Source organism: Moschus berezovskii, chromosome 19 (genome assembly GCF_049115385.1).
Source record: "Moschus berezovskii isolate FMDL1 chromosome 19, NW_MosBer_1.0, whole genome shotgun sequence".
Lineage (NCBI taxonomy): Eukaryota > Metazoa > Chordata > Mammalia > Artiodactyla > Moschidae > Moschus > Moschus berezovskii.
Window position 1 is genome coordinate 23,461,169 of NC_142478.1, and position 72,089 is coordinate 23,533,257.

A 72,089-nucleotide genomic window follows, 5' to 3' on the forward strand; every position below is an offset into this window, starting at 1 on the left:
AGAGTTTTACTTTTATCTACATACAAACTTCTTTAATGGAAATTGCCCATATGCCATACAATTCATGGTTGACTTATTTTACATTTGCTTAACAGCCTTATTCCATGATTTAAGGGGACATTTGTAAGGGCAAAACAGTCAAAAATATCTTAATAACACGATGGTTTTCAAAGGGCACTCAAAGGCAAAATGTGAATATGACATTTCAACATTGATTAGTAACATGAGTATAATGCAGATACTACATCTAAGACTAAATTCAGCACATCAATTTTGTTCATGACATACACAGATTATTTCTAAGTGAATGGTTAGATTTTATTTTTTATAAGGAAAGTGGTTTTTTTGGACATATGAAGAATAAGGTAACATTTGTTTACATTTGTATGTATGAGTTTGAAAATTCAGGTTGCTTTCAATTCCCATCATGAAAATATTAAAATTAGTGTATTTTTAATTTGTAAGAGGTAATACCAGCTGCTTCATTATGCAGCATTGTATTTGCTTGAGGATTTAACTCATATGCCTGGGAGCATATGCTTTTTAGAAAATATTTTTAGTAAACATTTGGATGTTGTCAGACATAAAACTGGAGAGAATGTGCACTCTATTATTTTAATTTTATTTTAGCATGTGGCTGTATGTCATTATATTTCCTTTAAGAGTTATATTGATATATACTATATTACTTATATTACTATATATAAGTAAATAATGAAAGTATATATGTATATACATATACATATACCTACACCCATATATATCATATATACATATATACATATACATATCAGAATCCCTAGAGAAAATATGGCAAATCACTAATGCAATTCACAAAGATAAGACATCATTTGTTACTTATGAAGATCTAATTGTGTTAATAACATATATGCTGGTGTTCTGTTATTTTTAGCAATATTCCAAACTATAGACTTGGACAATACTTGAAACAGAATTTAAGTACTAGTTGGCGTGTGTTCAGTTTCTATGAAGTTCACATTTTCTGCAATACATTAACAAGCAGAAATATTGCTAAAATTTCTTTTATCAGGGACATAGGCAAGCGTGACAAGTGAGGCTGAGTTAAACATATGACAGCACGAGGTTGTGAGAGGAGAGAATCTGTAAACAAAACCTCTTACTGGAGCTGAACAAATGCTGGGAGTCTCATCCAGAGCATTGAATGAAGATTCAGTGTAGTGGGCAGAACATCAGAGTGTCTGGCAGCAAACTACAAACTGTCACTCCCTGAGCACTTGGCAGCACAGCATGAGATCACTGGTACTCTCACAGGTAGGTGTTGCAAACAATGAGGATTCCAGGTGAGATTCCCAAAGGAATGTGAGCATCACAAAATTTCACCAGCTGATAAAAGGCAACAGCCAAAAATGTTTGGAGCAGGATTGAGTAATGTGGATTTGGAATGGCAGGAGAATAAAACTAACAAAACAGAAAAATTTTCTGAATGTTAACTACTATAATTGGAACAGTAGGTGAGAATGACACATCAGGTATAAGGAAGAAGTTTAATTAGAGCCAGGGACCAGGCTTGGGGTCAGACTCAATGAAGCATCAATTACTGGTTAGCACCAATGTTCATACATCCTTCCTGACTCAAGACAAGATTGGTTCCTGATACTCTGGGACAGAACTCTACAGGGTACAAAGGGTGGGATTCAAGTGGTCTGGGATGAAAAAGACTAGTGATACAAAAGTTGTGAACCAGACAGCATTTCATATGGGTACCAGAATTCAGGACACAAATGTCATTCCCATGGACGCAACTTTTAAAACAAGCATGCTTCTGTGAAATAAACAGCAGTCAGGATTTGGGTCTATAGCCTTTCTGAGAGAGCCTACTGTATGATCCAGAGATGTTTTTATCAGACCCCTGCCTACAGAAATAACTTCAACTGTTTTATTCTAAACTGTCAAGAAATTCTAGGTGCATCAAGTTTGTTAATGGTGTGTTATCACTTACATCTAGAAAAGATACAAGGAACTCAAATACTTTCATTTTGTGTAAACAGTCTGGGGACGATGCATTTTCTGCAACTCTACTACACGTTACCTATTTTCCAAACATGAATTATCACAAACAAGAATCATTAGAATACACAAAGTTTTTTCCCTCCATTCACATGTTGGTGACTTTGAGTTATATCACATCCCAAAAATTTATTTTATTTTCTCCTGTTTTTTACTTCTGAAAATGTGCATTTTGAAGGGCAGTATAGAATGGCATAAACAACTAGGTAACATATTTATAACAATAAATTTATACTTTTAAAAAGGATCTTTATTGTTAATACCAAATTTTAAATATATATGTTAATGAAGTTGTATGTCTTAACTTCTAGAATTCAAAGAAAAAGTAGTATAATAATGATCAATAAGATTGTTTCCCACATCTAAAAAAATATAAAGCTCAATCGTCACATAATTTTTCAATAGTGATATCACAAATATTATTTTTTTCCTCAACTGTAGTTATTGGAGTAAAGTTTTATTTATTGCAGAAAAATAGTTTTGCAAACTTTCTCTTTCATAATGTAATTTTTACATAAAATTACAAAAAAGACTTCATAGCTTTCACCACATAACACAGTTTTCCCAGATTTTAACAGCCTAATCATTTCTTTGTTGTTGTTTCACACAAAGAAGCTTTATTCCATTTGAACCAGAATGTTTTAAATGCTTGTTTTTCAAAATTAAGTTTTATCTTTAAGAAAAGGTGTGTAGTTTTTATATCACTTAATAACAAGAAAGGAGGTTTTTTTTAAACCTCTTTGTAGTCTACATGTCAATAAATGACAGACTCCTGCTATTTAATCCAGAAAAAAAGCCATACATTATCACCTCAATCTGGCCCAAGATAAACTTGTTAATAACTGGGGTTTATGAATATTTATCATGCGACAAGTGGTCACAAGTGGTTAAAGAGACAGTACAGCTTTAATTTTCAGGTAGCATTACTGACAGCCATGTAACTTAACACTGATTAATCACACTGACAGGCTTTTGAAACACAGGCTTGTCTGAATTTGTCATATATCTTCCATGAATCTTTTCTTCCCAGCATTTCAAAATTCTCTGATCACTGAAAATTACTCAAAACCCTTTTTGGAGACAGAGATTCAGTCTTGACCAAAGCTTCTGCAGGATGCAAAACTGGAGCTGGAATCAATGAGAACATTGAAATAACAACTAATTCATCATAGTTCCTTAACGGAAAATACTAGGAGACCCGGAACAGGGACCTTTGCAATATGATACTGTCTTGAAAGATGTGGCATGCTATTATAAAGCAAAATAAAATTCCACATTCCAGAACCTCAAGTTCCTTCCAGGTTTTGATTTGAGTTAGTCATTTTTCTACTCCTTCTTTCTCATTCCTAGTGCTTTCCAGTGTGTGATCTATTGATATATTCCTGAGAAAACTTTCCACTGAGTTGAAAGGCTGAGAACTTTAGTTTGGATGAATGATAATGAGCACTGTCAAAGAGGCAGTAAAATTGAGTCCTTGGTCCTGGCTGCTGAGCTGAGAGCTGCAGGAGTTAATTGTGTGAATGGTAATGAGACCAGGGAGGCAGCAGATGCTCGCGTGCCTTTACAATCCAAATCCCACCAACAAATTCCTCCCACAGAAACTTTGAGGGACATCTTGGCACCCTGGAGATGGAGCTAGACCCAGCCACAACCACATGCCACCTGCTAAACCTATTGTTTAAAAAAAATAAAAAAAGGGACCCATTACAATAACAAAGTTGTTTGCCTTCTTTTGCAATGACTTTATGACATCAGTTTTACCATAGTAGAGGAATGGAAGGGAAAGGAACATCTGATTCTTTAGAGAGAAACATTTGCACCCCAAACAGTTGACTTACATGGAAAGACTGATGTTTTGTGTATGATGCATACTCCTCTGATAAACCATGCCTGCCTTCTCATCTTGTAACTCCCCACAGGCTGTTTACAGAAGATTTACAAGGCCATGTGGTTTTTAATGACGTGAAGAGAAAGGGCCATGTCTGTATCTACAGAAAAATCAAAAGAGAAAAAGGCTAGGATGTAGACTTCTTACCAAAAATATTCATTTCTGAATTAAAAAAAATAAAACTCTAAATGAAAATAAAAATTCTTGACCCTTTAAATCATCTTAGCCAAAATGTTCTGTGAATGATCTATCTTTAACAAATTAGAATTTTACTGAGGATTCAGTAATTGTATCTTTTTTTAAAATATCTGAGATTGGGAAGTCCAGAATGCCCTGTCTTAGAAAAATGAATGGTCAGAGTGGAATCAAGCAAAATTAGAAGAAACCCTCAGATATTGGGTGTTTAGGCTTGTGGGACAATGTTTTCCATATGGCAGTTTAGGGCTCTCCATGAAGACAGTAATATGGTATGACGCTGTGGGAAATTCTCTTATATATTACTTTTACTTTTGAGGATGTATACACCTGCTTTTCAGAAATGTTGGTGTTATATTCCTTGTGGGGAAAAAAGTGGCCTAGTTCTAGTATTGGAGAAATAGGGTTGGTTTCAATGGCGACTGCAAACATGGTAGATTAGTCATGTTAATCCTGCCCTAGAAGAGAGGCTCAGTGTCTCTGTCCAGGTTAAATAAAAGCTGCCTCACATCTCACTTTTTGTTCAGCTGGTTGACCCTCATTATTATCAAAGCAATTAGTGAGGCTGAAATTTCTGAATTCATCGGACAAACCTTTAATGATACTGCATTAGCAATACAGGTTTGAATTAGAAATATTTGCATGCTTTCTAAATTGCTATCACTATCGTCACTGCAGGTTTGGGACTGTATAAACTCTGTGGTGCTAGATTATTCTGTCTGTAAAGACTCAAGGTTCTATAGTAAATAAAGAAAAACTGTGTTCTTTTCATAATAATAAAATATGTGCTTCTGACTTACTGAGAAGTCAGATATGGAAGCATGTGGGAGCAATATGTAAATGCCAAGCAAGCTGTTTATACTGGGATCTGCTCCTGCATAATAATCATAATCCAATGCCAGCAAAAACCTTTTGAATTTAAAACACTAGAGTTCCAGCAAAATAGAAAGAACCACAGCAAATGTTGTAGTTGCTGATTATTTCTGAAAAATCTCAAATGTTTACTTTTTTCCTTTTTTGCATGTCAGGGATTTCTATAACCTTAATACTATTCAGTAAAATCATTTTAAAACAGCTTGATCCCACTTTGGTGAACTGCTCTGCATAAAAATGGGGTGAGGGTGCTGAGATTTGCTTTGCTTTTCTGTATTTCTAGTACTAGAATAACACATTAAAACAGAGATGCGTAGCCATTTTGTTTAAGGAAAGTTGTATTGGCAACTGTGGAGACAGAGAATTTTATTTCATTATTTCATTAAATTAATGTTAGAAATTCAGACCTCTGTGCAGACTTAATGTGCAGGCTATATATGCTTCTTAAAATTTAAAGAAAGAGTTTTATTGTTTTTATTTACTTAGATGGTTAAATTCTGTATTTTTGGCTGAGAAAGATTAAGCACATTTACTTGCCTTAAATGATGTTACTTTCTTTGTCAGGAATGTTAGTGTCTTTCATCTAGCCTCACAACAGAAGGCAGAGCTTCTAGAAAAGTTTGTCAAAATAAATAATGTACTCTTGAGTACTCAACGTAAGCAGGATATCCAGGTGCACTTTTATGTCTTCCTTCTGAATTTAGGATTCTATCCTTTGCACAAGAAAATATTTGTGGAGAGTGACTTATCATACTGGTGATGGTATGAACAATGATGCAACATCAAAGAGTCCTTGAGTGGGAAGTAGGTTCCTTTGATCTCAGGTCAGTTTCTCTTGTACCACATTATGCTACTCCCTTGTGTCAGTCCCCTGGTTGGCTTTTGCTCAAACACTGGAATGTTTCTGATTATAACATAAATAGAAATATGAATGGCTACTCTCCTTTTCTCAGTTTCCCAGACTTTCTAGCTGCATCTTTTAAGCCACAAATGATTGATTTGTGTTTTCTTCTAGATGAACCTGGTCTCAGAGAAACCAGGATACCTGGGAGACTGGGAGATTTAAAGTCAGAAGAATATTCCCTCTGTCTTTCTTTACCTCTTCTATTTTTCCCAGCTCTGCCTAAGAATCACTTCAATTACTCTTGTAGCATTTATAATTTTTAAGAATACCATCCAAAGGACGAAACAGTGATAATTTTTTGTTGTTACAAGGACCATAATATTTTTCCACGAGATAATGCACTTCAGTGGTTATTGATATCTTTCCCTAAAGCTTCATTGTTTTGAAAAAAAAAGGAAGAATTCAAAACTGGGACAGCCTTTTTCATTTAATAACTAAGAAACAAGTAAATATTACTTCATCAGAAGTAGTTTTGGATGCGAATACAGATATACAAATCCAATATCAACTATATATTAGCTGTGTAAAAAAATTACTTAAACTTTGTGAATCTTAGTTTCTTTGTAATAAAATGGTTCTAGGATTAATGTGGCAGACAATAGTTGCTCTCCATTCAACAATCATTTTCCTCTACTCTGTTAACTGAATTCCAATATTTTAGCATTTTATATGAACCGAAAGAGCTCTTCCTGGACCCCAGGGCTAAAACGTATTCATTTAGGCCAATTATGACAATTCCTTTCTTCTTGCAAGATGTTGAAGGATCATCACAAGACATAAATCTGAAAAGAGGTTTCGGAGGATATCGGTGGAAGGCTCCTAGAAGGAAAAAACCCTAAGGGAAATACTTTTTTGAACTCTATATTCAGCTGAGTGAGAAGACATTTTCCAGAACTGTAATAGCCATCTTGGGAAAGAGAAAGAACCCATGTTAAGAAGGATACAGCAGCACATTCAAGATGAATGAATAGAAGGGTGGGAGAAACGTGGTTCATGATGGCATTACTAAGCCGCTCAATTACTGAATGTTAGACGCGTCCCCTCTCTGTATAGCTTGTGTTTTGACATAATAAACTCCTTTTTGTTGACACTTTGGCTGGGTTTTGTACTTTTATCCCACATATTTCTAGCAATTATGAACATCCCATTATTAAGATTACAGTAATAATTAAATGGGGAAATATATATAAAGGCCACCTGGTACATAACAGTGATTAATAAATATTACTTTTATTTTCATTGTGTTTTAAAGCTTGACATTTAACTGCTATGTGAAGTATGACTATTTTAGAATAGTACTTTCTGTGAGTAACTCATTCTAAATGTAAATTCTTAAATTTGCCCTCTTAATTATTAATACATTTTGGAGTAGATATTTTCCAAAATGGTTTACTGCTTTTCGGCAGATTTTTTTTTTAATGCTTTACTAGTTAAATGAGCATCTTCTTTGGAAATTAAATTCCTGAAGATAAAGAATATTAAGTATAATTGGCTAATTTATTATAATTAACCTATCCAAATTCAAAATAAATACTAATGATAATAAAAAGGCACCATGTTGCCTGCTATGTGCCTTACAGGAAACAGGCATTATTTTCAATGAAGGCCTATCAAATTTCCTGTTTTGTTCCAACAGAAACATTTTCTGTATAACTAACATACATTCATACTTAAGTAAAAAGTATGTACAAATTGTTCATTTCTTTTATAGGCTGAAAAAGAAATAGAACTTACACTTCCAGAGAGCAGCTATATAGCCAAGTATCTGCTGCATGTTCTAAATTTATTAATCATTGATTTCCTTTATTATATGAAATTTTAATTATTCTTGACAAAGTTGCTATTTGACAATAACTTGAACTTTTTCTTTTCCTTATGAAATTCAACATTCCTTAATCTGATAAAAAGATCTTACTGCACTACAAATCCTACATTGCTCCTCTTAAACATGGTTCAACTGGTGGATGGTAACTGTGAAGTAAATAATTTCCCACAAATTCTAAGTTAATAAGCAATTGGATACTGAAGTTGCAACTAAGTTAGCCATATTTACTAATAGTGGGTTTTCTGTATAACTTTGATGGTAATAGACATTATTTAACTCTTGAGAGTCCTTTGGACTGCAAGGAGATTCAACCAGTCCATTCTAAAGGAGATCAGTCCTGGGTGTTCGTTGGAAGGACTGATGCTGAAGCTGAAACTCCAATACCTTGGCCACTCACGCGACGAGTTGACTCACTGGAAAACACTCTGATGCTGGGAGGGATTGGGGGCAGGAGGAGAAGGGGACTACAGAGAATGAGATGGCTGGATGGCATCACCGACTCGATGGACGTGAGTTTGAGTGAACTCCGGGAGTTGGTGATGGACAGGGAGGCCTGGCGTGCTGTGATTCATGGGGTCGCGGAGTCGGACACGACTGAGCAACTGAACTGAACTGAACTGAAGCTTAACATACTATATTAAAAAATGGGCTTCTCTGATAGCGCAGTGGTAAAAAATCCACCTGCCAGTGCAGCAGGCACAGGTTTGATCCCTGGGTTGGGAAGATCCCCTGGAGAAGGATGCAACCCACTCTAGTGTTCTTGTCTGGGAAATCCCTTGGACAGAGGAGCCTAGAGGGCTACAGTCCATGAGGTCACAAAGAGTCGGACACGACTTAACAACTAAACGACAACAACAGTATATTACAGTCTTTCCAAAAGCTTTAATCCAATCTAATATATCCTAAAATAGCACTGATTCGATTTTTACTGTTTAAGTGGATGCCAGTACTTATAACTGATACTAGTTTTCCTTTATACTTTTAGAAATGTTTTCTTAAGAGTAGACACTAATCTATGTATGGTAGGATGCTCTTAGTTGGAAAAAAAGTGGTTAGATGAATTAGATATTTATTGGGAACACTCAGAGGTACTACATGTGAAAAGGATTTTAGAATGAGCACAAAAGATTTTAGCACTGGTAATAAATTTTTGTCACACTTCAATTTCTATTTCTTTTTAATCTTGAGCTAGAAATAGTTAAGGTTAAATAGTGTACTCAGGATCTGCTTTCCCACACCATTGAGTAATGAAGGACTATTTGCATGAAGAAAACAGAATGCAAATGTGTCATTTATATATACTTGACAGATACAAAACACTCAGTCAGCAATTCCTAAGCATACACATATGTACAAATAAACACATATGTAATGACATTGGAAACATTTTTGTATTCAGAAATAGCTCCTCAAAAAGAATTAGATTTCTTTTATTGAAAAGTATTCCCCTCCCAAATGAAAAGTGCACTTTCTAAATAGATGAGGACAGGGAGCAAACTGGTATAAAACACTGAATCCAGAGGGAAGCTCAAATCCCTTTTCTTTCTATGAATTTAACTAAATAGAGAAGTTTTTTTATATCACTTCTACTTACATTCGGGAATTTATGGCATCTAAGCCTCAGCCCTTCTGTGGTAATCTTCACCATATGCCAATTGTCCCAATTGTCTAAACTCCCTGGAGGAGCAAAATCTCACAGCACATAGGATGTGAGTACCATTATGTTAGGGTTTCAACCACTCCAAACAATAGATTACTCTTTGTAGCATTGTGTCTCAATCTTTAATGTGCATAGGAATCAGCCTAGGATCTTATTAAAATTCAGAATCTGTTTGAGTAGGTCTGGGGTACTGTCTGAAATTCTGCATTTCTAACAAGCTTCAGGATAATGCCCAAGCTGCTGCTCTCTGGACCGTATACTGTGTAGCGATGCTGTAAACTGAGAACTCAGACTCAACTCACTGAAGTACTTGAGGTCCCCCAGAATTCCTTGAATCTTCTCAGCAGTAATTTATGGAACGCAGTGTGTAGGCTTAGTTTCTGCCTCAGGATATTGTCCTGATGAGAAAGAAATTTAAGAGCCTCTATGATGGTCCCGATGATTAATCCTAAAACCAACTCTGCTGCCATACAGTTTAAGTTTGTGATCTTTTTCAAATCTTGACTAGGCTCCTGATAAATGACCACTTCCAGAATACTGGATCTTAGGTCCCCATACCCGTCTTGTTCTCTCAATGTTAATAACTAATTTCATAACCTGTCTGCTTAGAAGGCCTGAAGTCCTAAAATGAAAAGCTTACCTGTGTGTCTGGTATTCTGGACTCAGTTGATTGCCTGCTGCCAGCCCTTAAGTCATCTCCTGGAACTTGGCACTCTACCATTGGCAGGACATCCCAAATACTGATTGCCCACTCAGATAAAACTGGCCTAGCACCTGTCACTGCATTTCATGGACTCAATTTCTTCCAGGCCTTCCAATGATGCTGCCTCCTGGCACCTGCACAGCTCTGCCTGCAGGTGTGTGGTCCTCGTACGGGCATTTATCCCATTGTTTTGATCAGAATTCTCATAAAATTTATTTCTATTCTACAAATCTCAGGATAATTTAGGATCCATTCCCATGTCGCAGTCCTAGATCTTATGTTGATAATTATGTTCCAATAAAGAGTTCATACTGTTTAGTGATTTTATATTGTATATTCTTGAATAGGTTAGAAAATGGAAAACAGGGAGAACAACATGAACTTCTTTTACCTGTATTGCAGTATTAAATACATACATTTCTATGTTTTATGGTCTAGGTATACTTAAATATGTTTATGGAACTTAAGGAATTTTCTTCAGTGAACCACCAAGTTTTCAAGATCTTCATGGATCACTACTGTTAGTTATGTCAACTATGGCTCACAAGTGACCTTCATAAATCAAAAATGGGGAGAGATTCATCTTTCCAGCATAAAATTATATAAGTATCTAAACCAAAAGCTTGAAAAGCAAGAAGGACTGTGGTTATAATTCACAGTCCTTCCTCCACCCCTCTGACGGATATTAGGAAGAAAACAGACACACAGAGGCTAAGAAAAGGAAACTAAACTTTGTTTGGGCTTTCCTGGTGGCTCAGAGGTTAAAGCGTCTGCCCCCAATGCGGGAGACCCGGGTTCGATCCCTGGGTCGGGAAGATCCCCTGGAGAAGGAAACGGTAACCCACTTCAGTATTCTTGCCTGGAGAATCCCATGGACAGAGAAGCCTGGTAGGCTACAGTCCACGGGGTCGCATAGAGTCGGACACGACTGAGTGACTGAACGGAACGAACAGAACGGAAACTTTGTTTAGTGTTTCCTCTCTCTGCTGTATGTTTCTTCTATATAATTTTTAAAATTCTTATGAGAATTCTTTATAGCAAACAATGATTAGTCCCACAGAATTAGCCAGATTGGGAGAAGATAAATAAACTGTTCAAGATTATACAACTACCACCTGGTGGTACCTGCATTGGTACATGAGTTGGGCTCATATAAAAAGTCAAGTTTTTACTTGAAATAGTTCCAGAGTATTGAGATTTCTTAACTTTAACAACTTCTGGCTGGTAAAGCTTTTGCTCTTTTTTTTTCATTTCATTTCATTTTTTTCATTTCCCAAGATATATAGTAGAGTAACTATTAGGTTTGTTACAAGCAAGAATATAAGTTCCTCATACAAGGCATTTCACAACAAATGGTATGAGAAAGGTTATCATGGTATACCAATTTGCAAAAAGATTGTGAGATCCCATAGTAATACAAATTAATAACTAAAAAATTTAAACAGAATTGACATCTGTTTGTAAGATATAATTTTAGTGACTATAATTTTGTATTCCAGCACTAAGAAAGTCACTATGGTTGATGTAATGGAGAAGTATATGAGCTTTACAATTGAGTCTTACCTTTCCTCTCTTCTTCAGTAGGAAAAAAGAAAAGTGAAAGTGTTAGTCACTCAGTCGTGTCTGACTCTTTGTGACCCCATGGACTGTAGCCCACAAGACTCCTCTGTCCATGGAATTCTCCAGGCAAGAATACTAGAGTGTTTTGCCATTTCCTTCTCTCGGGATCTTCCCAAGCCAGGGGTCGAACACAGCTTTCCTGCACTGCAGGCAGACTCTTTACCCACTGAGCCACCAGGGAAGCACCTTCAGTAGGAAAGAAACCATTAAAGATTTAGAATTATAAAGCTTTGTTTTCGCTGGGCTTCCCTGGTGGCTCAGACAGTAAAGAATCTTCCTGCACTGAAGGAGACCCTGGTTTAATTCCTGGGTCAGGAAGATCTAGAGGAGGAAATGACTACCCACTCCAGTATTCTTGCCTGGAGAATCCCATGGACAGAACAGCCAAAAGTTATCACAAGAAATGACATGGTAGAAGTGGCTGGATATATACCCTATGCCAGCTGGTATCTTTTCTCTAGGTTTAGCAATTTTCAGCCAACTTAGGCTAATGAAGTAAAAGGAGATTTGTGAATAAAATATGCACAACAGGATAGAAGTAGCTGAGATTCTCCTCCAGGAGCTGCAGCGGCTATCATCACTTAGAATGCCACAGTCCTCAAGAGAAGAAACCCTCTTCTTTCTTGTCAACAAAGGTCTCCATGTCAAACAAGTTTGGACACTAAGGAGCATTCTATCACTACTTCATCACTAGGATATCTAAGAAGTTGTTTCAGGGTCTATCACTTTTTCATGACTTTGTAAAATTCAAGAAGAAAGTTAAATCCAATCAGCTCAGAGGTTAAAGCGTCTGCCTCCAATGTGGGAGATCCGGGTATGATCCCTGGGTCGGGAAGATCCCCTGGAGAAGGAAATGGTAGCCCACTCCAGTATTCTTGCCTGGAGAATCCCATGGACGGAGAAGCCTGGTAGGCTACAGTCCACAGGGTTGCAAAGAGCCGGACACGACTGAACGGAACAGAAGTTTATCAGTTTTCCTCCCCTGACACAAACCCTTTCTCAAACAGCAAGGAATCTAAGGGACAGATTTTTTTTTTTAGGATTTTCTATTCAGGGCTACCAAATAAGGACATTTTGAATTGCTGGAACTAATCGAAAGTTCGAAGGAAAGGTTTAGTTTCTATTTTGTACTTTTTGAAAACAAGTTTGAAAAAACAGAGTAATATACACTAAGGAGAAATCAAAAGCGAAATACTATCATGTAGGTATATATAATTCCTCAGGGAGAGAATGACCAGCTGAAAATGAAGCAGTATTTGGTAAGGATGATACAACAAGAGGAAAAAACCCTCCTGCATGAAAGGAGTCAATGTTCTATAATGATTTACTCATGGAAACACCTTTCTTATGAGTTTCTATTAATTTCTAATCGATTTCAAATATTTCAGTGAGGTACTTCTGAAGCTCTTTTCTGTTCAAGCTCACTATCAGAAATAAGTGAAAGATCTTAAAGATATTTTTACTTTTTAAGCATTGGGAAAATGTCTTTTACATTAAGATTATCAAAACCATTGCTCTTGGGGTATTGGGAGGTAGACTTACCAAATCCAACAAGAAAACTCTCCTAGAACTAACAGAATTAGATTACCTTTGAATTTTCACCCCAACTTTGAATAGTCACTAATTCCTTTCTTTGCTCTTTTGGTGTCTGCAAAGGGGTTCACTAAAGCCTGAATTGATATAATTATTGGCTCAGATTGTTAGAGATCTAGGACAGATGGCTATGGGTTTCTAAAGTCCCAGTTGCTTGTGGTAGTTTTCCTAGTTTTGCTTTGGGTTTGGGGATCAGCAATTTGAAAGGGCTACAAACTTGTAAAACAGTATTATTCATGGGGGCAGAATGTTCATCAGCGTGACCCAGTACTAAATACATTCATTATAGGCATTTCTATTCTGCACAATTTGCCACACAGCACTGGTTTCTGGAGAGGGGAGAAAAAGACAATGGCTTATAAAATGCTTTTGAATGCCTAAAAAGAAGGAGAATTCATGCTGAGACTCCTCTGCTTTCTTTTTTGGAAAGAATCTTCTTAGTTACTTTAGCTGAGCTCTGCTGAGAGTAAGCAAAGTAGAAAAATCAGAAAATTACTTTTTTTTTTTTTTTATGTTTCTGGGGGGCAAAATAGAGTGGGAGAAAATAAATGGGAAAAAGTGACAGTGAGATTATGTGAAACAGCAAATATGCAAGTGGATGAAGACAGCTGAGGAATAATGCAAGAGGTATGAAAAAAAGCATTAAGAATAGAGCCATGATGATAAACTTAAAAGGAATTGCAGAGCAGAAAGAACATCATAAATAATCATATTTTCAAATAAGAATACCATATCAGTTTCTGTGACCTGGATAGAGCACAAACCTCCCATGATATTTCCTTAGCATTTTGATGCACACAAAATGCAATTTTCAGCTCAGGCATTTTATTTTTCAATGTAAACAAGCTTTGGGTTTTTAAAATACAAATCCTAAAAGTGTTTTCATAAATAATACATATATTATAAAAATTTGACTTGTAAATTTCTGAGTCCATGTCCCCCCAGTATTCATTGTGAAGATTCAACATGTATAGATAGTCTAGCACTTTTTCCGTAGAAATTGACATGCTAAACCATGAAATGCCTTTTACCAAAGGTAAATAGGATTTTTTGAAGTACAGGGCAAAGAGATATCATAGCCAATTTTGGCCAAACTCCAGGCAAGAAAGGTAGAACTACATTGTTAATTAGTTTCAAATCTTAAGGTGTTCCTTCAAATCTTGCTAATTAAGAGAAATCAAGAGTGGAAAATAGCCTTTTTCTTATCTTCAAAGAATAAAGATGAAAGAAAAACAGAAAATGAAACCTCTTTACTAGTTCTGTTCTTTAAAACAGAGCACAAGAAAATCTGCTAGTGCTCACAAAAGGAGAAAGACCCAAGTATTTACAGAGGGGGAGGGGAAGGAGGCGGGCCAACAAGCATAATTAGAAGCAAGTTTTCAAATTTTATTAAATTCCTCCACCAACAAAATGCACTTAGAGGCATTTTAAGTTAAACCAGTACTTAAGGACTATGAAAAGCAAGATGATTACATGTTTGCGGAAGAAGAAAGGGCAATTAAGAAAACCAGGCCAATTTAAAATACCAGATAAATAAAGGCGACCAGAAGTTGATTTAAAGTTTTTCTTCTGTAATTTGTCTCTCCTTTGTCGTGGCACGCTCAGAGAAAGTGAATGCAGTAGATGCAGAGAAGGAAGGGAGAGGGGCGGAGGAGGCAGGAGCGGCCACGGAGCCTCGCGCATCCTGCTCCCCCAGCCCCCACCGGCCCTGCCCTCCCAGGCTCGCTGGCTCCCGCGCCCCCGGCCCCCGGCCCCCGCCCCCCAGCCCTCCCCGTCTCTCTCCTTCTCCCACCCTCCTCTCCAGTCTGCCCAGCCCTCGCTTTGGGGACTCCATCAGCTTTTGATTTGGAAGGGCGCTGATTGGCTGGAAGCGATTCAACACACGCCGGGCAGGAGAGCTTTGTCTGAGTTGAAGTGAAGTTGTACAGATTTTAGACTGGAGTCAGCAATCACGGGCGTTTAGTCTGCAGCCGAGCAGAGAAAGGGAGAGAGAATCGCTCGGGAAAGATCCATTGCGGACTCCGCCGGCACCCTGCAATAGATGGATTCCGACTACACAAGGGGGAAAACGCGGAGGTGACACTCTCTTTGCCTGCCAAGAGGACGAACGGCCAAACAAATGCGAGGACTGGACTCCATGCCGGTAATATCTGGAAGGCGTGACACGGTGTGTATAAACCAAAAGTTTGCGAGCTGTTAATTGCTGTGCTGGGTTATTAAGAGACGCTTTCAAGTTTCCGGTACCAAATGTAGCTTAGCTTTAAGTTGCCAAAGGAAGTTGAGGGGATCGGTTTGCTGTTTTAACTTGCTCTGTGAGCGGAATCTCATAAACTGACCGATGTACCAAATGAATGCTAAAATGCACTTTACGTTTGTTTTTGCACTCCTGGTGGTGTCTTTCAACTTGGATGTGCTGGGCAAGAATTTGAAATACAGGATTTATGAGGAGCAGAGGGTTGGATCGGTAATTGCAAGACTATCAGAGGATGTGGCTGATGTGTTAGTTAAGCTACCTAATCCTTCTACTGTTCGCTTCCGAGCCATGCAACGGGGAAATTCTCCTCTACTCGTGGTCAACGAGGATAACGGGGAAATCAGCATAGGAGCAAAAATTGATCGCGAACAACTATGCCAGAAAAACTTGAACTGTTCCATAGAGTTTGATGTGATCACTCTGCCCACTGAGCATCTGCAGCTTTTCCATATTGAAGTTGAAGTGCTGGATATTAATGACAATTCACCCCAGTTTTCAAGATCTCTCATACCTATTGAGATTTCAGAAAGCGCGGCAGTGGGGACCCGTATCCCTCTGGACAGTGCATTTGATCCAGATGTTGGGGAAAATTCCCTCCACACGTACTCTCTCTCTGCTAATGATTTTTTTAATATCGAGGTTCGAACCAGGACTGATGGAGCGAAGTATGCAGAACTCATAGTGGTCAGAGAGCTGGATCGGGAGCTGAAGTCAAGCTATGAGCTTCAGCTCACCGCCTCGGACATGGGGGTGCCTCAGAGGTCTGGCTCATCCATACTAAAAATCAGCATTTCAGACTCTAATGACAACAGCCCTGCTTTTGAGCAGCAGTCTTATATAATACAACTCTTAGAAAACTCCCCCGTTGGCACTTTGCTCCTTGATCTGAATGCCACTGATCCAGATGAGGGCGCTAATGGGAAAATTGTCTATTCCTTCAGCAGTCATGTGTCTCCCAAAATTATAGAGACTTTTAAGATTGATTCAGAAAGAGGACATTTGACTCTTTTCAAGCAGGTGGATTATGAAATCACCAAATCCTATGAGATTGATGTTCAGGCTCAAGATTTGGGTCCAAATTCAATCCCAGCTCATTGCAAAATTATAATTAAGGTTGTGGATGTTAATGACAATAAACCTGAAATTAGCATAAACCTCATGTCCCCTGGAAAAGAAGAAATTTCTTATATTTTTGAAGGGGATCCTATTGACACATTTGTTGCCTTGGTCAGGGTTCAGGACAAAGATTCTGGGATGAATGGAGAAATAGTTTGTAAGCTTCATGGACATGGTCACTTTAAACTTCAGAAGACTTATGAAAACAATTATTTAATCTTGACGAATGCCACGCTGGATAGAGAAAAGAGATCTGAATACAGTTTGACTGTAATCGCTGAGGACAAGGGGACACCCAGTCTCTCCACAGTAAAACATTTTACTGTTCAAATCAATGATATAAATGACAATCCACCCCACTTCCAGAGAAGTCGATATGAATTTGCAATCTCAGAGAATAACTCACCCGGGGCATATATCACCACTGTTACAGCCACAGATCCTGATCTTGGAGAAAATGGGCAAGTGACATATACCATTTTGGAGAGTTTTATCCTGGGAAGTTCCATAACTACATATGTAACCATTGACCCATCTAATGGAGCCATCTATGCCCTCAGAATCTTTGACCATGAGGAGGTGAGTCAGATCACCTTTGTGGTCGAAGCAAGAGATGGTGGAAGTCCAAAGCAACTTGTAAGCAATACCACAGTTGTGCTCACCATCATTGATGAAAATGACAATGTCCCTGTGGTTATAGGGCCTGCACTGCGCAATAACACTGCAGAAATCTCCATCCCCAAAGGGGCTGAAAGCGGCTTTCATGTCACAAGAATTAGGGCAATTGACAGAGACTCTGGTGTGAATGCAGAACTCAGCTGTTCCATAGTAGCAGGTAATGAGGAGAATATCTTTGTAATTGATCCACGATCATGTGACATCCATACCAACGTAAGCATGGAATCTGTTCCCTATACAGAATGGGAGCTCTCAGTTGTCATCCAGGACAAAGGCAATCCTCAGCTGCATACCAAAGTCCTTCTGAAGTGTGTGATCTTTGAATATGCAGAGTCGGTGACAAGTACAGCAATGACCTCAGTAAGCCAGGCACCCTTGGATGTCTCTATGATTATAATCATTTCCTTAGGAGCAATTTGTGCAGTGTTGTTGGTTATTATGGTGCTGTTTGCAACTAGGTGTAACCGAGAAAAAAAAGACACTAGATCCTACAACTGCAGGGTAGCAGAATCGACGTACCAGCATCACCCCAAAAGACCCTCCAGGCAGATCCACAAAGGGGACATCACATTGGTACCTACCGTTAATGGCACCCTGCCCATCAGATCTCATCACAGGTCATCTCCGTCTTCATCTCCTACCTTAGAAAGAGGGCAAATGGGCAGCCGGCAGAGTCACAACAGTCACCAGTCCCTCAACAGTTTGGTGACCATCTCATCAAACCACGTGCCAGAGAATTTCTCATTAGAACTCACCCATGCCACCCCTGCTGTTGAGGTAAGATCACACCCTGGACCTGTTCACTGACACACTCAGTTGTTAGTGGTCAGAAGTTGTCTATGCCTTAGTTCTTAAATGTAATGTTTCCATTACTAAGTAACAGCACTAACAAAATGGAAATTAAATAGGATGCACATTACATTATGTAGATAAAGCAAGTACACACACCTCAGCATGCTTGCATGTACTATGTGTAATGTTGAAAAGTAAATGTGAAGCTACCAAGAGACTATCTAATTAGAGTCCTCTTATCCTCAGACTATGATACTTCAAGCCAGAAACAAAGGGGCTTGCTCTAATTCTCATAGTTATGGTCTCTAAGAAAAATTTTAAAATGGAGGCTTACGGAATCCCATCCCAGTGCATGTGTGTTTGTTCAACTTTTGAAATCTTTCTGACATTATTTTGACTACATGTGTTTTACAGCATTTTACAGCATTTCCCATGTATTTTTTACAGCATTGTCCATGTATTTTTATAACTGATCACTTTAACCTGAACAATAAAATAGAGGTAATCAATCATTTTTTAAATAAAGGAATCCTCTTTCAAAAAGAAAAATGTCAGCTGTATGGTAACATCTAAATCTCTGTGGGACTTAGTTCTGTTTGGTGGCTGGCTGCATGGTCTATTAGAGTCTAGCATGTGTAGGTCTTTAAAATGAAGATAATATGTTTAATTAATTAGGATGAAATAGTAAGTTGTAACTGTAGTTGCTTGCTTAAAGCTTTTGAGTATTGGGGGATTTGTTTCCAGGAATCAATACAGTCTGTTTGGTTTCCAGCAGGTCTCCCAGCTTCTTTCAATGCTTCACCAGGGACAATATCAGCCAAGGCCAAGTTTTAGAGGAAACAAGTATTCCAGGAGCTATAGGTATGAATGGCCCTCCTGTTACCTATTATATCTCCAATAACCTAATGCTGAAGAGTAAAATCTATACTTTCCTTGACTTCTCTTTCTAGATATGCCCTTCAAGACATGGACAAATTTAGCTTGAAAGACAGTGGCCGTGGTGACAGTGAAGCAGGAGACAGTGATTATGATCTGGGGCGAGATTCTCCAATAGACAGGCTGCTGGGTGAAGGATTCAGTGATCTGTTTCTTACAGATGGAAGAATTCCAGCAGGTAAGAGTCTGGTGATAGATAAATCCTTATTTTCAGGTCTACTGCACCAGTGGAGTGAGTGGTTTCTCCCATGCTTTTATGTTTTCTTTATAGTAAAGTAGCTATATGCGCACTATCAGCAATGAACATAAATTGAAACAATTTTATATAGTTTAATTAAAATTCATAGTAATCAGTTGGTAGAGAGGGAATAAACAGGAACGCTTAAGAGGACAAGAAGGAAGGAATGGGGAGAGGAGGATAAAAACCACACCACTTCCCTCCTCTTTCTCCTCCATCCACTACTGCCATTGGGCACTCTTGAGCAATTCTGTCAAATTACTGGGTGGTTGTTTTTTATTCAGACAGCCTGTTTTGGTGCCTAGTGGTAAGCAGGACTATAATTTGGAGGACACATTTCCTGTGATGGGAACCAACTCACATAATCAGAGATGAAAATACACTAGGGAATGGTACACTTCAATCACTAAAAATAGGCAAAAGAATGCATCTTTGTAGGTGGCAAGCAAGGAATATTTTTTGCCACCTTTCATTTTATGTCTCCACTGTAATGAAGGAGGCGCAGGAGTCCAGGAGGGGAATTTATAAGTACACAGCTAGATGGAGGAGACCCTATTAAGTTGTGAGCCACGTTTTCCTTAGAGTCCCTCCTCTCTAATCCTGCAGTAGAAGCTCTCAGATCCAGCTGAGTAAATACTGACTGCCTTACTGTAGCAATCCTGTTACTAAAGACTATAATATTAAATCAACCCTTCAGAACCTATTCCTTTGGCTACTTATATTTCTAAACTCCACTGAATGTGGATCAAATAACTGCCACTTGATAAATGAATAAATTAAGTGATAAATGAAAGAAAAGGAGAACAAAACTGTATTACCTATGTGAGTCCATGAACAACTGTTTCCTAAATAGATAAGTAATATAGTTTAGGAAATAGACCTGAGGGAGCTTCAGAGAGCCACAGAAACTCAGTGGAGATCAGTAAACACAAACACTGGCTCTCGTAAACTGTAGTCGTAATGGTGGCAGTAGCTGCAGGAGTGTTAATATTCATCCAGGCAGTCACACAGTCACCAGTGATGCCCCAGTGCTTCCTCTGGGTTCATGAGTTCTGCACCCGCACTGCCTCTCCCAACACTCTGTCATAGCAATTAGTGGTGGTGGTAATAACAGTAGTGTTCTCTTTTTTTAAAGATTTGAAAACAGACACTTATAAAGGTTAAAAAAAAAAGTATACAAAATCAAGCAATTTGTATCTTTTAGAGGTGAGATTTGAACCCATGCCTCTACTCATAAACACAAATCTATCAAGAATAATATAAAGTAACAGTTTTTTTTTTTTAATACTTTGAGTGACATCTTTGTTTTGCCTTTCTAAAGTCTTCCTACCTGTCTGAGAACCAATGAAATGCTGCTTATTTAATTATGTTATTACTGTAATAGATACTGCATTTCTGACAGGATGATGTATGGGAAGGACTTCCAGTGGCATTAAGGGCTACAATCAATGTACATTGAAAGCTGATACTTACACAGTCACTCATGGTGGGGTTTTTTTGTTTGTTTTTGTTAAATTCATAAATTCTCTAGACCAATTTAAAGAGAAATTCTTGAAAAATCTAGTAGAATATATATGGCCTCAGACAATTTGCTCATAGAGAAACAGTTTTGTTATTCTTACCCATGAAGTGAAAAAGTTGGCTGAATTTCTATGATTCTATAATACTGATGGAACTCAAATTTTGAATATTGATCTCTAATTTTCAATAATATAATTTCCCAACTTACATTATTTCATAAAATGAAAACATATCATGGGTATGATACCAATATTTCCTAAATTATTTTTTCAATAATAGAAAGTTGACTCATTGACACAATTCATTTATCACTATAGTTAAAAGAATAACTGCCCCTGCTTAGATAGCCTTGCTGGGCCCAAATGATGCCTAAAGTCATTTTTTAACTCTGAAATTCTCTAATTCAATAGCTAATCATGATCTAATTTTTTTAAAAAAGGTCACAACTCCTCTTTCATTCTAGCCTATATTTTCAAAGTTACCACCACCAGGGATGATCATGGAAGGAGAGTTATCTAATGCTTGAATTAAAGTAATTAAAATAAATGTTAAAGAATAAAGAATAATTGATGAAATAATAGGTGGATATTGATAAACTCTATATACTAGAGCCTTATTTAGTAAGTGACTTTAGACTTCTCCTGAGTCACATTTCTTCTGAAAGTTAGAGGCTCAGTTTTATATTACCATTAATAACACCAGTGCATATGTAGACAAGTCTTTAAAAAGGAATTCCACAAAATTATACTTAGTCTAGGTGTGTGGTGGGAGAGCTCTTTTGCTAGGCCATGTAACTGTATTATAATAGATTGTATTACAATACATACTGCTGCTGCTGCTAAGTCGCTTCAGTCGTGTCCGACTCTGTGCAACCCATAGATGGCAGCCCACCAAGCTCCTCTGTCTCTGGGATTCTCCAGGCAAGAATACTGGAGTGGGTGGCCATTTCCTTCTCCAATACACGCATGAATGCTAAGTCGTTTCAGTCGTGTCTGACTCTGTGCAACCCCATAGACGGCAGCCCGCCAGACTCCCCCATCCCTGGGATTCTCCGGGCAAGAACACTGGAGTGGGTTGCCATTTCCTTCTCCAATGCATGAAAGTGAAAAGTGAAAGTGAAGTAGCTCAGTCGTGTCCGACTCTTCGCGACCCCATGGACTGCAGCCTACCAGGCTCCTCCGCCCATGGGATTTTCCAGGCAAGAGTACTGGAGTGGGTTGCCATTGCCTTCTCCGTACAATACATACACATCTGCCTCATTAGCTTCTTGTCTTTATGTGGGGTATTGTAGAAACTATTCTAGAGGCACAGAGCACCAAGAAATCACTAATGATTCATAAAATATCTTAAGCTTTTTGTATGCTTGGCTAGTATAGAAATGTGCATAATCAAATATCTATACTTAATTATCACCATCATTCTGATGATACATTACTCATATTCTGGTTAATTCTTCACACTGGCAGTTTCTTTCAACACATTAGTGTGTAAAAGTTTTGCTTTGTAAACTTTATATTCCCAGGAAATAGTCCAAGTAGAAAAAAATGTTAAGTCCACATCTGAATGTAATTAACAGAAATCAGCACAATTTTTTTAAAGCATGGATATTTTTAGGATTTCAGTGTCTTATTCCAACTGTTTTTTTCTACATTAGACTGTGATCAAATATAGATTATGTTATGTTGCTTTGCCTGCCAACAGGGTCATTTCTGGTCATTCATTCTATTAATTCCCACAGGAGGACCCTGCATTCTGAACAGTAAAGTCAGCATGCATTTTTGTCTGTTGGCTCATGTTTGTCAACATACTTTCTTCCTTACTCATTCAACTTTGAATTACAACTCAACACAAATGCTTGCAAAATCTCTCTTTTCCCAAAGTGTTAGCTACACCAGAATGTCATTGCGATACTCCTTGACTGAGCTCATTACACTTTTTTTTAATCATTGTAACATCTATGATTACTTAATTCAAACATTCCTTTTTAATTCCATGTCCTCTGCATTCTCATGGCTGGTATCCTACTTTCGGTTGCTTTTCTGTATCAGCACATTAAGTGATATTCACGCTCCAATAGCTTCTTCCTTTGTCAAACCTTTCTTTCATTCAGCTTGAACAACTTTTTCAGAACATTTTATATTGTTTAGTTCAAAAACAGTAATTGACTTTTGTTGCCCGGCAACACCTAATTCAGCTGTTTGTCTTGACATTTCAAGGCCAGTAAAATCCAGTCCTAGCTTATTAAATTCATTATTTTTTTTATCTTTTGCAATAGGCAGGGTCATTTCTACATAACACCGCAATGCTTCGCTCATGTTCACCTTTCTACCTGAAAAACTAGCTTCTCTTTACATTGTCTATCTAAATTATATTCATCTCTCAAAGTTTGTTTTGAGTTGCTCTTTAACTGCTTCAGCATCCACCTCTACTCTTTTTTTTAAATTTATTTTTATTGAAGGACAGTTGCTATACAATATTATATGTTATAGGTATATAATACAGTGATTCACAATTTTTAAAAGTTATACTTCACTTATAGTTATTATAGAATATTGGCTATGTTCCCTGTGCTGTATATGTCCTTGTAGATTATTTATTTTATACCTAATAGTTTGTACCTCTTAATCCCTTATCCCTATCTTGCTGCTTCCCTCTTCTCCCTCTCCACTGGGAACCATTAGTTCATTCTCTATATCTGTGAGCCTGTTTCTTTTTTGTTACATTCACCAGTTATAGCTTTTAGATTCCACATGTAAGTGACATCCTACATTTCTTTTTTTTTTTTACATATTGTCTCAGCATCATATAGTTTGACCCTTTAGACATCTATGACCTCATTTGTCACACTTGATTATTCTAGTACTGGAAACCATTTGAGAGCGGGCAGCTATAATACCATTTTACATATGTCAGGCTCTTAATAGATTGATAACTCAATGACTAATGGCTTGATAGGAGTTAGGCATATATTTATCTTCTTATATTCAATGCCTGCTTCCTGTCCTGCCTATGAGATCTAGTACAGAGACAAAACTCACCATCTTGCTGTGGGAAAACAGAGTTTTCTGTTTCCCCATGACTTTCCCTCCTCAGAGAAAGTTTAATCACCTGACAAGAGCTTTCAAGGAACAAAGGAAGATTAGCCACTTGCACCACTAGCCAACAAGTCCTGATTTGTTGGATATGGTGTAGAACATCTGTGACACTAAACTGTATGTACACTGAGAATGATTTCGCACAGTTGAGTCTTGGGGTAAAGGTTGAAAATATCAATGAAATTAAGAAACGCCCCCTTCTGTGCCACTGTTTCTCCATCTCTATTATTTTAGCCCTCCTTATCTCCATTAATCTTTATTCATTAATTTTTCATATTTTTGAGTTTTAAAAGTTTATGTTAATTTATTATTTTATAACTAAAGCCCAATCTATTTATCATGAAGTTATAAGATAGCATTCCCTGCCTTAAAATTCCTATGACCAAGTTTATTTTTCATGTGAACTTTTGTTTTAATTACTCAGATGGTATTGATTGTGATTTTCATTACATTCAGTTCTCTAGAAAGCTGATCATGCTTAGGATTCTTCGAAGCTTGTGTAATTTTTCCTTTTCTCCCCCATCATTAAACATTAAAACAAAACAAATTCAATCAAACAATTAAGACCTTCCCACAGAATTAAAGCCAGAAAACAACTGGAGAGATGTCATTAGGTCTGTTACTCTTCCTTCTAAAAGGATGTGAGTAAGACAATACAGACAGATCTCCTTTCCACTTTCAGAGACTCAGGGAATTAAGGAAAAAATTAATTACCATTTGATAGTTATTTCAGTGCTTAGAAAACCTCATGGCTATGGAGGTATTCCAGTTACTTTCAACATCTTTTGATTTTGTCCATGTATGATAAACAACAATAGTTGGTAAATATCCCCAAAAAGTAATAATGCTTGAAGTCAGCACATCTACATATTTTTTATTCTTGCTGATTTAAATGTCACTTTTCTTCACAGCAAAATGACACAAGGATTCTCAGTATTGCTCTTTCTCTCACCCCATTGTGATTCCATGGGATTGGCATTCACACTATCCATCATTTTTCTTCCGTACTTTGAATTTCTAGCTTTCCTAACAATCAGACATTTTTTTCTCACAGTTCTTGCTCTCATTTTTGCTCTCCAACTGACTCCTTCTCTATTAAGAACTGAGGCCCAGAATGGATGAGGTATAAGAACAGAATTATCTTCGAGGTGCACATGATGAAGAGCAGTGACTTCCACACCTTTGAACAAAGTCCTTTACATCTCCTTTTCTGAAAGGCAACATTTACTCTTCACTTCCTTGTGCATAAATCTTTTCCAAAATTTTATTTTATTGTATAAGAACACTTAATATGGGATTTACTCTATTAAAATTTTAACTGTGTGATATTGTTAACAGTAGTACAGTGTTATACAGCAGAACTTAATCTTGCTTTCTGTTCTGTTCTGTTCAGTTGCTCAGTCGTGTCCAACTCTTTGCGATCCCATGGACTGTGAAAATTTATGCCTGTTAATTAGCAATTTCCCCGTCTGCCTAATGCTTGTTAACCACCATTTCATTCCTGGATTCTCTGAATTGGACCATTTTAGATGCCTCAAATACAGGGAATCATGCAGTATGTGTTTTCCTGTGACTAGCTTATTTCACAAAGCTTAATGTCCTCAAGGTTCATCCACATCATCACATTTTAGAGTTTCCTTCATGTTTAAGGCTGAATAATATTCCATTGTATGCATATATTACATTTTCTTTATCCATTCAACAGTTGATAGACATTTAGCTTGTTTTCACATCTTGGTTATTATCAGTAGTGCTTTCCTAAACAGGGGGAGTGCTGTATCTCTTTGAGATCTTGATTTCAATTCTTATGGGTAAATCCGAAAAATGGGATTGCTGGATCATATGGTGGTTCTCTCTTAATGTTTTGAGTAACCTCCATATTATTTTCCACAGTACCTGCACCACTTTACATTCCCAACACCAGTGTACAAAGGTGCCAATTCTCCACACACCCCTCACTTGTTATCCTTTGGGTTTTTGTGTTTGTGTTTTATTATAGTCATTCTGATAGGTTGGAGGTGATTTCTCATTGTGTGTTTTAATTTGAATTTCCATAATAATTAGAAAATATGTAGCGAATGCCTAGTCTATGCAGTCACTTCAGACACTTTACCAAGTGCTGGGGATACAGCAAAAAGCACACTCGACAACTTGCTTCCCCTGACAGGGGATTTGGCATTGTTCAAGAGTCATCCTTTTTAGCAATAATTTGGAAGAGAAATCATTCTTAAGCAGCCAGATCTACAGAATTAGCTCTGAATGTATAAGTATGGCTGATATCAATCCATTTTAATTCAAATCTAAGATAATTAGTTTGCATTTTCTGTATACTGTCATTTGAGCTAAAATGAAATCATGATATTGAAAGGACCTAATGATCACTGAAAGAGACGGATGGTTTGTGAAGTGTATTTTACATCTTCACATTTCTTGGTGGTTATGTAGTTAATATATTTGCCAAATTTAGAGATTTTTCCCTTCTTCTTCATTTTTCTGGTTTTCTAATATCACTGATTATTTTCTGAGTGTAGCCACTCACATTCCAATGGGGCATCATAACATCTGGAAGAACTAACCAGTGTTTTGTTTTGTTCTTTCTCATATTCTTCATCTGTTGATAACTTTTCCAACTCTTTGAATTTAAAACCTCTAAAAGATTTATTCTTAACAGAGTAACTGCAGATGGCTGGTAGTTGAGGATAATTTGCACTGCTGTTTTAAGTAACAAGTCAATAAATAATCCAGTGTATTTTTATGAGAGATGGATAAATATAATTACTTAATTTATTATATTCTCAGTGTCTCCACTAAAAGTAAAGTAGGTCAGATAGACTACATTATAAAAAGGTACTCAAAGGTGTTACTCAAGGCTTATCTGGTAGCATTCTAAAGTTATGGATTTCACCATACACCTCTGGGTTTTCATAGGGTTTATGTTCAGCAAATATTTCATCACTCACACCTTAGCTCTCTTCCAGACATTTTCATTCGTAAGTTATCCGTCCATTTTCTTATTGCTTGAGGAGCAGATGATATTCTTGAAAAGTACATGAGTCATAATATTCCTTTCATATTTGATGGACAAGAAAAAGTATATATTACCAGGTCCAGGAGACCTTGGTTCGATCCCTGGGTTGGGAAGATCCCCTGGAGAAAGGAAAGGCTACCCACTCCAGTATTCTGGCCTGGAGAATTCCATGGACTGTATAGTTCATGGGGTCACAAAGGGTCAGACACGACTGAGAGACTTTAACACATATACACCAGGTCCATAAAACCAGCAGTCAAATTAAAGTCGTAATTATAGTCCACGTCGCGGAGAGTCGGACACGACTGAGCGACTGAACTGAACTGAACTGAACTGAAAGTAATACGTTAGTATCATGATGATGGTTTAAAATTGTGTATTTGAAAAAAAAAATTACAATTTTTTCTATTATGTTTGAGTCACACGACGTGTAACACTGAATCCTTGTTGCTTTTGTTGCTTTCCTTGCGTGCAGCTATGAGGCTGTGCACGGAAGAGTGCAGGGTCCTGGGACACTCCGACCAGTGCTGGATGCCGCCGCTGCCCTCGCCCTCCTCGGATTATAGGAGCAACATGTTCATCCCCGGGGAGGAATTCCCAGCACAGCCCCAGCAGCAGCATCCGCATCAGAGTCTTGAGGATGATGTGCAGCCTGTAGACTCTGGTGAGAAGAAGAAGAGTTTTTCCACGTTTGGGAAGGACTCCCCGAGTGAGGAGGACTCTGGGGACACCAGCACGTCCTCTTTGCTCTCGGAGATGAGCAGCGTGTTCCAGCGCCTCTTGCCCCCTTCTCTGGACACTTATGCTGAGTGCAGTGAGATGGACCGGTCCAACTCACTGGAACGCCGGAAGGGACCTTTGCCAGCCAAGACTGTGGGCTACCCACAGGGGGTGGCGGCTTGGGCAGCCAGCACGCATTTTCAAAACCCGACCAGCAGCTCTGGGCCCCCACTTGGAACTCACTCCAGTGTGCAGCCTTCTTCAAAATGGCTGCCGGCCATGGAGGAGATCCCTGAGAATTATGAAGAGGATGATTTTGATAATGTGCTTAACCACCTCAATGACGGCAAACATGAACTCATGGATGCCAGTGAGCTAGTGGCTGAGATTAACAAACTGCTTCAGGATGTCCGCCAGAGCTAGGAGATGTTGGCAGAGCATTTTTGTTTCCATGTATATGGAAATAGGAGACAGCAAAATCCCTGAAAGAACTGGCATTGCCAAATAGTTGCATTTATCATAAATGTGTCTGTGTATATTGAATATTAAATACTGTATTTTCGTATGTACACAATGCAAGTGTGATTATTTTAATCTGTATTTTAAAAATACATTTGTACCTTATATTTATGTGTAATTTAACAGACAAATTTTATTTTTTTACTCCCATGACAAACATGTCTTTCCTAATCATGTAGAAACTAGCCACTGTTCAAATCTGATATAATATTCATCCACAAAGAATAAATGCACTGCTTAGATTAGTTATGTTGGGGAAGAAATTGTTATCCTGTAGGAATAACCCCACTAAAGCATTATTCAATTCTTAGTTCCAGTAAGTGATCTAGCTTTTTTCATTACCTTTTTTTTTTTTGAAAAAGTTAGCATCAGTAAACTGTTTATCTATTTTATTATTGTTATTGTTTTTACTGCTCTCTGCTAGTTCTAATAGTTCAATTCTTACAGGAAAATTGAAACATGAAGTGAAATTTTATTTCAGGACTGGGAAGTATCTTTCACAGACAATGATTTAAAGAAATAGGAGTAGAATCAGTTTTTAACTACCAGGCTCCTACTATTGCAGGGCATCACACTGGCCTGTTCTTGAGAATACTTCTAAAGTATTATCATCTACTTATAATCAAGGTAAACAATGAATTTTATTCCATCCTTGTAATATGAGAGGTGTCCCAAGGAAATAGAATCTTGTCCTTTAAATGGATAACAGTGTGTATTTTAACAGCATAAAGTATTAATGGACAAAGACAATTATGTCGGTGTCCCTCCTAGGGTAGTAAATATAATTGATTTATCCTGAAACTCTTCCATTCAAATCTTCCCTTTTCCTCTCACAATACTTGAACATTTTTATTTTTTGCAATGTTTTTTTGCTATAACTCCTCACTCTTAGCTTTTGTCTCTAGAGCATGATCTCATATTTTTGCTTTTATTATTAGTATAGGAACATTTATAAAATTACAGTTTTTTACTGCAATTCTGTTTTAGTTGTTGCGTGACAAACGGCAAATTCTTTATTTATTGTGCTGTTATGTCTCTGTGTGGAATGCCTTGGTAAGGGACATTGGTGTTATGACTGTTCTCGTTTATGACCAAGCTTCTATTAATGTTATTTCTATGAATACACTATCTTGATTGTACTCTCCAGAAAATTTTACTGTCAATGAAAATAAAAGGAAAATTAAAGTAAAGCTAAAGAACCGTCCATAAATCAGAGTCCTGTTCCTACATATACATTCAAAAGCTTTGCAAGAAGCATACCCTTCATAAGAGCATATTTCAGTGTTGGATTTTGAATAGTAGAGTGGGAACATTCAGTTGGCTTGGCAAACAAGGAAAACTACAATGGAAAAGGAATGAATTTGAGATCTGTAATGGGAATGAAAGTAGTCTACCATATATCCAGTCGATTAAAGAATTTAAATGCATTTGAAGTATAAAGAAAAATAATAATAATAGTAACTGCTTGAACATTTTTCAAATTATTTCTCAGAGCATATTGTCCAAGAGGTGAAAATTTTATCTCCCTTGGTTTACTAGTAGGGAAATGAAAGACTGGAAAAGTTAAATAAACTTAAAATGGCTGAAACTCAGGTATTTAAATTCTCAAATGAGTACCACATCGAATAGATATGATATATCTTTCAAAAGGCACATCTTCCTTTGTAGAAAGGATTGCAATTACAAGTGAAATTTCAGTTTATTTTTCAGCAGGTTATATATATAAATGCTAACCACACTGAAATACATTTTGCTTTTCAACTTCACTTCCTTTCAGTACATATTATCATTAAGAAAAAGACTTTTATAACTTCACTGTTCTTAATTTAAAGCATCAACAGTAATTTAAGAAGCAGAGCTGAAAATCAATGTTTGGATGATGTAAAATAAATAAAATGCACTGTTGTATTAAATAGAAGACCTTTGTCTATTGTCGTATAGTGAGCATTTCATCTCAAATTTCTTGCTTCTCCAGCCTCCCTCACTTCTTATTACTTCCCATGCCACAGGTTAAGGATATTAGTGCAAATTTTTCACTTTTCACAGATAATTTCTCAGTGAAGGCTGGAGTGTCTGTTCCATTATAGCATCATCATATTTATATTTATATTTCCTCTCTTTTGATATCATGCCCTTCTTCTATTTGAAACAACTAAAAAGCACTTAAGGAGATTCCTTTTTCCATTCCTTACTGGATTTCACCTTACTTGATTCCTTTAAATGTTGACTTTACTCGATTCCTCTCAATGTTTTTCAATCATAATCATCCATCAAGGCAATTTTCTTCCAAAACTGTAATTTGACAGTTAATCTGTTCCTTTTTAAATGCTTATTTATAGTGTGATTAGACAAATCTTCCTTTTAAATGCTTGTTTATAGGGTGATTAACAAATCTTTCTTTTAATAAAATGCCTGTTTATAGGGTGGATTAGTATTGACTTTCATCAAATTCTTACAAGTTATTAAAACGGTTATTCATTTATCATTTCTTTCTTTCTTGGTACTTAGCAGATGGGGCTTATAACTTTGTTAATCATTTAAATTATTGTTCATTCCATCACACTTATATCAAATTTACCACTTACCAACAGATAACAATTAAGGTAAAAGATGAGTAAATTACCATCTGTGGAGTCACCAAAGAAGTGTTATTTATGAAAATCAGCTTAGCTTCTTTGTTTCATCCATTTGATACCAGCTAAGGTCTGAAAATATTCAAAACTGAATTTGAATTACTGACACATTAAAATTCAGGGGAAAGTGGGTTTATGTGAGATTTAGTTCTGTGGGTGAAAAATGGATTGCCTGACATAGCAACTTGCAATCCTGCAGGAGCTCACAGAACTGATCCAAAACAATTCAGTCAATTTGCCAAATTACTGAAAAGTTTTGATGTTTCTGTTCCAATTCAATATATCTTGATAACATAACATCACAGTATTGAAGATTAAGGATACACTGAATAGGCAATAAATATCACTATGTAAAATTAAAGCTAAATCATGTGAAAGTCTTAAAGATTTGTGTTGAATTTTTAAAGGGAAAAAACAGTGCAAGAACTTTTCTTTTAAAAATGCCTGTATATTGACTTCCTTCATTGCAAGTTAAATTCATAAAACAAAGCTATCTTATATTTCTAAGCTGTTTGTATATTGTGAAAGTGTAAGGTGCCAACCTGATTGTGATCATTTTTAATATAGTAAGTGAAGTGTTTGTAGCTCAGTCATTTCTCTTTAAGATCCAGTGTACTGTAGCCTGCCAGGCTCCTTTGTCCATGGGATTCTCCAGGCAAGAATGCTGGAGTTGGGTGTCCTTTCCTTCTCCAGGGGATCTTGCCAACCCAGGGATCAAGCCTGGGTCTCCTGCATAGGCAGGAAGATTCTTTACATTGAGCCACCAGGGAAGCCCCTTTAATATATAGGATGTCTCGCACATGTGAATGTTGGAAATAATCCTATGTGGCTAAATAACATTTTAGTAGATTAAGACCACTGAAGAGTCACCTAACTCTGTTTAGTTTCTAGGACAAGCAGTAAGTCACTTTTTGGAAATAATTGAATGATACCTAAAGTATTACATTGCAATTGAAAAAAAAAAATGCCCAAATTGTGGTTTCATTCTTCATCTGTGTAACTGCAGTCATATAGTCAAGTAGATATATTTGTATACCAGAAATAATAAGACCTTTAATATAATGTAAACCAAAAAATAATTAACAGTTAGGCACCATACAATAGATCTGAAAGTGATAGTCTATACTTCTCATTAATTTGTATTTTTATTATAAGAAAGCTTATACAGTTTGTGGAGCTGTTAAAATAATTTTACGGGGCGCTGATATTGCAAAAATTGCCACCAAAATTTACATACTTCCTGACTTTTAAAACCGCAAAACACATTCTACCCTGGCACTTTAAAATAATAGTTTTCTATTTCCTTTTATGACTTCTGCAAGTTGCTCTTTATTCTTGTTTGCTTTTTCAGATTTTATCTCTTCAATTTATTTATTTTATGCTTCTCCTCCTTGATAATTTATCCTACTGTCCACATTTTATAGCAATCTTCTCCAAATTTTTGCATGTATATAGTTCTTTATATAACCACCCAGATTTTATCAAAATTTTATGTCTTTTCTTTGTTATTGATATAATAGGGATCATATTTTTGAGGTATGAAGCTAATACCTTTTCATTCTCAATAAAACTTGTTCCTTTGATTCACTAGTTTAATAGAAGGGTAAATTCATATGATTAAGCACAAAGGGGTCATTTTATTTGCTCTTTGTTTTAAATTAAAAGTTTTTGAGTGCTTACAGACATATTAGTGTAGAAAACTTTACTTTTATTAAGGGAGGAAATTTTTTTTTTCTAAATATGAAACGCTTCTCTTTATGTACTGAGGGTTAGGCTGGGAAAGGTAAGCTTGGAGTTTTACTAAGGTAAGTGAAAGAAAATGAATATTAAGTAAGAAAGGTCCGTAACCATCAAAAAGGAAGATAACTTAAGCAATTGTTGAGAGCATAAAGCCCTAGAGGTGAATAAACTGAGAAGGGTAAAATATCAGATGTTTGTGTCTTTATTTCCACCTCCAGTGATCTTTAGAAAAAGCTGTACAACAAAGCAGTACCTTTGGGTCCTGTTTGGGGAAGGTATTTTCCCTTTCCCTGACCCACCCTGTGCAGGAGTGCAGACTTGGAAGGAAGAGGTGCAGGTGTGCCTCTGGGCATCGTTTCTCCTCCTCACTGCCTCTGGATGAACTATAGGAGATTCAGAATTTCTTATCCAAAATGGGGGAGAAGATGATGTTATAAACTGTATTTACCTCTCAAAGTACTTTTATCTAAATGAAGGAAACTGTTCTAAAATCCTCAGGTGCATTCTTGTTTTATTAAATGGTACATTCTACAGTTGAAAATAGCTAACCACAAAATATTCTAGGCAGAAAAAGCACAGATTTTCTCTTTGGAAGAAGACCTTTGTGTTAGGTTCCAAATCATCTATACAACTTGCAGTAAATCTTATTCAATTCAAAAGTGGCATTAAGAATGTTTCAAAAATTCTCACCAGAAAAATATTTTCCAGTTTCTGCCTTGGGATCTGTATCTCTTCTGCAAACTTATGCCTGGTGGATGTCAGTGTGGATTTTGTGAGCTTCTGCTAGAGATTTTAGTAATTGCCAAAAATGTAGACTGCCAAATACATGACAAGGCTACATGGCAATGAGCACAGTACCAAAATCTACAAAGTCCCAACAACGACAACTGACTCATTCCCTCACTGCTTTTTCTATCTTACCTTTCTCCTTACTTTCTCTTTGGGTGGCATCTGAGTATACAGGCACTATGTAAACCATTCTTTAATTCAACAAATGTTTATTGTGCACTTCATATCGGATACCGATCCAGGTGTTTGCTGAACAAAACAAACAACAAAGACATGAAAATCACTACACACCGATTAGAGTGGCCAAAATCTGGGACACTGACAATACCAAATGCTGACACAGAGGTGGAGCTACAGAAATTCTCATGCATTGCTGATGAGAATGCAAAGTGGCACTTTGCAAGAGAAAATGGAGTTTCTTACAAAACTAAATATACTCTTACCACAGTGTGTTAGTCACTCAGTTGTGCCCAACTCTTACATGACCCCATGAACTGTAAACCCATCAGGCTCCTGTGTCCATGGAATTCTCCAGGAAATACTAGAAAGCGTAGCTATTCCCTTCTCCGTGATATCTTCCCGACCTAGGGACCAAACCTAGGTCTCCTGAACTGCAGTCAGATTCTTACTGTCTGAACCACCAGGGAAGCCCATGATCTAGCAATTGTGCTCCTTGGTATTTAATCAAAGAAGCTGAAAACTTACGTCCACACAGAAGCCTACACCCAGATGTTTATGGATATTTTTTATAATTGCCAAAACTTAGAAGCAACAAAATTGCCCCTCCGTATGCGAACAGAAAAATAAACGATGGGGCATCCAGGAAATGGAATATTATTCAGTGCTAGAAAGAAATGAGCTACCAAGTCATGAAAAGACGTGGAGAAACCTTAAATGTGTACTGTTAAGTGAAAGAAGACAATCTGAAAAGGCCACATTCTGCATGACTCCTAACTATATGACATTCTGAAAAAGACAAATATATGAAAACAGTGAAAAGTCAGTGGTTGCCAAAGGTCTAGTAGCAGAAATGAATAAGTAGAACACAGAGAATTTTTAGGCAGTAAAAACACTGTATAATACTATAAAGATGGATATATGTCATTATACATTTTTCCAAGCCCACAGAATGTACAATACCAAGAGTGATACATAATGTAAACCCCGGACTTTGGGTGATTATAGGATGTCAGTGTAGGTTCATCAATTGATACAGATGTACCATCTGAGGGATGGTGTTAATGGGGGAGTTTCTGCATGTGTGGGTTCACAGGGTGTACAGAAAATCTCTGTACCTTTCTCTAAGTTGTGCTATTGACCTGAAACTGGTCTAAACTAACAAAGTATAAAAGAGGGAGAGAGGGGGGTAAATGGCAAAGCCAGCAGAGAGAAAGCCCCAGACTGTAACTGTCATGACAGAACAGATCATACACAACACCATAGCAGCAGACACTTCACATCAGGTATAATTTTCAACAGGACAGAGAACTGAATAGAGGCCATGTTTTGTTAACCAACACACCCATAGCCCCCAAACAGCAGCTGGCCTCCGATATATTCTCAACAAATATTTGTAGAATGAAAGGATAACTGTATGCTTCTTCTTGAACCAGAATGCTACTCAGAGAGAAGGACTGAAAAAATATTATTACCATTAAATATTCAGTTATGACCCAAGCATGCTTAAGTTTTAAGCTTCAGGAAACTAAGATGGCAGTAATAAAATAAAATTCAATGTTTTCCCCTAACAGCATGAACTGGAAATCAAGAAAAATTGAGACCAAATATAATTGTTTAGGTCTCTTTTTCACTTTTTTAAAGGAACATTTAAGTATTTTGGAAATTATGCATTTGTGTCTGGACTGGATGTTGCAGTCTATATTTCAATGCTGATGTTCCAAAGACACTCTTATCTGGCAATATGCTTTCAATAAGTCACATGATCACTGAAAAATCTGGTCTCCACACTTATACTACAATGTTAATAAATACAATAGTAATAGTACAATTGCCTCAAGTGAAGAAAATAATAAAACCTTTAAATTAGAAGAGGAAAACACAGGGAATTTATAATACAAACCATCTGTTTTCTTGTGTCAGTTTTCTATAGACGAGCTCATCAGTTTTGGTGCAGAGAGGGGGGATTAAATAATGTTTCTTTGCCATCTGAGATTTCACTAGGTGGCTTGAAAGAAAAAAATAATTATTTTATATAAAGTAAAGAAACGATGGTTCATAACACTATCAGTGGGGAGGGTTAACAGTTGCAAAATACAAACTCAGAATGAGTAATTTCTCAAACGTGGTGGGTTTCTTCTAACTTCTGTTCCGTTCAGTCGCTCAGTCGCGTCCGACTCTTTGCGACCCCGTGGACTGTAGCCTACCAGGCTTCTCCATCCATGGGATTCTCTAGGCAAGAATACTTGAGTGTGTTACCATCTCCTTCTCCAGGGGAATCTTCCCGACCCAGGGATCGAACCCGGGGTTCCCGCATTGGAAGCAGACGCTTTAACCTCTGAGCCACCAGGGAAGCCCACTTAATACTGTCTGAAGTGAAGGTCATTTGAAGACCAGCATCATGAAGACTCTACTATCATTAACCCATCATTTTCAAGTTTACCTTGAGAGGGAGCTCCTTTCCAGACAGACAGGGGAAATGGCCACGGAGCAGTGCAACTAGCAGATCACCAGAAACCAAGCCTGAAATTGTCCTGATTGCACTGGTAGCGCGCTAGCTGGAAACAGTCGCATGACCACAAAGGGAGGCTGTGAAGTGCTGCCTGCTATATTCTGTCAGCAGCACAGTCTCTACCACGCAATCTTCAGGAGTACCTGCACTCTCAGAATGTCACAAGTCATCCACATAATTTCTACAGTCATTTTCAGTTTACTATTGTAATTCTCACATCAGAATCTCAGTAACTTGACAAAGAAAGTGTGTATTTTTGTTTTCAATCCTATTTTGTGTTTCCAGAGACTGGTATAGTCTTTGACCTGTCAAAGGTACTCAATCTATGAATAATTACAATTAAGAAAAAAAAATTTGTAATGTTAAAAAAAAATTTAAATCCTTCACAGTAATCTTTTTTGGCTGGTAAGGTTGGCGGAGGACACAGTGGTGATGGGAAGACTGGTAGATACTGTTATCAGAATCAACCCATTTTATAAAATAAATATATGAAATAAATAAAATTTCCCAAATCCTGATAGATATCAAGAAAGTGCTTTTTAGGGTAGGGAGAGATGAGGGTGGAGACTGCCTGCAAAGCAGAGAGAGAGAGAATCCTTTATGGTAAAGAAATGTTCTTTATCTGGATTGGGGGTGGTCCATTACAATTGCCAAAATTCACCAAACTTACACTTAACATCACCAAACTACACTTAACATCTGTGCATTTTAATATTTGTAAATTATATCTCAATAAAATGAGAAAAAATCACAATTCAATGATGCTGAAAAGCAAAAATGGAGAAGAATATGAAGACTTCTCACTGAATCAAACCAAATCTTCTCTAATTCAACAGGAAGTCAGTTCAGAGAAAGTCCTCAGCAGGATATTCTAGACCATATAGTATTAGGAGTGACTCAGTTCTGTGACCTGGCTACTTGTCTTCCTGTTACAACTTTAGGTTTCTTAGAGAAGATAACAGCTAATGATATCTAATGATATCATTTTCATTTGACACCACTGGGTGTGACAAGAGAAGCAGTGAAGAAACCACCATGAACCCTGAAGACCAAATTTCAGTTAATGAGCTTTCCATACTCAGGGGGGAAAAACACTTATGATTTTATTTAGCTTTAACAGAAACAGAAACTGTGACATAGGAGAGCAATCTGTGTGAATTATCAAGATAGCAACATTATGTGAGAGTAAATATACACCCTCTCCCCTTGCAAATATATTGTGATTGTAATTGTATTGGGCTGTACCCCACCGTGCTTGCCCAGCTTTAAGACCAAAGAATAGTTCAATGGATGGGGGAGCTTAAGCATCTGAAGCAAGGTCCTGAAACTGAGGATGTACAGAGAGCAAAAGAATGGCCATCTTGGGTGGCCTGATCATACACTCCACCTCTACACACCCTGTGAGACCCTTATAATCTTGGTCTGCACCTTTTCAGCAATATTTCTGGGGTGAGTATGTAGAGGGGCACTGTAGTCAGATACCACAAATACAATACAGCCAGAAGCAGCCAAAGAGGATCAAGAGAAAGACATCAAGTATGTGTCATCCATCAGGATGAGGGCAAATTTTGAATCCAGGTGCTTACCAGGTCAGTGGAGAGGGAGTCAATGATGGTAGCATTTTATCCAATTATGTAAGGAAGGTAAGGCCACCTCTGGTTTTTACAAACCCAGAGCTACCCTCACAGGAAGGAAACATTCTGTTGGCCCAGACAGGAGTCAGAGTCACAAGTATGGGTCTCCACCCCATGCTATACTGAGTGCCGTTAGGGGTGTACCCATTAGGTCTTTCCAAACAAGAAACAATTAACTCACTAGTTGGACTTGTGTGTCCAGAAGTCACCCTATTCCACTCAACACAGCATAGTTCAAGGGTATTCATGAGCAGTCAGCTGTATAGTAATGTGTACTGATGAGGGTCCATCTGATGTACTGTCATGTGGAACCTGAAGATGGTGAGAATCTTCTCATGGTCAGCTGTCCCCATGTAGTCACATTAGCCAGGCTGACTTTTAATGGACATCCAGAGGAGGATAACAACAGTATCTCACTGTAGACCCAGCAATTAGACTCATTTTGCAGTGAGGCCATGGTTGCTTCCCATTGCTCAAACAGATTTCCTCCACTCAGGCTAAGGACAAGACGTCTAACAACAACGCAGAGGAGATGATGACCATCAGCAAAATACTAAGATAATACCATACCCATCTGTGGGTTTTGTCCTGGTCTGCAATAGAGCTCAGAAAACTCAAGGTTTTAGTAATGTAGGAATGTGTCTGAAATTACATCTATAATGACCACCTAGTTTTAATCTTGAATGTCTGAACCACAGCTACACCATTTTGACTTTCGAATGTATTCCCTTTCTCAATGGCCAAAGTAGATGTACAAGGCATGTTTTATAGAACACATAACATGCTGCTCTGCTCAGTAAAGTTTAAGTTAAACAATATATAAACTAGAATGACTTCCCTATACCTATATATGTGAAGATTTTTCCATCATTTCCCTTGTTGATTGCAAATCTTTCAAAACACCAAAGTATACATCCCTTGAAACCAGGGTGAATATTTCCTGCCCTGTGTCTAGATCATGTCCCTTGATTCTATGCCTCCTTTGTATTAATATTTGGCTAGTTATCCACACTGGGGGAAAACTCATCAGATACTGTGAGGAAGCTCAGAGGAATGTTAATGAGAAAAAAATTACAGGCTATACATTTTATCACTTATAACAACCAAGGTCCATCTAGTCAAGGCTATGGTTTTTCCCGTGGTCATGTATGGATGTGAGAGTTGGACTGTGAAGAAAGCTGATCGCCGAAGAATCGATGCTTTTGAACTGTGGTGTTGGAGAAGACTCTTGAGAGTCCCTTATACTGCAAGGAGATCCAACCAGTCCATTCTAAAGGAGATCAATCCTGGATGTTCATTGGAGGGACTGATGCTAAAGCTGAAACTGCAATACTTTGGCCACCTCATGCAACGAGTTGACTCACTGGAAAAGACTCTGATGCTGGGAAAGGTTGGGGGCGGGAGGAGAAGGGGACGATGGAGAATGAGATGGCTGGATGACATCACCGACTCTGTGGACATGAGTTTGAGTGAACTCCGGGAGTTGGTGATGGACAGGGAGGCCTGGCGTGCTGTGGTTCATGGGGTCGTGGAGAGTCGGACATGACTGAGCGACTGAACTGAACTGAACTGAATGATATAAGTTATCACATTTTATCACATCAAATTGTTACACAAACATTGTACATGTCCTTTCAGTGGCAGAGTTAAAGCAAGCAGTAATATATCACGAGTAAGTATACTCTGTGACAAACTCACTAGATGATTTTCTTTCCGTCCTGAACCTTGGGGAAAAAGTATGGCTAACACAAAAACATTCATAAATACAATTAACAGAACAAATTCTGCTATTTCTCAATTAGCAGAACTAGAATTTAATATCCACTGAATCAAACTATTTTTCTCTTTAAAATTACCCTCATCTTCCCTAAACAAAGCCAAATCAAAACAATTTGAGAAATAAGTTATCTTTGTTTGTAAAATAATCTAGTTAATTAACCACATCAGTTCAGTTCAGTCACTCAGTCGTGTCTGACTCTCTGCGACCCCATGAATCACAGCACGCCAGGCCTCCCTGTCCATCATCAACTCCCGGAGTTCACTCAAACTCATGTCCATTGAGTCGGTGATGCCATCCAGCCATCTCATTCTCGGTCGTCCCCTTCTCCTCCTGCCTTTTCCAGTGAGTCAACTCTTCGCATGAGGTGGCCAAAGTATTGCAGTTTCAGCTTTAGCATCAGTCCTTCCAATGAACACCCAGGACTGATCTCCTTTAGAATGGAATGGTTGGATCTCCTTGCAGTCCAAGGGACTCTCAAGAGTCTTCTCCAATATAGCATCCTCCAAACTGGCTGTGGTGCAACCTCAGACTAAATTCCTCGCAAGGACAGGAATGCCATGCAAAAGACCTGCCATCAGGCTTCACCTCAGTGGATTTCTCTCTTCTAGAGGTCCCCAAAATATTGAAACTCCTGCACTCTCCAAGAGACACCCTTTCCCATTCACCTCATAAGACTGTTCAGAACTCAGAGTCTCCAATTCTGGAAGGACCAGGCAAGAGAAAAGAAAAATGTTTCAATTCTACCCACAGGTGTAGAATTGCCCAATTGCTGTACATCATAACTAACTAGAGGAGAAGGGCTTCCCTATATCTTGAAAACACAGATCAAAATTGGTAATAATCTAGACAAAAACCATAAAAATTATACCATATTCACCAGTTCACTCAACAACCAATCCTTTGTTAACTTATTGTACAGCCATCAGGTTTCCTCTTATGTGTCTTTAATTTCTTATCCAGTTCAACAGTAGGATATGAAATTCATCAGGAACCTGTACTTATCAAAAACCCTTTCTATGCCTGTTCTTAAAGATGAAGGACTTTTGCAAAAGCAAAATCCACAGTTAAACACCTGGTTACAAGGTAATCAATAAAGAAATGATGACAATAACTAGAATTATGGTCGGTTTTAACCTTAACCATTAAAAACCTTATTCTATGGCAAAAACCAAGAAGCAAGTGATTATGAACTCTCTGTCACATCAGAATTTCCAGTTTGGAAAACTTATGCTTTAGTCTTCCTTTCCTAAAAAGGTAAAGTTAGGTAAACCCAGCAATTAATATTCCAATATTTTATCCTTCTTGGAATTGTTGGGGAAGTGTTTAATTTCCTTGGTTCTGCCTTATTACAACAAAAATTTGAAGTGATAGACCAGCGTTACAGCCCTCAGATAGACCAGTGTTATGGCTCTCGGATGGACCAGTGTTACAGCTCTATGTTACAGCTCAGTTTTATTTAGAAAATATCAGGAAAATACATCCTCGAGGCATGAGGGCATGCCAACCCAAAAGACGTGAAGAGGAGAGAGAGAGAGAAGAGAGACCCCCAGCCCTTTGGTTCCTCTTTTTATTTGTTTTTTCCCCTCCCCCTGGGTCTGCCTTATGTAAATTGGGCTAGCCAGGAGTACTGTTTGTTTTATCTGAGGTCCTCACTCTGGTCCTAAGACTCTCCTTTGTTCTATTTTTGTGGGCTTTTCCCTTCCTTGTCTTTTAGCCACCACCATTTCCTATTCTAACTACCTAACATTTCCCCTACACATTTCCAGTGGTCCCCGAGTGTCCTACTCCCTTATTGGGAAGAGATACACTCACTAAACTGGGGACCACCCTTGTGTTGGGAAGCTTTTCAGCCCCTAGAGTCCTACAGCTTCTGGTTACTACTAAAGAACCCATTACACCCTCTCCAATAGAGAGTGACCAAAAACTATGGGGGGGGGGGCAAAATTAACCACCAGGTGTGGTACCAGGGAACTCCTGGATGAGCCCACCAAGCTGAACCAATCATCATTGTCCTCCGAGATCCCACTCGGTTTCCCAACCGGAAACAATATCCCCTCAGAAGAAAGGCTCAGGAGGGACTACAGCCTTTAATAAATAAATTCCTAGCTTGCAGATTATTGGGCCCCACCAATTCGCCCTATAACACCCCGATCCTCTCAGTAGAGAGAAAGGACCGAATCTGGTGAATGGTTCAAGATCTCCGGATCATAAATGAAGTTGTAGTCCCCATCCTTTCCACAGTACCCAATCCCTACGTAATCTTGGGAGAAATCCCAACCAGTGCCAAGTGGTTTACAGTCTTGGATCTCAAAGATGCATTTTTTTTTCACATACCACTGGCTAAAGAATCCTAATATCTTTCTGCCTTTGAGTGGGAGGCCCCAGGAGAAAAACATCAACAGATGACTTAGACAGTATTACCTCAGGGGTTCAGAGATAGCCCCCACCTGTTTGGACAGGCCCTTAGCTGGGATCTCCTAGATCTGGACCTGGGACCTAATGGGAAAATATTACAATACATAGATGACCTACTAATCTGATATCTGGATGAGAAAAATGCCCAACAATATGCAATTCAGGTTCTAAACTTTTTGGGAGAGAGGGGATATAAAGTCTCCCATGCTAAGGCACAGATGGTCGAGACAAAGGTCACTTACCTGGGAGTTCAGATTACACATAGGTCTAAGAGGCTGTCCTCTGATCAGGTACAAGGAATCCTCCAGTTGCCCTCCCCCATGACTCTAAAACAATTGCGAGATTTCCTGGGGCTAACTCGGTTTTGTAGAATCTGGATACCCAACTATGGTCTAATTGCCCATCTTAAAATGACGGGGTGATTCAATCCCACTGATGTGGGGAACTCCTCAAAAGAAGGCAGAGGCTACATTAAAACAAGGCTTAACTCAGGCATCTGCCTTGAGATTGCCAGACCCAGAAAAAACATTCCAACTTTATGTCCACGAAAGAGAGGGAATAGCCGTGGGAGTGTTAACTCAAAGGTTGGGATCTGAGCCCCAGCCTGTAGCTTACTTATCCAAGAGGCTCGACCCAACCACCCAAGGCTGCCCACCCTACGCCTTTGAAATCTTGCAACTATTGCAATCCTGATAGAAGATGCTTTAAAACTCTCCTTTGGGGGAAAACTAACTATTTTTACCAGTCACCAAGTGAAACAACTCCTAAATGGGAGAGGCCATTATGGATGTCTAATCAAAGAATCCTCAGATATCAAGTAATGCTGATGGAAAATCCAGGCCTCACTATATCCCCTTGTGAGGTTTTTTTTTTTTTTTTTTTTTTAGGTAATTAATTTATTTTTTATTGGAGGCAAATTATTTTACAATATTATATTGGTTGGTTTTGCCATACATTGATATGAATTTGCCCCGGGTTTACATAAGTTCCCCCTCCTGAACCCCCCTCCCACCTCCCTCCTCCCTTTATCCTCCCTCTGGGTCATCCCCGCATGCCAGCCCTGAGCATCCTATAACATGCATTGACCCTGAATTAGTGATTCGTTTCACATATGACAACATACGTGTTTCAATGCCATTCTCCCAAATCATCCCACCCTCACCCTCTCCCACAGAGTCCCAAAGACTGTTCTATACATCTGTGTCTCTTTTGCTGTGAGGTTTTATATCCCAGCCACCCTCCTGCCTACCCCTGAGGGCTCTCTCCCCTTTATATTTGCCTAGAAACCTTGGACCACTGGGCAAAACCCCGAGAGGAATTGTCAGTAGATCCTCTGACCAATCCTGAGGAAATCTGGTATACTGATGGAAGCAGCTTTATCTTTCATGGAAACAAAAGAGCTGGATATGCAGTAGTCTCCAATTTTGAGACCATAGAGGCCAAACCTCTGCCACCAGGTCAACAAGCTATGACATGCAGTGCCAGTTCAATAAGGATATATAAAACTACAGCCGACCACAGAAAATATCACTCACCCTTAGATGGACACCACTATAAGGACTCTGAGACCTGAGACTAGCGAGAGGGGGAGGCCCAACCACCACCCCTCCCCATCCCAGTTCAGCAGGAGTAGCCAGAAAGACCTCCATGTCCTTATTTCCAAAGAATTGGGCCTCCCATCTCTTGAGGGGGGAATGTTAGGGAGTTAGAATAGGGAAAAGGAGTCCAGAATGGTGGTGGCTTAAAGATAAGGAAGGGAAAAGCCCATGAAAATATCAGACTTTATTTTTGGGGGCTCCAAAATCACTGCGGATGCTGATTGCAGCCATGAAATTAAAAGACGCTTACTCCTTGGAAGGAAAGTTATGACCAACCTAGACAGCATATTAAAAAGCAGAGACATTACTTTGCCAACAAAGGTCCGTCTAGTCAAGGCTATGGTTTTTCCCGTGGTCATGTATGGATGTGAGAGTTGGACTGTGAAGAAAGCTGATCGCCAAAGAATTGATGCTTTTGAACTATGGTGTTGGAGAAGACTCTTGAGAGTCCCTTGTACTGCAAGGAGATCCAACCAGTCCATTCTAAAGGAGATCAATCCTGGGTGTTCATTGGAAGGACTGATGCTAAAGCTGAAACTCCAATACTTTGGCCACCTCATGCGACAAGTTGACTCACTGGAAAAGACCCTGATGCTGGGAGGGATTGGGGGCAGGAGGAGAAGGGGATGACAGAGAATGAGATGGCTGGATGGCATCACCGACTCTATGGACATGAGTTTGAGTGAACTCTGGGAGTTGGTGATGGACAGGGAGGCCTGGCGTGCTGTGATTCATGGGGTCGCAAAGAGTCGGACACGACTGAGTGACTGAACTGAACTGAACTGAAGGTCTGAAGACTGGAGTGAGGACCTCAGGTAGAACAAACAGCACTCCTGGCTATGCCAATTTACATAGGGCAGGCCCAGGGCTTCGTAAAAAAACATATAAAAAGAGGAGCAAAAGGGCCAGGTCTCTCTCCCATTTGCAGGCGTGCTCATTCTCTCTCTCTCTCCTCTTCGGGTCTTCAGGTCAGCATGCCCTTATGGCTTCGAGTATGTATTTTCCTGCTATTTTCTAAATAAAACGGAGCTGTAACACAGAGCTGCAACACTGATCTGCCTAAGAGCTATAACACGGTGTGTTTGAGACCCAAGAGCTATAACACGGTCTGTCCAAGAGCTGCGACGTACCAAGGGCTTTCATGTCCGTTGCTTCAAATTTTTGTTGAGATGAGACAGAACCAAGGAGATTACACTTGCCTGACACAACTAAACCTTGATCCCCAATCTGCAAGCTAAACGACACATCCAGGTGGCAGGACAGTTCCAAGGCACTGTCAAAAGACAGAGGTGTGGGTGGTTCCCCAATGGTTGGGATGATCCTCTCACTCATTAGCATATGAATTCACCTAGCTGGGGGAAAAAAAACAAAACTAGCCACACCAATAGAGAAGACAATGGCAAGCCACTCCAGTACTCTTGCCTAGAAAATCCCATGGATGGAGGAGCCTGGTAGGCTGCAGTCCGTGGGATCGCTAAGGGTCAGACACGGCTGAGTGACTTCACTTTCACACATTGGAGAAGGAAATGGCAACCCACTCCAGTGTTCTTGCCTGGAGAATCCCAGGGACGGGGGAGCCTGGTGGGCTTCCATCTAAGAGGTCACACAGAGTTGGACACGACTGAAGTGACTCAGCAGCAGCAGCAGCAGCAGCCACACCACATTCCATGGCCCAAGCACTTGCCCTTTGCAATGACCCTCACCTTGCAGAGTATGCTTCTCTCTATATCAGAACAAATCCACTTTTTTCCTATAGCTGTGTCTCTAACTGAATTTTTGCAATGAGACATCAGAGCCTGAGCTTCATTAGGTCCTAAAGCCAGGCACCATGGGTTTTGGCCGGGCTCAAGTCCTGGGAGGGAGAGCTAGAGGACAGGAGGAAAAAGCAGTGAGAAAAACGTGCCAAGGAATCCCCTTCACAAACTGCTGGAAAATCTGCTAAATACCTGACCTGTGCTAACAGTTTCCATTGACCTGATCCTTGGCCTGATTCTTTTTCCTATACTAACTACCTAACAGAATGACCCAAATAATCGATGAAGTCTCTTCATTTAACTTAGTTTAGTTTCAAGCTACCAAAATCTGGAGAGATTATTTTAGATAGACATGCCCGAAATTATTCCTACAGAGTTTTTAAAAGTCTTTTCTTTTTTTCCCCTTCACTTTTAGAGACACAAATGATTAAAGTTCCTAAAAGCCCAGGTAGATCATTTACATCTCAAAGGCACAGGAAGAGAAATACCAATTCCTTCCTTAAAGCTGACTTCCTCTAAAGGCATATGCAAAATCCAGTCTTAGATTGTCAAAAGAGGACACCTTCAGGGATTCTTTTTCAGTTTTTAAATTGCCAATTCAGCTTAAGCAAATAACAGTAATAGACATTCACTCACATTCAGCTTCTGTGGCCTTTCTTGATATAAAAAGCAAAGGCCAGCCCACAGCTGAAGCCACTTCTTTCTTCTCCATGTAACGGCAGCCAATATCTATGCAAAAGCCTTAGGGATGTCTATGAGTTCTCTGTACTCCTGAAGCCCCCATTTATCAAGACAGGTACCACAGGGCCCCACATGGTGGATGGGACCCTGGAGCTTCCCCTGAGATTTTTGGACTCCACCTTCCTTGAATGGCTACCCCCAGGATTATACCCACAACTTTCAGGCCCCACATGCTAGTGGACATCCCCCACAACTGTCCATTTCCAATCCTTATTTTCTGACACCATGGGTCTCAAAAGAGTTTCCTCCATCACTTGGCTGCTCCGTCAATTGTTGGGTTGCATTGCAGAGCCCTCCAAGCCCTATATTTCCCTATCCTTGAGACCAGAGAAACAGCCCAGAGCTGGTGACAGAGACATCAATGGTTTAATGGATGGGAGGGCTTACGTGTTTGAAGCAAGGTCCTGGACTGACATCCCAGTGTGTGCTGCAGTCAGCAGGTGGGACATGGCAGCAGTCTTCACTCTGGAAAGACAGGGAGGTTACCAATTATAGGGAGAATTGACATCAGGTTGGCTCATCAGTTACCAGGGGAACTAGCAGAGGAGCACATCCCTCACTGCCCATCTAGTGAGCTATCAGGTTCAGGTCAGTTCAGTTCAGTCACTCACTCCTGTCCGATTCTTTGGAACTCCATGGACTTCTGCACACCAGGCTTCCCTGTCCATCACCAACTCCAAGAGCTAGCTCAAACTCATGTCCATTGAGTTGGTGATGTCATCCAACCATCTCATCCTCTGTCATCCCCTTCTCTTCCTGCCTTCAATCTTTTCCAGCATCAGGGTCTTTCCCAAGGAGTCAATTCTTTGCATCAGGTGTCCAAAGTATTTCAGCTTTAGCCTCAGTCCTTCCAATGAATATTGAGGACTAATTTTCTTTAGGATGGACTGGTTTCCTCTACTTGCAGTCCAAGGAACCCTCAACAGTCTTCTCTAACACCACAGTTCAAAAGTATCAATTCATCAGCACTTAGCTTTCTTTATAGTCCAAATCTTACACGTACATGACTACTGGAAAACTCATAGCTTTGACTAGACAGACCTTTGTTGGTCTATCATCTAGTAAGCTATCAGGTGGAGATGTTCTAATCTAATAGTTAGAAAAAACACTGGCTGGGGCCAGAGCATGTATGTAAGAAGGTCAGTCCTGTGATTAGGTTGAAGCAGGTGCTGTTCAAAAGATATACAGAGAGCAAGAGAACAGCCCTCTCAGGTGGCCTGAACATACAGCCTGTATGTTTGTGTGTGTGTGTAGTGAAAGTCACTCAGTCATGTCTGACTCTTTGTGACCTCATGGACTATACAGTCCATGGAATTCTCTAGGCCAAAATCCTGAAGTAGGTAGCCTTTCCCTTCTCCAGGGGATGTTCCCTACCCAGGGATTGAACCCAGGTCTCCCTCTTTGTGGGATTTTTTACCAGCTGAGCCACAAGGGAAGCCTTAGAATACTGGAGTGGGTAGCCTATCCCTTCTCCAGCAGATCTTCCCAAACCAGGAATCCACTGGGGGTCTCCTGCATTGCAGGAGGATTCTTTATCAACTGAGCTATAAAGTATGTAACAGAATTCTCACTAAATTTTCTGCGAGTCCTTTCAGAATATTTCACATCAGGTATAGGAGAAATCTGAGAGTTACCCAAAGCAATCACATGAAGATTCTGAGTAGTAGTAAGACTGTTGTTCTAAAATTATAAACAAACAGCCAGAAAAATCTGTCAGAATGAAAATATTCATAATCAAAAGTCAATACTAATTATTCTTAGTATTGACGGTGACCTGTCAGTTTAGAACTTACACCAAGCTTTAGGTATCCAAACTGCCCAAAGAGTATTAGGCAGTGCACATGAAATTAACAATATGCTACTCACAACTGGGAAGAGTTTGCAAAAACGTTCTCATTGAGTGAGTCACTGTTGAAGGTTTGTGATTCACATCCTTATCTCTTTTAGGAAAACAAATCAGCAAATAAAGAAATAGCCAAAGAAGAAAAAAGCATAATTTCCTCCTCCATATCCCTCATTTTTATTATAATTCATTCATTTTGATAAAAGCAAAGACAGGCCAGATATTAATGTCCCAGATGAAGAAACACCAAAGCAAGTGATTTACAGACTATCCAAAGAGACCTTCCAAAAGCTGAGAAAAGAAGAGTTGGGAAAGGCAAAGGAGAGAAGGAAAGATATACCCAGTTGAATGCAGAGTTCCAAAGAATAGCAAGGAGAGATAAGAAAACCTTCCTCAGTGATCAGTGCAAAGAAATAGAGGAAAACAACGGAATGGGAAAGACTAGAGATCTCTTCAAGAAAATTAGAGATACCAAGGGAACATTTCATGCAAAGATGGGCTCACTAAAGGACAGAAATGGTATGGACCTAACAGAAGCAGAAGATATTAAGAAGAGGTGGCAAGAACACAGAAGAACTGTACAAAAAAGATCTTCAAGAGCCAGATAATCATGATGATGTGATCACTCACCTAGAGCCAGACATCCTGGAATGGGAAGTCAAGTGGGCTGTGGAAGCATCACTATGAAGAAAGCTCATGGAGTTGATGGCATTCCAGTAGAGTTATTTCAAATCCTGAAAGATGACACTGTGAAAGTGCTACACTCAATATGCCAGCAAATTTGGAAAACTCAGCAGTGGCCACAGGACTGGAAAAGGTCAGTTTTTATTCCAATCCCAAAGAAAGGCAATGCCAAAGAATGCTCAAACTACCGCACAATTGCACTCATTTTACACGCTAGTAAAGTCATGCTCAAAATTTTCCAAGCCAGGCTTCAGCAATACATGAACAGTGCGTGAACTTCAAGATGTTCAAGCTAGTTTTAGATAAGGCAGAGGAACCAGAGATCAAATTGCCAAAATCCGATGGATCACTGAAAAAGCAAGAGTTCCAGTAAAACATCTATTTATTGATGTTTTGATGTTATTGATAGATAAAAACATCTAACTATTGCTTTATTGACTATGCCAAAGCCTTTGACTGTGTGGATCACAATAAACTGTGGAACATTCTGAAACAGATGGGAATACCAGACCACCTGACCTGCCTCTTGAGAAACCTGTATGCAGGTCAGGAAGCAACAGTTAGAACTGGACATGGAACAACAGAATGGTTCCAAATAGAAAAAGGAGTATGTCAAGGTTGTATATTGTCACTCTGCTTATTTAACTTATATGCAGAGTACATCATGAGGAATGCTGGGCTGGAAGAAGCACAAGCTGGAATCAAGATTGCCGGGAGAAATATCAATAACCTCAGATATGCAGATAACACCACCCTTATGGCAGAAAGTGAAGAGGAACTAAAAAGCCTCTTGATGAAAGTGAAAGAGGAGACTGAAAAGCTCAATATTCATAAAACTAATATCATGGCATCTGGTCTCATCACTTCATGGCAAATAGCTGGAAAACATTGGAAATAGTGGCTGACCTTATATATTTTGGGGCTCCAAAATCACTGCAGATGGTGACTGCAGCCATGAAATTAAAAGATGCTTACTCCTTGGAAGGAAAGTTATGACCAACCTAGATAGCATAATAAAAAGCAGAGACATTACTTTGCCAACCAAGGTCTGTCTAGTCAAAGCTATGTTTTCTTCAGTAGTCACGTATGGATGTGAAAGTTGGACTATAAAGAAAGCTGAGAGCCAAAGAATTGATGCTTTTGAACTGTGACATTGGAGAAGACTCTTGAGAGTCCCTTGGACTACATGGAGATCCAACCAGTCCATCCTAAAGGAGATCAGTCCTGGGTGTTCATTGAAAGGACTGATGTTGAAGCTGAAACTCCAATACTTTGGCCACCTGATGTAAAGAGCTGACTCTTTTGAAAAGACCCTGATGCTGGGAAAGATTGAGGGCAAGAGGAGAAGGGGACGACAGAGGATGAGATGGTTGGATGGCATCACCAACTCAATGGACATGAGTTTGGGAAAACCTCGGGAGTTGGTGATGGACAGGGAGGCCTGGCGTGCTGTGGTTCATGGCATTTCAAAGAGTTGGACACGACTGAGCAACTGAAATAAACTGAACTGAACTGACTTTCCACAGAAAGAATCTCTCAACTCCATAATTTCTTTTAATGTGAAGGGATTGTTTCTTCTCATTTGGCATGAAAATTTTCCATTGGGATTTAATTCTCAGTTTCTATGAAAATATCCAAATTCAAAAGTACTCATTAATTACTCGTTGTTTTGATGATGGTTTAGAATGTGACTTGGAATAATCCATTTTTCTTCAGGATTGATCAACTCTTCTGAAAGAAATTAGTTTTTATTTTGAGTGTTTTTCAATTTTCCTTTTTCTGCTAACATGCCCTCAAAAAGTTAACTCTTCAGGATATTATATCCTGAATATCACCCTCTTCTATGAGAAAATTTGATTTAATCACATCTCTCCTTGACTCTTCACACTTTTCTCATTTTATTTAACATCAATGGAGTTGCACAGATTCGGACACGACTAAAGTGACTTAGCAGCAGCAGCAGCAGTGTAGGTAAAAAGTTACTTTTGATAAATGTTCTCCTTCAGCATTTACAATGTTGTTTCAATAAAACTCTTAACTGTGCTTTTATAAAATTTTTTGACTGAAAACATAAAAATGAATTATATAATGTTGACCAATTGATTAGATTCAAGTTAAAAAATAAAACTAATAATAATGTAAAAATATCAACCTTGTAATGCTTAAAACACATTAAATTGGCTTTCTGTTCCATATCATGTTGTTTCAATTATTACAAGTTTAAAATGATAAGGATAGAGAATCATAATTCTATCTCCTTTTGTATGTCTATTTTTAGGACATTCTTATTTTATTGTTAGTTTTACACTGGCACCAATTTGTCTAGTTTGCAAATATATACTGTTGGTATTTTTACTAAGATCACATTTAAATTTACAAGTTAATTTGAGGGAGAACCGACATTCTGATGCTGCATTTTCTTTTCCAAGAATGTCTTTCCTTATGTTGAAGTCTTCCTCTGTGTCTCTCAGTGGCATGAACAGTTTCTACATAAAAAACTGTACATGTTTCTTCTTTTGACTTTATCTTTTGGTGTCTTATTTTCATACCTTTTTATCACCCATATGAGAAACCCATTTATTCCTTATGAATCAGTTTTGTGCCTAGCCCTGTAACTGCTTTGTCTTATTTTTTATGATAGTCTTCCAATTGGTCCTTCTAGATTTTGTAAGGAAAAAAATATATATTATTCTCAAGTAGTAATAATTTAAAATTCTGCATTCCAAATTTATTACCCAATGCATTCCTCAACATTATTTCAAATGCCTCTGGAAAATTTTATAATCAAAATGTTGATAGCAAATTTTGTTTCATTATTGATTTTAAAGAGAATGTATCTAATTTTTTCTCAGTTTGCATATACAAGCTATTTTTACATAAATATACAGGATCATATAGAAGCTATCTTTATTATAATTTTTAAAATAATTAGATATTCAATTTAATTAAAATAATATCTTTATAGCTAGATGTATATGTCTCTTTTGACTCGCCAGTTGTGTTGATTTATATTTACAGCTACCCTAATATTTAACTACTATAACATTCCAGGAATAAACTGTACTTGTTCTATTATTTATTAAATAAGCAGCTGGTTTTTGCTAGGTATTTTTTAAATGCTTTTATATTAATAAATTTAAAAGTTATGTGGGTTTTTGGATGTGCATACCTTCAGTGAGATTTTGGTATCAATGTGATGTATGATAATTTTAAAAGAGGTAGAAAGCTTTCTTTTTCTGGTGTTTTTTCTATGCCTTGAACAGTTGAAATATAATTGCAGTTATCCATTACTTGAAGTCTTTTAAGAATTTCCTAGGGAAACCATCTGGGCAATAGCAATTAGACACTTTATCTTTTGAATGGTAAATCATGTGTGTGGTTTTCCAGCCCCACTTTGTGGGGTCAGTTTTAGTGATTTATATTTTCCAAGGAAAGCATCCACGTTCTCAAACTAAAAGGAAAAATTTGAAATGATTGGTTGTTTAGAATTCTACTAATTTCTATGATGTTTGTCATTATTTCTTTATTGCCATTGATAATAAATAACTTTTCTCTTTATTCATGCTATCAATTTTATTCACAGCAAAAAGGACAATAGGCCTTATTTATTGGTTCCAACATTTTTGCTTTTTTATCTTTATTACTCATTCTTTTCTTACATTTGTCTTTTTACGGACATTTAAAAATTGAATGCACACTGCTTTTGATATATATTACTTTTCTTCTATTTTCATTGTGTTTTTCATAGGTATAGAAATATACATATTTTAGTTGACATAATTTTCTAACTCATTTCCAATTTTAGTTTGATTTACTGCTTTATGTAAGAGGCATATAAGACAAAATTTACCTTGTAGAAAGATCATTATTGCTTTAAAGTTATATTATTTTAACTCTGGAATTTATTATGCAGTTGTTTAGGGTCCAATATAAGGTCAGTTTGTGAATTTCAGCTTGGAATTTGAAAAGAAAGTGTATTCTCTCATCTTTCACAAATGCACATACATATTTACATGTATGTTTAATATAGATAATGTTAGCATACAATGCTCATATTATTGAGAAGTAAATACAAATTTATACCTACTATGTGTTTCTATTCTGTTTTTTCTATAGATTTAGCTCCATTAATGTTTAAACATTTTTTGGGGCGTGCATAATTGCCAGGTATGCCTTTGCCCATCTATTAATTTCTAGTTAATATAAATATCTTTGTGATAAGAATGTTTTATATACCAGATTGTGCTTTGAGGTCCAACCTGAGAATTTTATTATTTTAATAAATAATAGGTAGGTAGTGCATTTCTCGGAGAAGGCAATGGCAAGCCACTCCAGTACTCTTGCCTGGACAATCCCATGGACAGAGGAGCCTGGTGGGCTACAGTCCATGGGGTCGCTACTAGTCGGACAAGACTGAACGACTTCACTTTCACTTTTCACTTTCACACATTGGAGAAGGAAATGGCAACCCACTCCAGTGTTCTTGCCTGGAGAATCCCAGGGATGGCAGAGCCTGGTGGGCTGCCATCTATGGGGTCACACAGAGTCGGACACGACTGAAGTGACTTAGCAGCAGTAGCAATAGCAGCAGCAGTGCATTTCTATTTAGTGGTTTGACATGTTTTTTCCTTGTCTCTTCAAATTCTATGTTTAGGTTAACCTATTTATTTATTTTTTTTGTAATTATGGTATTAATTAGTTTTCTTTTATCTTATTTTTATTTTTTATACATTTATGACTATAGCTTTATATACAAAAACTAAATCCTTTTTCTTTGACAATGTCTATGAACTTCTTGCAGTGGGCAAGAGCATAGTTCAATGTTTTCACTGCCTTTCTCTCCCTTTCATTCTCTCTTCCTATTGTGTTGTTTAGCCTTATCATTAGAGCATGTGTAAACTTGTAACTTTGTAACACTTGTAACTTTGTGTAAAACTTGTAACACAGCTTTGTCTATATCATTAAATGGCTCATTCAACTTGTATACATAAAAGATTAGACAATCCTCCCATTTACCACAGTTCCCACTATTTTCCTTCCAGTACACCATTTCTACACTCTCAGAGCACATAGTATTTTCATTATTAGTCTTATTTTTCACTGTTTTTATCCTACTTGTTCATATAAATTAATGTCCACTGTCAGCTCTTTTGTCATAGTTGCCTTGATACTTAATTGACATAGATTATTTATATTGCCCATTCCTACTTTGAAGGCTTTATAGACATGCTTTCCTGTTTCTAGGGTGAAACCAGAGTAATTTTATTCCCTTAAAGATGTCTTGACTTACTTTGCTTAGATTTGTAAACATTTTTTCCTTCTATTTGTCTAAAGTACAGTAAAGTCTACCAGTCTATATCACAATATTCATGTATTAATTGTTCTGTGTTAGCTTTTCTTATAATAGGTGCTTTTTTGGTTCTTAAATATATAGAGTCACATCTTTAATTTTTAGAAAGTTTATACTATCTTATTTTGGAAAGTTTTGTTTTATCTTGGGATAATTTTATTGTTTTCTTTTCTTTTCTTTTTTTTTTAATTTCTAAAAAAGAATTTTATTAAAAAAGCACAAATGCAAAGAAATGAACAGAGGAAAATTTATGCATCGAACCTGGACTGGTCACTTATGATAATATACATGCTACAATTCCATTCTCCCCAATCATTCCACCTTCACCCTCTCCCACAGAGTCCCAAAGACTGTTCTAAATGCCTATGTCTCTTTTGCAGTCTCTTATACACGGTTCAGGTTACCATTTTTCTAAATTCCATATATATGCGTTAATATACGGTATTGATGTTCTTCTTTCTGGCTTACTTCACTCTGTATAATTGACTCCAATTTCATCCACCTCATTAAAACTGATTCAAATGCATTCTTTTTGATGGCTGAGAAATACTCCATTGTGTATATGTACCAAAGCTTTCTTATCCATTCATCTGCAGATGGACATCTAGGTTGCTTCCATGTCCTGGCTATTATAAACAGTGCTGCAATGAACATTGGAGTACATGTGTCTCTTTCAATTCTGGTTTCCTCGGTGTGTATGCCCAGGAGTGCGATTGCTGGATCATATGGCAGTTCTATTTCCAGTTTTCTGAGGAATCTCCACACTGTTCTCCATAGTGGCTGTACTAGTTTGCATTCCCACCAACAGTGTAAGAGGGTTCCCTTCTCTCCACACCCTCTCCAGCACTTATTGCATGTAGACTTTTGGATAGCAGCCATTCTGACTGGTGTGAAATGGTATCTCATTGTGGTTTTGATTTGCATTTCTCTGATGATGAGGGATGTTGAGCATTTTTTCATGTGTTTATTAGCCATCTTTATGTCTTCTTTGGAGAAATGTCTGTTTAGTTCTTTGGCCCATTTTTTGATTGGGTCACTTAGTTTTCTGGAATTAAGCTGCAGGAGCTGCTTGTATAATTTGGAGATTAATCCTTTATCAGTTGCTTCATTTGCTATTATTTTCTCCCATTCTGAAGGCTGTCTTTTCACCTTGCTTAGAGTTTCCTTTGCTGTGCAGAAGCTTTTGATTTTAATTAGGTCCCATTTGTTTATTTTTGCTTTTATTTCCAATATTCTGGGAGGTGGGTCTTGGAGGATCCTGCTGTGATTTATGTCGGAGAGTGTTTTGCCTACGTTCTCCTCTAGGAGTTTTATAGTTTCTGGTCTTACATTTAGATCTTTAATCCATTTTGAGTTTATTTTGGTGTAAAAGCTGGTTCTTTGAGAAGGTGAATAAAATTGACAAACCACTAGCCAGACTCATCAAGAAACAAAGGGAGAAGAACCAAATCAATAATATTAGAAATGAAAATGGAGAGATCACAACTGACAACACAGAAATACAAAGGATTATTAGAGAATACTATCAGCAATTATATGGCAATAAAATGAATAACCTGGAAGAAATGGACAAATTCCTAGAAAAGTACAACTTTCCAAAACTGAACCAGGAAGAAATAGAAAATCTGAACAGACCCATCACAAGCACGGAAATTGAAACTGTAATCAAAAATCTCCCAGCAAACAAAAGCCCAGGTCCAGACGGCTTCACAGCTGAATTCTACCAAAAATTTAGAGAAGAGCTAACACCTATTCTACTCAAACTCTTCCAGAAAATAGCTGAGGAAGGGAAACTTCCAAACTCATTCTATGAGGCCACCATCACCCTAATCCCAAAACCTGGTAAAGACCCCACAAAAAAAGAAAACTATAGGCCAATATCACTGATGAACATAGATGCAAAAATCCTTAACAAAATTCTAGCAATCAGAATCCAACAACACATTAAGAAGATCATACATCATGACCAAGTGGGCTTTATCCCAGGAATGCAAGGATTCTTCAATATACGCAAATCAATCAACGTAATACACCACATTAACAAACTGAAAAATAAAAATCATATGATTATCTCAATAGATGCAGAGAAAGCCTTCGACAAAATTCAACATCCATTTTTGATAAAAACTCTCCAGAAAGTGGGAATTGAAGGGACATACCTCAACATAATAAAAGCTATATATGACAAACCCACAGCAAACATTATCCTCAATGGTGAAAAACTGAAAGCATTTCCCCTAAAGTCAGGAACAAGACAAGGGTGCCCACTCTCACCACTACTATTCAACATAGTTCTGGAAGTTTTGGCCACAGCAATCAGAGCAGAAAAAGACATAAAAGGAATACAAATTGGAAAAGAAGAAGTAAAGCTTTCACTGTTCGCTGATGACATGATCCTCTACACAGAAAACCCTAAAGACTCTACCAGAAAACTACTAGAGCTAATCAATGATTACAGCAAAGTTGCAGGATATAAAATCAACACACAGAAATCCCTTGCATTCCTATACACTAATAATGAGAAAATAGAAAGAGAAATTAAGGAAACTATTCCATTCACTGTTGCAATGAAAACAATTAAATACTTAGGAATATATCTACCTAAGGAAACAAAAGACTTGTACATAGAAAACTATAAAACACTAGTGAAAGTAATCAAAGAGGACACGAATAGATGGAGAAATATACCGTGTTCGTGGATTGGAAGAATAAATATTGTAAAAATGAGTATACTACCCAAAGTAATTTACACATTCAATGCAATCCCTATCAAGCTACCAACAATATTTTTCACAGAACTAGAACAAATAATCTCACAATTTGTATGGAAATACAAAAAACCTCGAATAGCCAAAGCAATCTTGAGGAAGAAGAATGGAACTGGGGGAATTAACCTGCCGGACTTCAGGCTCTATTACAACGCCACAGTCATCAAGACAGTATGGTACTGGCATAAAGACAGAAATATAGATCAATGGAACAAAATAGAAAGCCCAGAGATAAACCCACGCTCCTATGGACACCTTATCTTCGACAAAGGAGGCAAGACTATAAAATGGAGGAAAGACAGTCTCTTTAACAAGTGGTGCTGGGAAAACTGGTCAGCCACTTGTAAAAGAATGAAACTAGAACACTTCCTAACACCATACACCAAAATTTTATTGTTTTCTTTTCTAGTAATCATTTTCTTTGGGGCCACTAATTTTGGAAAATAGAATACCATTTGCCTGTCTTTCCTACCATTCATTATTCTCTCTCTCTCTTTTTTTTTTTTATGGTTTTGAACATGTGTAGGTATATGTTTGTCCATTTCTAGCCTTTTTTCCTGTGCTTTGCCTGTTCATATTTTATTTCCTTCTGAATTCTCACCATAAGTGCCTGAGCTTTTTGAACTATACTTTATGGTTTTTGTTATTATAAAGGTAGGTGGTCACTTTGCTAAACTTGGGAATTCTTCCCTGCAATTATGGCATACGTGTGTGACTCTTCTTTAATGCCTGTTTTCCTTGCATCATGAGGCTTTAATCTAAAGCAGTTCCCCTAATGTCCCACTGTTTGACTAGGTTTCTAAATGATTTTTTGACTCATGAACTATTCACAGACTGGGCCTTTATTTGGTAAATGTGTCCTGCTTCTTTTTCTGAATTTTAAAAGCAACAAGATGTGCATTAGTTTCCCAGGGGTGTCGAAACAAATGACTACAAACTGGTGGCTTAAAGCAATAGAAATAAATTATCTTGTATAATGTAGGCCTGAAGTCTGAAATCAAGATGGCAGCAGGGTGATGCTTCCTCTGAAAGTTCTTGAGGAGAACATTTCCTTGCCTCTCCCAGGTTCCAGTGGCCCCTGGTATTCCTTGGCATAGGGCAGAATAACCTCAGTCTTAGCCTATATCTTCATCTGGGCCTTCATATGATCTTCTCCTCTTTGTCTTCTCCCCTCCTTTCAAATGGGCAACCATCTTTAGATTTAAAACCAGCCTTAAACCAGGATCTTGAGATCCTTAATTTAATTGTATCTTTAAAAACACTTTTTCCAAATAAGGTCACATTCACAGCTTCTGAGGGGTTTCCCTGGTGGCACAATAGTAAAGAGTCCATCTGCCAATTCAGGAGACAGGGGTTCGATCCTTGGCTTGGGAAGATCCCCTGAAGAAGGAAATGGCAACCCACTCCAGCGTGCTTGCCTGGGAAATCCCACAGACACACAAGCCCGGCATGCTACAATTTATGGGGTCGCAAAGAATCTGACATGACTTGGCAATTCAACAACAGCAACAACAACAAATTCAATCATTGTAGAATCTTAGCAAATTTCTATTGGCCTTTCCAACTTTGGCAAAAAAATGGTCATTTCTTCATAATTTATAATTTGAGACTATAAATATCTCTATGTTTTATCAGAATATGAGTTTTATTTTTGCTTTTTTATCACCTTTTCCCAAAGTTTTATTGAGATGTAATTGACATACAATATTGTATGAGTTTGAAGTGTACAACGTGTTGCTCTGAATCACTTATATATTGCAAAATGATTACCACCATAGCATTAACTAATACCTTGATCCTGTCATATCATAACCATTTCCTTTTTGTAGTGAGGACATTTAAGATCTACAGCCAGGACATGGAAGCAACTTAAGTGTCCATCGACAGATGAGTGGATAAAGATGTGGTACATACATACACTCAAACGTTACTCAGCCATAAAAAGGAATGGAGTTGAGTCATTTGTAGAGATGTTAATGGACCTAAAGTCTGTCATACAGAGTGAAGTATGTCAGAAAAAGAAAAACAAATTTTGTATATTAATCCATATATGTGGAATCTAGAAAAATAGTACAGATGAATCTAGTTGCAGGGCAGGAAGGTAGAGATGTAGAGAATGGATGTGTGGACAATGGGGGCTGGGGGAAGAAGAGGGGGAGTCGAATTGGGAGGTTAGGTTGGACAGAAATACATGAGCATTTATGAAACAGATAGCTAATGGGAAGTTTGTATACAGCACAGGGAGCTCAGTTCTGTGCTCTGTGATGACCTAGATGTGTGGGAGGGGCAGGAGGTGGGAGGGAGTTCCAACAGGGAGGGAATATGTGTACATATACAGCTCGTTCATTTCATTATATGAAAGAAAATAACTCAACCTTGTAAAGCAATTATACTAAAAAAAAATTACTCTCTTGGCAACATTCAGGTATATACCACAGTATGACTAATTATGATCAACACTGTGCAGAGTAGATCCTCAATTCAATTAGTTATTGATAAGTAAGGACATACTAATGCCATCTTCTTCATTGTTTTCTGGATGTTTCATAGTTTGTCTCTTTCTTCCTCTCTTGCTGTCTTCCTTTGTGATTTGATAATTTTCCATAGTGATATTCTTTGATTTCTCTCTCTTTTTTGTATGTCTGTGTGAATTTTTTCTGTGCTTATCATCACGTTTACATAAAACATCTTATAAAAATATAGTCTATGTTAAGATGATCACTTAATTTTAATTGGAAACAAAATTTCTATGCTTTTAATCCCTCTCCCCTACATTTTATGCTTTTAATATTACAAGTTACATACATTTATATTGTGTATCCACTAAAACTTATTGTAGTTATAGTCATTTTTAATACTTTTGCCCTTTAACTTTTATACTAGGGCTAAGTGATTAACTCTACCATATTACAGTACTGGACTTTTCTGAATTTGATCTGTACATAGCTTTACCATACATTTTCATTCTATTGGTTTTCATGTTACCAATTTGCCTCCTTTCATTACAGTTTTAAGAACTCCTTTCAGCAATTCCTATGAATCAGGTCTGGTGTGATGAATTATTTTTAGCTGTTGTTTCTCTGGTAAAGTCTCTCTCTTCATTTTTGAAGGACAACTTTGCCAAGTAAAGTATTCACGTCTGACATTTTTTTTCAGCACTTTGAATATAACATCCTAGTTTCTCCTGATCAGCAAGGTTGCTGCTGAGAAATCCATGATGGTCTTGTGGGGAATTCCCTTGTAAGTGATTTCTTCTTTTCTCTTGCTGATTCTCAATGTATAACTTTTGACAGTTTTATTATAACATGTCTTGGGGAGAATCTTTTTGTACTGAATTTGTTTGAGAGGCTTAAGAACTTCATAAACTTGGCTTCAAGGGCTGTTGGGACACTCAGGAGTGACTCAGGTCCAGGGCTATAGGCCAAGGCAGGTGGTATTATTGACTTGAGCCAGTGGCATATGCTTGGCTGTGGGGGCTGGCTGCAGCTGCTTGTCTGGTGGCAAAGCCAGCTGCAGAAAGAAGTGCAGTGGCAAGGGACGGGCCAGCAGAAGTGGCTGGGGCCAAATGGGAGTGCATAAGCAGCTGCAGGTGCTCTAGTCATCAGTGTGAACTTGCGTGACTATAGGAGCTAGTCACAGATGCACACACTGTGATGGGGCCAGTGACAGAGTCAGACCTGCCACATACAATACATGGCTTCAGGAGTTTGCTGCTGGCACATGTGTGGTGCAGGCCAATGGCAGAAGTTGGGGTCAGATGCAAGCCCATGCAGCTGTGAGAACCTAGCCTGTTGGCAGGGACTTTGAAGACTGCAAATGCTAGGCAAGGCACACTCATGACACGGGGTGAGCTGTTGTCTTGCATGTATGATCACAAGAACCAGACTCACTGCCGGTGCTGATTTCAGGCTCCAGTGTTGGGGGGAGAGGAAACAAGAAAGGTCTCAGGCAGGTAGCATCTGCAAACATGAAAATGTTGGGGGCAAAAACCTCAGTGGTGAAACCTCAGGGGCTCTGGGGAGGCCATGGCTTCCTCGGTGGCAAAAGCTGCCGGGGTCCTCTGTGGAGCAGCCTGCTATAATCCGTGATGAGGCCCTCTGTGATGAAAGCCGGTGGTTTGGGAGGAGGGTCTGCAGCATCAACAAGGGTGATGGAGGTCTTTGGCAGGGAAGGCTGGGAACTGAGTTCACTGAAGCTACACAGTGGCCAATACTGCTACTCGCTGCCTTTCTTCCTTGCTCCAAGCATCTCTAGACATCTCCGCTTTGGCTGTCTCTGGGAGGGGTGAAAGTGAACTGGGTCCAGAAAGGCTAGGGCAGCTAGTTGCTCACCTGACTCTCCTTTTCCCAAGTCGGAGAGCTCTCCTACTCCAGGGAGTTCCCTCTTGGCTCTGAGCAGTGTCAGCCTGGGGAATGGGACAGTGCAGGCAAATTAAAACACATCTTCCTACTCTTTGGTGCAGCTCTTGGAGTTTTCGCTTCATTGTGTTCTTCAAGTTTCTTAAGTGGACTCGAGGTCTTGCAGACCTATTTCATTCATGGGTAGCTGTCTAATTGCTGTTCTTCGTGGGAGGATGGAGGTCATGATCTCCTACTCCACCACCATGGTGACACGATTCCTTCTGTCACTATTTTTTTAATTGATTTTGGTGTGGTATGCAAAAGAGGGGGAAACTCCCATCTTTATGGCACTATTTTAAAATTCTTAGTTTCCATTTCAACACGTTAAAATTAAGTGCTAAGTTTAAGTGTTAAGTATAAGTTTAAGCTTGCAGAGTTACTATAGTCAATCAAATAAACATACCTTAACTTTTTGCATACAAATTTGTTTCCACCTACAACCTTAATTTATACTCCCTTTTTATTAAAAATGAATAAAATGTGAAGAGATGTGTTGCCACCACTTTACTGTAACCTTCCCTTCACGGGGACATTGCTCCATTTCCCTTTCATCCTCCCTCCATACTTATTCTCTCTACAAGTCAAATCCTACACTGTTATTATATATAATAATATACATATTATGTATACTTAATATGTATATATCATCTTCAATATATATTCACATAAATATATTTCATCTTAAGTAACCCTCTTTGGAACACAGGCACTACTCCAGTTATCCCCCTAACTCTCCCCCGTACTCTATAACCACATTTCTTAAGTACACATTTTTCATACTCACTAGCCACATTTTCTGTCTGTCTCTTGATAGATGAGGTAAGATGGTCTCTTACCTTCATTCCCACTTTTCCATCTAACCGCTCCACCTAAGGAGAAGACAATGGCACCCCACTCCAGTACTCTTGCCTGGAAAATCCCATGGACGGAGGAGCCTGGTAGGCTGCAGTCCATGGGGTTGCAAAGAGTCAGACATGACTGAGTGACTTCACTTTCACTTTTCACTTTCATGCACTGGAGAAGGAAATGGCAACCCACTCCAGTGTTCTTGCCTGGAGAATCCCAGGGATGGTGGAGCCTGTTGGGTGCCGTCTATGGGGTTGCACAGAGTCGGACACGACTGAAGCGACTTAGCAGCAGCAGCAGCAGCTCCACCTAAGGCTATGATGAGCCTTCAAGTTGACAAAGTCCATGGATGCTTTTCTGTACTCATTTTACATGACCTTGAACCACAGTTAACATTATCAACCATACCATCTCTCAAAAATCATATTATTCTCTTTGTTCTTACATTAATTATTTAGTGTATGCAATAACTTACCCCCACAGTTAGTGACTTGTACCAACAAACATTTATTATCTCTCAGCTTCTATGGGTTAGGAATTTGGCAGTGGCACAGATGATGGTACTGGATCAGGACCTGTCCTGGGGTTGCAGTCAGGATGTTGGCTGGGGATACAGTCATCTAAAGGCTTAATTGGATATGGATGATTTGCTTCCACGGTGACTCACTGGCATGGTTACTGGATGGTGGTACTTGCACGGCTGTTTAATGTTCCTTACTCTGCAGATTTCTCCTCATAACATGGCAGCTGGCAGTCTTCAGAGTGAGTGACTCAAGAAGTCACAGCACCTTTTATGAGATGCTATTCTATTCTAGTCATTCCTATCATGAGAAGTGAATCACTTAGTGCAGCCAAACTTAAGCAGAGAGAAATTATATTCTACCTCTTGAAGGAAGGAGCTCAAATAATTTGTGGACTTATTTTAAAACCACCATAGCCCTTTAATCACAACTTCTAAAGGTCTCTTCTCTCAGTCTTCCTTTTCTTAAGTATATTGTCTTCACTTCTCTGCTCATCAACAGAGTGTTGATGCACCTCAGAGATTTGTTCCCGTTGCTCTTTGACTCTCTCTTCATTCCACGCATTCTATCCTAGTGTTATGATATATAGACATCTAAATTCAAATCATTGTGGCTTAGATTTGTGTATCTAAGATGGCAAGCCCAGGCAAATAGTATTCTCACAGTGATTCTCTTCTGGGGGCACCAGATTGGGACAGACAGGAAGAGTTGGGGGAATATAACAGATTTCTGATTTAACAGAAGGGTTATGCAGAGTTATACAACATAAATTCCAAATTTATTTACTTTTATTTGTTCATAATCTCAATATTTACATTTTAATTAAACATTTCAAAGTATTATAAGAGAGCACTCAATTTTACTTTTTTAGTTTTCATTTGTTTTTCAAAATAAGACATGGTCTAGAGCAGTTTGGAAAGCACTGACTTAAAGAATGTCGTTTGCAAGGCTAATTGCTTTCTGAGAACACTACACAGCAGCAATATTTTGAAAGAAATAACTAAATATTATTCATAGTCTTATTTTTTGCTTAAATAAAATGAGCAAAGCCTAATGAATTTAGCCTTTAGGATGGAACAGGAAATGTCTGAAGAATACAAATTGTCTAACAGCAGAGAAAAGGGTAGTTAGCAATTATTGTTTAAACCTTTGTCTCTCTGTTCCAATATTTTAATGCTGAGGCATCTGGAAAATTTAACCTTTTCCCCTTGGGCAATATTTTGTCTTGATATTTTGGATTTCTGAAACTTTATGAAAAGAGCACTATCCATTTATCTCCTTTCAATGAATTTTCAAAGAAAACAAGTTTTAAATTTATACTCCAAACCAGCCCTGGGTCATCAGTTCTCTCAGTTTTATACTTCTAAACTGATGCGTTCATCACTCAAACCATAAGCTCCATATTACCTATTTGAACATTTCTTTGTTTTCCAAGTGGGTTTCTTTTCTTATGACACAAATACCAGGGCAAAAAAGTTGACTCTGTGCACTGATGGTTAATTTTAACTTTCTCCAGTTAAAAGAAATAGTCAAGATATATGTCAAGTAGCTCTAGCAGAAAAAAAAAAAAAAAAAAAAACTTCCTTTAGCCAGTTTAGCAATATATGTTTAATGTACTTGCTTTCCATTTGCAAGATCCACCATGGGAATTTTAGTACTTTCTTTTTTTCCAGGTGTAAGATAAAAAAGGCAAGAGGCTATTTCAAGGCAGATTTTTGGAGAACAATTTGAATTAGCATAAAGTTAACATTTCCTAAATGGCTATTTCAGAAACTAGAGCATTAACCTTTAGAAAAGACAAAAAAAAAGAAATATATTGGAACTTTGTTCTAGTACTACTGGTTTCCAACAGAACTTGGAATAAGTAGCAAATCTCCTGGACCAACTAAAAACAGCACTATTCATCAGAAACTAATAGAATTTCATAATAAAACACTTCTGCCTATAAGGTAACCCCATTCATTAAAATGTATTATCCAGAGTTATGAAATAAAATGACATGAATAATGAAAGATACAGATCTTCCTTGACTTCTACTGGAGTTACTTTCCAATAAGCCTATCGTAAATTGAAAATATTGGAAGTCAAAAATGCGTTTAATACACCTAACGCACTAAACAACTTAGCTTAGCCTAGCCTACCTTAAACGTGCTCCTAGTTACTTATATCCTGTGGGGGAGGGCATGGCAACCCACTCTAGTATTCTTGCCTGGAGAATTCCATGGACAGAGGAGCCTGGCGGGCTACAGTCCATATGGTCACGAAGGGTCGAATATGACTGAAGTGACTGAGCATGCAGGCAAAACATATCAGCTTACAGTTAGGCAAAATCATCTCAAACAAAGACCATTTCACAAAAAAGTTTTGAGTAACTCATGTAATATTTTGAATATTATTCTGAAAGTAAAAAACAGAATGGATGTCAAGGCACAGAATGTTTGTAAATGTATAGGTTGTTCACCCTCCTGGTCACATGTGGCTGACTGGGAGCTGTGGCTACCACTGTCCAGCAACACAAGAGGGTACTGTATACTATATGTCACTAGCCAGAGAAAAAGCAAAATTCAAAATTTAAATATGGTTTCTACAGAATGCATATTACTTTGCACTGTCATAAAGTTAACCAAGCATAAGTTGAGTGAGGAACCATCTGTATATATTTTTCAAGTTAAATTAGAACATTTCTTCTAGAAGAAATTGTGGAGTCTAATAAAAGGGACAAAATATAAAGGGAAAATACAATGCTTAGGTGATTAACAACTTTATAGAGGAATGATAAAAATTTCTAAAATTAAAATTTTCTTCCATAAAAGAATTATATAGAAGAAATGTAAATCATATGGAGCCTTCAAAACATGAACGGAATAACCTGCTTTTGAGTTGAACTCAGATTCATGTATACCAGTGAGAATGCTACATCACTGCAATGTTAGCTAACAACTCATGTGGGCTGAAACAGCAGGGATTGCTGATGGGGTTGCTGATTCCTTTGGAATCTGGGGTGTTGACTCAGAGTTAAGGATTAATTTATCCAAAAGGGAATTGGCCCTTTGCAGCATATTTGGGAACTGAAATCTATTCCATCAAAACCAGCTGTAGGCTTCAATGCTAAGACCATCCATTCTAGTAAAGTGCTGAGATGATGGATCAGGTCTGGCAGTCACTTGTACAGCACATCACACAGCTGCAGGCTCAAGTCTTGAACTTCACTCTTGGTCAAGCTGGTGGAGGTGACTGTGCTACTTCTAATATGAAGCTTATATAAGTTCCCGGCCCAGCACACTGGATGTCTCTTCCAATCACACTGCTTCACTATGTGCTGCCTTAGCGTATGACAGGCAAGAGGGAACAATATAACTGTTGCTCTTGTCTCTTTATGTTCCCCACCAATACTGTTTCAGGTCTCATGTGCTTATTTGTTAATCTGCCTTCTTTGCCTAATAGCCATTTTGGATAAGTAAGGTGATAAACTGGTGCTGCTCAGTTCCTCAGAAATTATGCCCATTATGCACGTGTTGCAAATGAAATAAGAATGTGTCAACATATGATTTTACTAAGAGGTTGCAATGGTTACTGCTTACTGTCATATTTTCATTACTAGATTTTAAACTCTTAGAACAAAGAACGGTTTTATACATTGAATGAAATTATTCATTTTTGTCACCATGCTAAGATGTTGTGATAGACTCCAAGAAGACCCTTTCTATTGGCTTTTGTTGGATTTGATGGAATGAGCTGCCAAATAGAGAAGCCAAAGTGGCAGGGAACTAAGGGGAGTTCTTGGTGACAGCAAAGAAAAAGCTGAGGTCCTAAACTGGACAGAACACAAAGATGGAATTCTGTCAAAGAACATTTTGGCTTAGAAATGAGCTCTTTCTCACCTGAGCTTCGGATAAGACCCCAGCCCAGAATTGATTTGTATTGCAGCTTTGTGAGAAAAACAAAGGACCCAAGCAACCTGTGACCCACAAAAACTGTGTTAATTTATTATGCAGCAACAGAAAACTAATACAATGATATATACATTTAGTCACGCTAAAAAGCAGAGACATTACTTTGCCAACAAAGGTCCGTCTAGTCAAGGCTATGGTTTTTCCAGTGGTCATGTATGGATGTGAGAGTTGGACTCTGAAGAAAGCTGATCGCTGAAGAATTGATGCTTTTGAACTGTGGTGCTGGAGAAGACTCTTGAGAGTCCCTTGGACTGCAAGGAGATCCAACCAGTCCATCCTAAAGGAGATCAATCCTGGGTGTTCATTGGAAGGACTGATGCTAAAGCTGAAACTCCAATACTTTGGCCACCTCATGCGAAGAGTTGACTCACTGGAAGAGACTCTGATGCTGGGAAGGATTGGGGGCAGGAGGAGAAGGGGATGACAGAGAATGAGATGGCTGGATGGCATCACCGACTCGATGGACATGAGTTTGAGTGAACTCTGGGAGTTGGTGATGGACAGGGAGGCCTGGCGTGCTGTGATTCATGGGGTCGCAAAGAGTCGGACACGACTGAGCGACTGAATTGAACTGAACAGAACTGAAGCTCTATCTACTGTGCTTTGTTTTATGAAATGACTGATTTGTACTAAGACCAACTTTTTAACTTAATCGATACAAATAAATAGTCAAACAAGAACATCTGTTATTCAACAAAGCCAGACATGGAGACTTTTTCATTCATTTAACTGCGAAGAGTAAAGAACATAAGTTCAGCCCTTGTTAGAAAAATCAAATGAATTTTCTAATATTAGTAGCAAGCCTGGTTCTTTTTACCATACTACAGGAACAGTTAGAAATCAACACACAGAGCTACATGTCCCTTCTAAATATCCTATGTTCAATCACTACCTCTCAATTTAAATGTGTCTTGACATTTAAAAATTTTGTCTGATTAAAATAAGTAAATAAATGCATAAAACACACATTCAGAGCTCCCTCTTCTCTATCCAGGGAGGCAAACTCAAAAGAGTGAGTCACTGGGACTTCCTTGTCAGTCCAGTGGTTAAAACACCATGCTTCCACTGCAGGGGGCACAAGTTCAATCCCTGATTGGGCAAGTAAGATCCTATTGGAGAGATAAATAATTTCCAGTTGGGGGAAAACAGTCAAAGGGTAACAGAAGCAAAAGTTACACTAATTATAATCAGTAGACTAATCCATCCGTTCCGTTCAGTCGCTCAGTCGTGTCCGACTCTTTGCAACCCCGTGGACTGTAGCCTACCAGGCTTCTCTGTCCATGGGATTCTCCAGGCAAGAATACTGGAGTGGGTTACTGTTTCCTTCTCCAGGGGATCTTCCCGACCCAGGGATCGAACCCGGGTCTCCCGCATTGGAGGCAGATGCTTTAACCTCTGAGCCACCAGGGAAGCCTAGACTTATCCATACCTAGTCCAAATTGGAAATGGAACAAATAATATCTGTATAGAGTGCATCCCCTGGAAGAGAAAATGGCAACCCATTCCAGTAGTTGTGTCTGGGAAACCCCAAGGACAGAAGAGCCTAGCGGTTTACAGTCTATAGGTCACAGAGTCAGAATGACTGAGCACACAAAATAGAAAGCATTGAAACAGAATTCAAAAAGTGATTAGAAATTACTGAAATTTTATTTAACTTGAGAAATAGAATTTAAGACAGTCTGAATATTTTCTGAATATGTACTTTTTTTCTAGAGTCGGAGATGACTTAGTGACCAAACTCCCATACAGCATATCCACATGGATGCCCCCTTTGCCCCATCCCTTCATCTATCTATATTGTTCTTGATTCTCCCTGAAAATTATATTACTATAATATCATATCATTAAATAGCTATCATATGACATCACACAGTAGCATATTACTAAATAACTTCAAAGAATAAAGAAACAGAACAATCTGTGCAATAATAAATACATTTGGGTTGAGAAACTATGATTCTATTTTGGGGAAGCAAAATATATTACTTTCGGGAAATCTACATCAGTATTTACCTTCTTGATTCTTAATTTTCATTCTGCACATTTTATGTTTCAATTACTTTACTGTTTTGTATCCTAAATTATTTATCCTCAATGAGTTAGGAGATAGTATCCATGCACATCCCAGATCTCTTAACATCACTTTTATTATTTCTTTGTATCTTTCCCTTGTCTTATGATGGTCTTTTCCCACAACCTCCCTTGCATATCTGAATTATATTACTCAAAATCAGAAAGAAGAGAGTGCCTGGTAATTTACATCCCTTTAAGATGACTGACTGATCAGAGAGAGTAAAGGCCCAGCTCTGCCATATCTGATGGAGATAAACCCTTCATGCAATGTACCCACAGAGCTACTCTGTGGAATCAATCAAGTTGAGTCTGGGACATTGCCTGAAGGTTTAACTTGTACCACTGCTTGGCTTCTTTTGCTTACGTTTCTTTCTCTCCTTTTGTGGTTTTTCCTGGGACTATTTCTTTAATAAATTACTACTTATAAACAAGCATACATCTCAGGCTCTGCTCCCAGGGAACTTCAGCTAGGACACAAAAGGTGACTAGAATTATCTTCTTTGCCAGAGGCTGTCCCATGTCTCTGGATTTAGATGAAGTACTATGGGGTCAATGGAGGAACTGTATTTCTACCAGGTTAGAACATAAGCTTTATAACAACAGACATTGTCTCCTATATCATCATATTACTAGGGCCTACCACAGGCCTGGTACCTAGAAGATACTAAATAGATGTTTATTTAACACACTAAAAGCTATACAATGGAAAGCTGACTAGTTAAAAAAATAAACTAGTAAGTTAAATGGCAAAATAATATGTATGTAGAGAATAGGTCATGATGACATTTCCTCTACATTAATTACCTAATGCTGTGTAACAAATCACCCTAAAACACAGCAGCATAAAACAACAATAATCTTTAATTATTTTCTATAGTTCTGTGCTAATCTACTCATAATACAATAGGAATGGTTTCTCTGTCTGAAGCTTTAGTGAGAAAACTCAAAGACTTGGGGCTGCTATTATCTAAATTCTTACTCATTCACAGGTCTGACAGCTGATGTGGGCTATCAGCTGACGACTTGGCAGGGGCTGCCAATCTGAGCAATCACACATGGCCTCTATAGGTGGCTGGGACTTCCTCAAAGTATAATGTCTGCATCCCAAGGGCAAATATCACTAGGAAGAGAGAGAAAAAGATGAGAGGGAGAGAGGGAGAGAGGGAGAAAGACTGCTGATGGAATCTATACTCCCTTTTAAGACTCAGCTTCCAGGCACTTTTCTGGTGGTCCAGGGGCTAAGAATCCATTGGAGGGTGCCAGGGTTAGATCCCCAGCCAGGGAACCAGATCTCACAGGCTGCAACTAAGAGTTTGCATGCCGCAACTAAAGAACCTGCCCACCACAACTAAAAATCCCACATGCCTCAATGAAGATCAAAGATCCCATGCGCTGCAACTAAGATTCAATGCACTTGAATAAACAAGCAAACAGAAAACATTTAGCTTCCAAATTCCCATAGCACATTCATCAAGCAGTTACAAGCTCTACACAGGCTCTAGTATAATAGACACTACCTCTTAATGAACCACGTTAAAATTTAAGGGTAAGAAATAAGATATATTAGTGAAGCCATTTTTGGAGCAAAAAGGTCTACCACATTCCTTTTAACCTTATTTTAAATTTGTTTTATTTTATTTTAGCAAATATAAAGAGAAAACAAAAACAGTCTTGTAAGTCAGACAGGAGACTGACTTCTCTGTCTAGAATTCCTAATTTATTCAGCTAACTTCATTAACTTACGAGTCTGCTTTTGAGAAATTTTATTTCTCCATTTGTGATAAGATAACTCTTCCAGTATTTTTTAATATTATTCATAGTTGAAATATAGTAGTTAATTCTCAAGGTTAAAATTATTGTGGCCCCAAACTTTTTATGGGTTCTGGAAATATGAGCAAGCAATTTTCTCAAAGAGGAATAAAAGTTTTTCCTATATAATCTTCAAATTATGTTACATGAAAGGCTGCAAAATATAGATGTCAGTTTAAGAGCAAGGGTTCTGAAATCAGCTCCTTCAACTGTGTAAATCAGGCAACCCACATTACATTTGTTGTGTTTGTGCCACTGTATTAGAGAAGACAGGCAGGTAGCTAATACAGAAAAAAATGTAACATGACCATTAAATTTATATATAGCACAATACAGCAGCATTCAGTTCAGTTCAGTTCAGTTCAGTCACTCAGTCGTGTCCGACTCTCTGCGACCCCATGAATCACAGCACGCCAGGCCTCCCTGTCCATCACCAACTCCCGGAGTTCACTCAAACTCATGTCCACAGAGTCGGTGATGCCATCCAGCCATCTCATTCTCTGTCGTCCCCTTCTCTTCCCGCCCCCAACCTTTCCCAGCATGAGTCTTTTCCAGTGAGTCAACTCGTTGCATGAGGTGGCCAAAGTACTGAAGTTTCAGCTTTAGCATCAGTCCTTCCAATGAACACCCAGGATTGGATCTCCTTTAGAATGGACTGGTTGGATCTCCTTGCAGTCCAAGAGACTCTCAAGAGTCTTCTCCAGCACCACAGTTGAAAAGCATCAATTCTTCGGCAGTCAGCCTTCTTCACAGTCCAACTCTCACATCCATACATGACCACGGGAAAAACCATAGCCTTGACTAGACGGACCTTTGTTGGCAAAGTAATGTCTTTGCTTTTTAATATACTATCTAGGTTGGTCATAACTTTCCTTCCAAGGAGTAAGCGTCTTTTAATTTCATGGCTGCAATCAGCATCCGCAGTGATTTTGGAGCCCAAAAAAATAAAGTCTGAGACTGTTTCTATTGTTTTTCCATCTATTTCCCATGAAGTGATGGGACCAAATGCCATGATCTTTGTTTTCTGAATGTTGAGCTTCAAGCCAACCTTTTCATTCTCCTCTTTCACTTTCATCAAGAGGCTTTTAACTCATCCTTAAAAAGGAATGCATTTGAGTCAGTTCTAATGAGGAAGATAAACTTAGAGCTTATCATACATAGTGAAGTAAGTCAGAGAGATAAAAAGACACATTGTATATTAACACATGTATATGGAATCTAGAAAGATGGAACTGATGAATCTACTTGCAGGGCAGCAATGAAGATGCAGACACAGAGAATGGACTTGAGGACACAGTGCAGGAGGAAGGGGGGACAGGTTGAGACAGTAGCACTGAAGCATATACATTACTATATGTAAAACAGACAGCCAGTGGAAATTTGTTGTATGATGCAGGGCACTCAAACCTGGTGCTCTGTGACAACCAGACAGGGGTGGGAGGTGGTTCAAGACGGAGGGGCATATGTATACCTATGCTAACTCATGCTGATGTATGGCAGACACCAACACAGTATTGTAAACTTATTATCCTCCAATTAAAAATAATGAAAACAATAGTTGCTTGGGTTGAATTGTGGCCACCTTAAAATATACGGCCATGTCCTAGCCCCTGGAAACTGTGAGTGTGAGCTTACTGAAGAATCTTTGCAGATGTAATTGAGTATTTTGACACAAGGTCATCTGGATTATTTGGCTGGGACTCAAATAAGTGTCATAAGAGACAGAGAAAAGATGAAGACCATGTGGAGACAGTGGCGGAGACTGAAGCTCTTCTGCTAGAATAAAAGCCTGGAGTCACCAAAAGCTGGAAGATGCAAAATAAGATTTTCCCCTGAGAGTTTCTGGAAGGGAGCATAGCCCC

The 72,089-nt window shown here is 38.4% G+C and overlaps 1 protein-coding gene across 2 annotated transcripts; it reads left to right on the top strand.

Moving 5' to 3' along the window:
- Window positions 1–15,135: 15,135 nt before the first annotated feature.
- On the top strand, window positions 15,136–30,467 carry PCDH18 (protocadherin 18). Of its 2 annotated transcripts, none has more exons than XM_055405214.2 (4): window positions 15,136–18,135; window positions 18,923–19,011; window positions 19,101–19,264; window positions 27,444–30,467. In XM_055405214.2, exons 1-4 carry the CDS (start codon window positions 15,649–15,651, stop codon window positions 28,109–28,111), a joined length of 3,408 nt encoding a protein of 1,135 aa, XP_055261189.1. In that variant the 5' UTR covers window positions 15,136–15,648; the 3' UTR covers window positions 28,112–30,467. The 2 variants fall into 2 exon arrangements, with proteins under 2 accessions (XP_055261189.1, XP_055261190.1); XM_055405215.2 differs by having other exon boundaries at window positions 15,137–18,135; window positions 18,926–19,011; window positions 27,444–30,466.
- Window positions 30,468–72,089: the final 41,622 nt, after the last annotated feature.

Excerpts from the sequence above, each read along its gene's own strand:
- PCDH18 (XM_055405214.2), top strand. The coding sequence starts at position 15,649 with ATGTACCAAATGAATGCTAAAATGCACTTTACGTTTGTTTTTGCACTC. Across the intron at positions 18,136-18,922 it reads ATGCCACCCCTGCTGTTGAG|CAGGTCTCCCAGCTTCTTTC; the intron begins GTAAGATCACAC and ends TTTGGTTTCCAG. Across the intron at positions 19,012-19,100 it reads AAGTATTCCAGGAGCTATAG|ATATGCCCTTCAAGACATGG; the intron begins GTATGAATGGCC and ends TTCTCTTTCTAG.